Source organism: Nuphar pumila, chromosome 12 (assembly GCF_984573655.1).
Source record: "Nuphar pumila chromosome 12, dmNupPumi1.hap1.1, whole genome shotgun sequence".
Taxonomy (NCBI): Eukaryota; Viridiplantae; Streptophyta; class Magnoliopsida; order Nymphaeales; family Nymphaeaceae; genus Nuphar; species Nuphar pumila.
The window spans coordinates 17,454,919-17,527,007 of record NC_143260.1 but is presented as its reverse complement, the minus strand read 5'-3'; the positions used below and the strand labels follow the sequence as shown (position 1 = coordinate 17,527,007).

At 37.1% G+C, this 72,089-nt stretch overlaps 3 protein-coding genes across 4 annotated transcripts; all 3 read right to left on the bottom strand.

The window, feature by feature from the left end:
* Positions 1-8,328: 8,328 nt before the first annotated feature.
* Positions 8,329-17,655, bottom strand: LOC149820164 (MACPF domain-containing protein At4g24290-like). 2 transcript variants are annotated; one of them, XM_089983841.1, is made up of 8 exons: positions 16,749-17,655; positions 15,287-15,525; positions 14,333-14,534; positions 12,136-12,213; positions 11,871-12,054; positions 11,172-11,320; positions 9,012-9,168; positions 8,744-8,904 (listed from the first exon to the last, which is right to left on the bottom strand). In XM_089983841.1, the coding sequence occupies exons 1-8, from the start codon at positions 17,004-17,006 to the stop codon at positions 8,879-8,881; spliced, it is 1,293 nt and encodes a 430-aa protein (XP_089839967.1). In that variant the 5' UTR covers positions 17,007-17,655; the 3' UTR covers positions 8,744-8,878. The 2 variants fall into 2 exon arrangements, with proteins under 2 accessions (XP_089839966.1, XP_089839967.1); XM_089983840.1 differs by having other exon boundaries at positions 8,329-9,168.
* Positions 17,656-35,011: 17,356 nt separating this feature from the next.
* Positions 35,012-39,654, bottom strand: LOC149820163 (MACPF domain-containing protein NSL1-like). The gene is made up of 4 exons (XM_089981759.1): positions 39,592-39,654; positions 39,327-39,510; positions 38,614-38,759; positions 35,012-35,826 (listed from the first exon to the last, which is right to left on the bottom strand). Exons 1-4 carry the CDS (start codon positions 39,652-39,654, stop codon positions 35,152-35,154), a joined length of 1,068 nt encoding a protein of 355 aa, XP_089837885.1. The 3' UTR covers positions 35,012-35,151.
* A 16,027-nt stretch (positions 39,655-55,681) lies between these two features.
* Positions 55,682-71,814, bottom strand: LOC149820162 (putative ubiquitin-conjugating enzyme E2 24). The gene is made up of 9 exons (XM_089982208.1): positions 71,383-71,814; positions 63,027-63,669; positions 60,655-62,146; positions 58,907-59,050; positions 58,319-58,804; positions 58,180-58,240; positions 57,821-57,960; positions 56,640-56,951; positions 55,682-56,223 (listed from the first exon to the last, which is right to left on the bottom strand). The coding sequence occupies exons 3-9, from the start codon at positions 62,095-62,097 to the stop codon at positions 55,981-55,983; spliced, it is 2,829 nt and encodes a 942-aa protein (XP_089838334.1). The 5' UTR covers positions 62,098-62,146; positions 63,027-63,669; positions 71,383-71,814; the 3' UTR covers positions 55,682-55,980.
* Between the last annotated feature and the right edge of the window lie 275 nt (positions 71,815-72,089).

Genomic DNA, 72,089 nt, shown 5'->3' with positions numbered 1-72,089 from the left:
CGAGATTGTGATAGTTAAGCTGGATTTGACATTTAGAAATTGGTGCAAACACTGGAAAGGAAACAACCAGAGTGAAGGAACACTTGTCAGACTGGTTCTGACCAACAATCCAGGACAATTTGCAAACTCTTTTGGGGCCAAATTTAGCACAACGCTGAGGTTAAGTAGTTTGGATCCACGTCTTCTACTTCTGATTGCTGTGTCCTTAATTAGGGGCTGTGCAACAAACGGTACATAGGGTGTTCAAGCTCAGCTCATTTCTTGTGTTGAGCCAAGCCAAACTTGAGCTCATGGAAAATGTGATCTAAACCAGCCCAGCATGAGCCAGCATACTTACCAAAAAATAACAGTTTTTTTAGAGTTGAAAGTAATAGACCCTAAACCTATGAGCCAGGCTCAAATTTGCTTATTTATAAAATAAATAATTATTTCAAACTTTGTAAGCAATAGAATTTGAAGTCTAAACTTATTGTTTGCAAGCCAAACACTTCATACATCTTGACTTGATGATATAAATGTTGTGATTTTGGGGCCATGCTCATGATCACACTAAGTCGGATTCGATATTGATGTGACACAAACAATCATAATAAAAAATCGTCAAAGAAGCAAATAACCACGAGACAAAAAGATTGCATACATCTACAAAGAAAGTATCAGGAGCCTTTATTAATAGAATCAATCAACAATACAAGAAAGAATAAATAAAATCACAAATGAGAATAACCACACCTGTCATCCGACCCTTATTCACTTGTGATCTAATGTTTTCGCTAATAAGACCCTTATCCACTCGTGATCTGATGTTGAATCAATCACTTATACCGAGATCCTTATTTGCACAGATGAAACAACTCTTAGAATTCAATGCACTCAAAGAAAATTAAATTTCTTTTTTTATTCTGGTAGATGTTTGCCATCACCAAGAATTCAAACCACTATTAAACATTTTATCTTAACCGTACCAACTCCTACTACATTAGAACATGCACCATTCCTCATAAAGAACAACCAAAGTCTAAAATTCATGAATCATAAAAGGAATTCATACCTAAGGATACAACTAGACTTCTGCATTATCCTCAAAACCGCACATTGCAACACTTGCTTGATCCATACTTTTAGCCTTCATTTTTTTTGCATTCTATCTTTTTATTGCTTGGTTTCTTGCAGTAGTAGCACCTTATAATGAACTTGTCTTTCTCGTTATGATTTTTGTTCTGATAGTTATAATTTTTGTCTTGATCATGCTCCTTTAACCGTCTTCGATCATGATATGATGCTTTCACCACCAAGCTCTCATCTTGCTGATTAGACAATAATGATGCAGTTACATCATCAAATTTGATACACTTTTTTATTCAAAAGAGTAGTCTTCAAATTTGCATAACTTGAAGACAATGATTTCAAAAAAATTAAAGGTTTATCATCTTCTTCAAGTACCATATCTAATTTCAAGAGCTAACTTACGATCTTGTTGAAGGCATTCTGATGCCCCAACACACTACTACTTTCTTTCATCTTAAGATCATAGGATTGCAACTTCCAATAAAGTTTGTTTGTCAAGAATTTCATCATATACATATATCCCACTGCTCTTTCACAGATTTTATCTCAAACATGTTATACATTATCTCATCTGCAAGGCATGATTGAATCATGCTTGTTCTAAAATCTAAATCTCCCGAATTCTCATCGCTCATATCTAACGTCCCACTAGATGTTGCCTTATCTCCTACTGATGTCACTCATTTAGATGGCCTACTAAACAATGCCTTATGCACACCCTGTTGAATCAACAGATCATTAATCCTTCTTTGCCATAAAGCAAAGTTTCATTTGCCATCAAATTTCTTCACTTCAAACTTAATGTAGATCATTATTGAGATCATATTTAATCTTTCCTACAACCAATAACTTTGATACCATAATGTGATTTTGGGGTCTATGCCCAGAATCATACTAAGTCGGATCTAATATTGCGATTAAAGAACACAAACAATCACAATAAAAAATCACTAAACAAGTAAATAACCACAAGACAAGAAGATTTTATGTGGTTCGACAAAATAGCCTACATTCACAAGGAGGGTACAATGAGCCTTTATTAATAGAAGCAATCAATACTATAGGAAAGAATAAATAAAACTACAAATAGGAACAATCACACATGTCGTTCGATCCACCAAGAAGATCGATGTGTGTAACCCAATATTTTTTTCTTTGTCACAAAAAAGAAGTCATCACCTTCTCTCTCACACTCCTCTAAAAACCCAAGAGAAGGTCCAAGTATCAGAGAATCATCTAAGAAAGCAAAATTATCATCTTTCTCTCTTATATCCTCTAGTGAGAACACCAAAATAGATACCCTCTCTTTTCTCTCTCTTTCAAGTCAAGAAATACCTCTCCACCTTTCTGAAAGAGAATACACCTTCTATTTATAATTCTCAAGCTAGACTTATTATACATCAAGGAACCTCGTATGATTCATATTTTCTATCTTATATAGGATTTTAAATAAGAGTCCAAAATGAACTTCTTTATGTGGCATGATAAGTCCTAGTTCAATAAAAACTATTTATTATTAACTAACAAGACTATATGAGTCAAGCTAAGACAAACAAAACATTGGTTGTGTTAGAGATATTGGTAGGACATCTAAGACTCTTCAAGAGAAGCCATCATCAGAGTTCAAGATTGATCAGAAATCTCTATCAAGGTCGACCTCATCATCTTCTCAGATTGCCTTAATTAACAAGGAAGACCAAGTCATCAAGAGTCCTGCTGCATATCAAATTGTATTGAAGTCTATCCAATTGAAGTTTATCCACCATGGGATGTCCAACCCTTCTTGTTCTTTGATTAAGGGATTAACTAATGTGTATAATCAGAAGTAGGTAAGGGGCTGGGTTATGAGACTATAGTCTCTCACAAATCTTCGGTAGTAATTGGTCATCCTTAAAAAACCCTTAAATGCCCTCATAGTTTAAGACTTGGGCCATACTCGGATAGTATCAATTTTGTCTGGATCGGCTTAGACTTTTTGGTTGATGACAATATGACCAAGATAAATTACTTGTTCTTATTCAAAGAAACATTTGGACATCTTAGCATACAAGTGGTGCTCATGTAAGGTGTTCAAAATAACACACACATGTTGCACATATGCATCCTAAGAATGACTATATACCAATATGTCATCAAAGAAAATAAACATAAACTTTTGAAGCATAGATTTGAAGACATTTTTTATGATAGATTAAAAAGTTGTGTGTGCATTGGTCAACCCAAAGGGCATGACGAAGAACTCATAGAGACCTTCATGGGCCATGCATACTTATGATACCCTAAATTTATAACTAACTTTGTAAAGTAAGCGGTATTGTGTAACTCATCAAGTAGTTCCTTGATAACCAGAAACGATAACTTGTCTTTTACCATGATGCCGTTCAAGGTCGGGTAATCGATACAAAACCTCCATGTGTTATCCATGTGATTCACAAGGTCTGTTGAGTGAGATGGCCTCCATGCAATTCACAAGGTATGCTATAGACCTTTTAATACACTTCAAGTGGTTTGCCTTGCTCTACGCTTGCTTATAATTGCAGAAAAAGTTTGGCTTGTGTTGGTTCAGTAATCGCCCGAGCTTATTCGGCATGCATGTTAATCTCTTAAGTTTTGATGATGTGGGAGGGTTTTGATTGCTCTATTGAATCGAGTTTTCTCTGATACTAACATGTTACACTCTCTAAAATTTCTGATATAGATGGATCAAACAAGGGACCGGTAGGGATGTTCGAATTTACAATGTACGGATATTATAATTTGAGCCTGATGGACTCAAGAGGATTGAACCTATGGTTTGTTGATCATGGGGCTTATGAGTTATATGTCAGGGGTACAGAACCCTTACTGACACGGTAGAGAAGAGATATGAGGTTTCTCATAGTTGTGGATAAGGCAAAATAAGAAAACATGTTCAAATGGCTAGTTGAGTAGGTATGGTTTGGACTCGATAAACAGTTCTATTGGGGTGTTCACTTGACCAGTTGACACCCCTAATGTGAGCATAAGAATTGACGACTGGTTTCCATACTACTAAAGCGTGGAGCCTAATATCCTCCCTGACTTAGCAAAACAATAATACAGTGATGATGAATTGGACGATAAAACACCACCTTGGCCAACACACAGCCCAATTATAATTGGGACTCAAATTGATTTGACTGAATCCATGTTTGGTAGTGGGGTGACAGCTAGGGAAGTATCATTTGTGCGTGAAAAGTGGGAGCTTCTTAGCTGATCCTAAAATTGGGAAAAAAATGTGAAAATTTACCCCATTTTGTATGATGAGACAATGTTTGGAAATAATAAAATAGCTAGGAAAATGTGCACCAAAAACCAAATCTTCCCAACCATTCCCAAGCTTGGTAAAAAAATTCATGTGCAAAACTTTCCCATTTATCATGATTTTCCCCATCATACTTCGGAGGATTTTCTTAGATACCCAAGCCTTCATGTCATTAGCAAAGTCCGAAATCTACATAGAATTGGGTTCAATTTAAGGCTATATTAGGAGAAAATGACTAGGCATCTATTTGGGTGATAATCCAATCATGGATAGAATGAGATAACCAAAGAATAATCTGAAGGTAGCATTATGCTCTAAATCTGCACCATTGTTATGCTGATTTTTTTCTTCTGATGAATGATTTTTGCAGCTAAAAAAAAATCCTTTTATCATCTGCATGTTAGTGACCAGGTCTACAACCGTGTGGTAGTTATATGCAAGTAACTACTAACTTTTCATTATTGTTTGATGGTTTGGCATAGGCTCAAGCCCTCTCCAAGTTATGTGCGGTCGGCTTGGCAAGTCCTATCTCTGCATTTATCCATACCCAGTGTCACATCTGGACCTACCCTACCCATCAAGTCGTAATTCAAAACAAAAGCTTGGGTTGTGAAGGTAAGGGTCAAGATAGATAAATATGAAGTTGCTGAGGGACAATTTGGCTCCTGGGATTGAAATAAAAGGATATATATATATATATATATATATATATATATATATATATATATATATATATATATATATATATATATATATATATATATATATATATAAGGTAACTAAAATATGTTTACCAACCAAATATGTTTACGGGAATAAACCAAGATTTTCATAGACTTTTTTACTTTTTTTTTTAAAAAAATTTCACCGTACAGGTGATTTAGATGCTTGGTTTTATAAAAACATATTCTTAGATAATCCAATTAAGATGTATAAGAAAGATCTTTTTGTTGGGTTTCCCTCCTTTGTGGGACCCATTTGTTTGCTAAAGTAGATCCTTTGTTAATTGATAATTTATAACATACTCATTGGTAACGCTCATAATCATTATTTTGGTGGAATTCCCAAGAACGACCTTTGATTGTCTCAAGGTCAATTTTTTGTATTCTGCTAAATAGCGATTTGATGATCGGCGCCTCAGCTGAATAGCGATTTGATGATTGACACTTCAGCTAAACAGTGATTTGTTGGCGCCTCAGCTGAATAGCGATTTGGTGAAAGGTGTTTCAGCGGAATGACGATTTGTGGTGAAAGGCAATTCGTTGGATAGCGATTTGTGGTGAAAGGCAATTAGCTGGATAGCGATTAGTGGCTGATGATTCAGCTCGATGTATTGTTGGCCATTTAGCTGTATTGCGATTTGTCAACGACATTTCGACTACCACATTAAATGCGAGTCTCATTATCTGTTTGGTGATATATATGTGAGAGTGAAGAAAACTTCGGGGGCTGCGGGCTAGAAGTTTTTCCTCCACTTCTTTTGGGACTGCTTCGTGTGGCTGGTCCTTCAGAACATTTGTTTCTTTGGTGAGGTTTTTTTTTCTCTTGTTATTTTCTCTACACCTTTGTGTGTTTGTAAGGCTTATGTTTTTGGCCACTTTGTAAACTCTGTTTTGAAGATAGTGGAAGAAACTGACTTATCGGTCTCCATGGACGTACCTCAGTTTGAGGGAACCATGTAAGTCTTGTGTGTTTCTTTAATTTCTGTTGATATAGATATATTGCTTCCATTGATTTTCACTTGTGAGAAAGCCTATTTTTCTCAACACTTTTAAAGGTTCAAAATCAATGACTTAGAATTTTTATAAATATTTCAACATAAAAAATTGCATTATTTGATCCGATTACGATGATCCAACAATCGATTCTTAGCAAATGGACCATGCCAAATGCATCTACAAGGTTAGATTTGTAAAAAAGCTATGAAAATTTCTATTCATACCAGCAAAAATATTTGGTTGGTAAACATATTTCAGTTTTCCTATATATATATATATATATATGAGAACTTAGAATCAAGATTTTCATGAGGTTATTTGTTTTTTTTTCTTAAATTTGACCATATGGATTGGATCCACATGTTCGATTTTAAAGGGACCTGTTCTTGAATCATCTTATTGTGATGCATAATCAGGATTTTTTAATGCTTGTAAATCAATGGATAAATATTCAAGCATCCAAAAATCATGTTATTTTGTTGAAAAAGCATGATCCAACAGTCGATTCCTAGCTAATGGACCATGTCGATTGCATTTATAGGGTCAAAATTGCAAAAAAAACATTGAAAATGCCTAGTTCGCACTCTAGTTCTCATATTTTCAATTCTTATATATATATATATATATATATATGAGAAGGTGGTAGTTGATAACCACTTTTTTAGCTAACTGTCGTGCTAACCGAGCTTGTGAAGAGGTTTTTTCATGCTTTTCCTTCATGTTTGTTTCATAGGAATTGACTCTTGGATCATCCCATTTGATTATGCAGGTAGGTTTTTATAAGGTTTAAAAAATCAATGGTTTAAGATTTTTCTAAATATTCAAGGCTTAAAAATCATGTTTTTCATTAAAAAAACATGATCCAATTGAATACATTTGTATGGTTACATTTAAGTAAAATATGAGAAAACCCTTCAAAAGTCTGGTTAGCACGATGGTCAACTAGAAAAGTGGTTAGCAGTTACCAATTACCATCGTGCTAACCGGGCTTCGAAGGCTTTTTCCCATGTATCACTTAAATCTAACCATATAAATGTGTTTGGCCCAGCCGATTTACTAGGAAACGATATTTGAATCATGTTTTTCTCATGAAAAATGATTTTTTTAAGTCTTGAATATTTAGGAAAATCTTAAACCATCAATTTTTTAAACATTGTAAAAGCCTACCTGCATATAGGAATCTGATGATACAAAAGTTGATTCATATAAAATCATGCATGCAAAACACATATGTACGGTCAGATTTAAGGAAAACATGGGAAAACCCTTTGAAAGCCCAGTTAGCACAAGGTTAGCTAGCATCTCTCTCTCTCTCTCTCTCTCTCTCTCTCTATATATATATATATATATATATATGTGTGTGTGTGTGTGTGTGTGTGTGTGAGTGATGTGTTGGTGCACAATCAATAGGTGCGCAACCCCAAGTGCAATACTGTTGAGTGTTTATCACGGAAGTGATGGGCACTCAGCCAAATCCACATAAAAAATGTTGTTTAGCATGAAATCATTCAAAAAAGCCCTTTAGCAGTTTTCCACCGTGGTTAAAGGTCCATTTTTTCTCTGGGAGCTTTAGTGGCGGTCAAAACCACCGCTAAAGCATCTCTTTAAAAATGACGCACACATCCCTGGGGGCGTTAGCGGCAGTTTCAATCACTGTTAAAGGTCCCATCGGAAAAATGGACCTTTAGCGCAGTCAAAAACTGCCGCTAAAGGACTTTTTTGCACAATTTTTACGCTGAACAGAGTTTTTGCAGGAAAAAGACGGATGCTCAGCAGCATGCCACTCATAGCTTCACACAAAAGGGTTGCACAACTACCACTTTTTTCTTTATATATATATATATATATATATATATATATATATATATATATATATATATATATATATATATATATATATATATATATATATATATATATGTGTGTGTGTGTGTGTGTGTGATGACAAAACGATAAGGTGCAATAGCTACTCCAAACTTCTAATATAGATTCTTGTATATTTTCTGATCCACCAATTATATTAATACAGAAGAATATACATTGCTTCTATAGTGTTATCATACTTATGCATCTATATGGCTATTGGAGTTTTTTGAAAAGGAAGAAGCAGAGAAGGAAACAAAAAGCAAATGCACTTATATTAACACAGAAAAAATGAGTTATTTGCAAAATATATCTGTTCAAAACTTTCTTGAACATTCAACAAAGCTCATATCAGCAGTCATCTGTACATCTCAGAAAAACCAGTCCAAACACCTGAAGCAAGTGCATACTTTATTGGAAAAGGCCATCTGTACATGTATACGACACATACTTTATGTAAAGATCACAAACTTCTAACAATCATCATTTGAACAGAAAAGCTTCATATTCTGAACCAAATCATTCATTTGCTGAGCATGGCTCTTTTATTTCCTGTGGTTTTGTACTGTTGTCATCAGAAATAGTCAGTAGGGAGTACTTCACCCGTAGTGATATCTTACCACCTTGCACACACAACTTTGCTCCTGTCACTACCCAGTATCCTGGGGAGTCCTCTGGTCCTCTCACTACCTCTGTTGTGTCCACAAAATTCAACATCTTTTGTGCGTTTGCAGGTAGTGGACTGTCAGTAGAAGCCTCTGAATTCAATTCCACCCTCTCTACTGCAGCCACCGGCACCTGCCTGATTCCAAGTCTCATGCTTAACAATGTGGGAAGTATACCTGATTTATGAGTTGGACATAATGCTCCATCCCATTCTGATCGCCAAATCCTAGCATTATCCACTATTGAAAATCCAAGCCTAAGGAAGAGGACCTTCTTCTTGCTAACTTCCTCCACCTGCAAGCTTGCCTGTGTGACTATAGAGGCTGAATGACTGGTTGAAGTCCCATTGCACTCTATAAGTGCAGTACACACACGAGAGTACAATCTTGATCTTACAGGTTTGATGTACTTACGGTCCTCACACATGTCAGTTTCATAGGCAGGGCCATTGGAAATTTTTAAGTTTGGAGGAAGTGAGGAAAGATGCTGGAGATGGATGGCAAGCTTGTTTTGCTCCTTTCCTTCTAGTTGGAGGCAGAGTCCAGTCACAGGTTTCTTTCCGGAGTCAACCTACAAGTGATGGTTTCACTTTGATCAGGGAAATATAAAACAAGCAGCCTAACATACATAGTATACATAAATGTTGATTGTTCGATTTTGATATTGTTAATGGGTTTAAGCCAAAAAATGGGATTAAATTTTTCCCTTTTGTATAATTTCATGCCAACCACATATCAGGGCTTCACTGAAGAACAGACCAAAAGTTTCCTTTGCCACTTTAGTGCCCATTTTCATGCATCAAATTGATGCCTTTACATGCAAGGATATTCCAAATAACATTTATTGGATTTCAATATGCTGATGATATTATTGAAATGCGGCACCTTAGTATGACAATTGTTGATATGAATGCATACATAGAACAAGACATTAGCATGTGGCACCAAACCACGAAAGCATATTGTGGTAAACTCAATCCTTCTTTGAGAGGAAAGTGGAACTTCAATTAATTATAAAAAAGAGGGTTTCCCAGAGAGAAACAGAAATAGATGTGAGGAAACAAAAGAAAATTAGTAGTAACAAAATAAACCACACAAAATCGTGAAACCCCTCAAGAAGTCAAGAGTCAAGACAAATCTGGAAGACCCAGGCAAAATTTTGTCCCGTAAAAGTTGCTTGCACATGAACAGCCTGAAAAATGTTGCATATTAAGGTGGACTATCAATGGACTGCTAGATGAATCTTTAAAAATCTGGCAATCTCTTTCATGCCAAATTCCCACCAGGCCAGGGTCACCACTGTTACCAAATAAGAAACCATTTTTCGCTTTAGCTCTCACCCATGGTGCCAGACTATCCAGACAAATTGGCTCTGTTCTGTGCATCTGACATCCCATTCTCCCCAAGCCAATAATAACACTTGTAAGAAATGTGCATTTCTAGATGGAAAGGACTCAAGATAATTCAGTAAAAAGATAAAAGCCATGAGAATACATCTGCTGGGCAAGCACTGATATAGCAGGAATGAGTAGGGGCATGAACAAACAGAAAAATCACCGATCGACTCCGAACTACATCTAATTGTCCTCTATATCTAAGTTCTGCACCCCATCTAGGACTTTCTTCTCATGCTAACAATTCATTCATGGAATGTCAAAACAAAATAATATCCCAAACCCCATGACCAAAGCAGTCAGCCACCAACACATTTTTGTTTCTGAAGTGAAACTAAAAAGAGAAGCCTAAGTTCACGGGGCTGAATCTAGCCACAGACCAGACTCTATTAGAGCATTAAATACCATTTCCCAAATTGATGTCAATCCTTGCTTTAAATTCCTCTTAACGCCTCCACCCAACCTTTCCAAATACCCGTTCCAGAACTCCATTATGAATTAGCAGTCCAGCTAGAAGGAAGATCCGACAACCTATATTTGGATTTGATTGACATTTTCCACCATGCACAAATCTTGATTTATATAGATCTAATCTCCAAAAGTGAAATCTAGCTTTCAGATCACGTTTGGTGTCTTTTAGTTAGTATTCTGATCATGTGTTGAAGTCGACACCAATATAAAATTTTTGGCCATTTTTAACGTGCTCATCTTCGTAAACTATAAGCCATTAATCGTTCACCATCTTGAAAAATGAATCTTACATATTGGTAATGATTATACCTACCAAGAGAGTAAAATAACTATCAATTGTCAAACTCATCTGCAAAGCTGGAACTAACATCTGGCGGCTAGATCTATGCAAACAAGAGTGTACCACCATCTGGTGTATGGTGTCATGATTCAGAACAATAGAATCACACACATACATATATAAAAATATGTATGTATGTATGTATGTATGTATGTATGTATGTATGTATGTATGTATGTATGTATGTATGTATGTATGTATGTATGTATGTATGTATGGAGATCATCTAGGTTCTACAACATTCTGATAGCACGTGAGAGAATCGTTGTCTTTATTTTTCTTCCAAACTACAATTTGACAGCACATTGGCTATGAATGAATAGCTCGTAGAAGATCTGATTGCATGTTCAGACAGCAAAAGGGACTTACTGGTGTAGTATTAACAAAGAACTTTGGAGCCATAAATGTGAATTGAAGCTTGGAAGAGCAAAGCTGTTTACTGTCACCATACGAAGAAGCCCAGTGCCTGGAAAGTTGATATTCCAAAAAGTTACGGAATTCCCCTATTGCTGGCTTATCTGAAATTACATGAATCAAAATTGATGTCAGAAATTCGCAGCTTCTCTTGGCTCATGTTGCTGCTAAATTAAGTTTTAAGCTGGTTTCTCTATATTGGGAACATTTAAAACAATAAAATGAGTTACTGTATCATAAAAAAGAGTTGCTGTCCATGAAAAAAAAAAAGTTATTACATGGAGTAAAGAAAGCTCAGGTCTTCAAGAAATTGGAAATTAGATATATTCATCATAATACAACAACTCCATCACAAACTACAAAAGAAAAAGGCCTCGCTTTCAATGTATGATAGGAGAAAAGAATTTTGACTAACAAAAAATGATGCCTTTGAATAAGATGCAGATAGATAAATTCTTAGTCTACACATCTTAAGTTGCATATCCTTGTTCGGAACCTAACAGTCATGCATGGATTTACATCACGAGAGGATCATGAATGTAAATTCTCATTCAATAAATTGTGAGATAGGAGAGGTTATCCATTTGGCGAACCCCATTTCTTCTGGAGAAAGAACTGCAACTATAAGAAACAAGTAACACATTAATTACTTACATTGTAAGTAGAGATTCACTGCATAGGTTAGGAATCCACTTCCAGGGACCCCATCTAAAAGAGAAGTTATAGGTACAAAGGACATCGAAATTGCATCAGGTGCATGTGGAACTGTAGCTAACCATCTACTATGTCCTTGACCAACATCTATACCTCCTCTTCTGATGCAAATGCTCACAATATGCTGCATAACATTGTTAGAACCAAAAGTACCATCAGCACAAAAAAGATTTTCCACTATAAATGTAGTGCTGGAAGAAAGTACCTCCTTTATTGCATGAGATACTGTGCTAAGAGAATTTGCAAATGTTACACGGCGTTCTCGCATTTTCAACAGAGATTCCTGGTATTGAAAATATAACGACAAAGGTGATCAGTTGGAGCAGTTTTAAAAAATGTTAAAGAAACTAAATAGTTATTGAAACAAATAACTGTAGAAGTCCATGGCATAAAAGATATGAACCAAAAGAATGTTTAGGCTGCATAAACTGATCATTTCTCAAGCCAGAACAAGGAAAATTTCTGAATTTTCTGCACTATGAGAGATAGAGAAGGGGGAGAGGGATCTTCTAAATCACTCTTTTAGAATATTGCATTATGCAAGAAATATTTTCAGGCCAAAGGATGGTTGATTGACTGCCGAACCTATGTTACCTGGACAAGTATTCAATCAACATCAGGCATGGATATGGAATGTGGAATACACTGTCTGGTTTTGAGTTATGAAGAGATTATGGATGTCAAACTAGGACTGTACTGTATGAAAAGCTAAATGTGCAGACTAATTTCATTCAATGATTTTTTAATTGATGGGCCGTACAAAAATATAACATATTATTTGAAGTAGTCATTGAGATGCTGGAGTATGAACAACTTGTTGGAAAAGTTTCAAAATATACTATATTTAATGATGAAAAGTACATATTCTTTATAAAGTTTTGGTACATTTATTGCTTCCCACTAAAATACCTTTGAAAAGTGTTTAGCCTCATATCTAAGTGGGAGAAAAATTTCAAGTGATTTATAGTCTTTCCTCTACTTCTTATACTTTGATGGTGCACTTTGCACTTTGCAGCGCCATGAGGTGCCTAGGTTTGTTTTGATAATACCTTGGTCAAAGGTGGGTGCCCGTTCAAAGGTATTTTTGTCTATTTTTCTAAAATTGGTTTTATGGCCTTTTTATGTCATTATGATCCAAAATGTGTTGGCCCTCCTAATGTCTATAAAAACTCATCATTTTTTGTTTTTTGGATCATCAGATTTTCTTATTCTCAACCTTCTTCTCTCATTCTATTTTTTTCTGTCATTTGACTTGCAAGTTTGCGTGTGTGAGAGGTCACCTGATCTTGCGAAGTAGTGACACTCTTGAGGTTCAAGCCTAGTTGTATCCTGAGATCTCAGTCGCGATCAAACCCAGTTCGCATCTATAGAAATCTCAAAGTAGGGTGATTAAAGTTCTAATGATAGCTATCTTAAGAACATACCTCTAAGCTTGGGATCTCGGTTTTCCAAAATCCTGATTTTGCCATTGTGTTCCAACACAACTAATCTCATTCTTCTAATTTCTTTTCTTTTTTTGTATATCACCTTCCCAATAATTTGTCTAAATAAATCTTCATTAATGTCATCTTTTTGTATCCTTTCAATCTTCCTTTTACTAGGATCTATATCCCAGTAAGCATTAGAAATGCATGAAAAAACTATGAAATTTATCCGTGTCATCTAAAGTGCCTTCACATGTCCTTTGGTTTTTTCCTTCAAAAGCTTGGATATATGGCTACTCGTACAGTGACTTCAAAAACTTGATTTCAAGGTACTACTACTGGTCAACATGAGGTTTGGAAAATATCTGCAAAGCTCTCCACATCTTACTATGGATTAAAGATATGATAGGGGGAATTGAATTTAAAGTTCATGTTGTGTTGGGAGAGGAATCACATCTTCATGCTGTGCAAGCTGTCAGCCTTCTTTTTTCCTAATTCTATATCAAGGTTGAATTTTTGCAAGTTTTTATAAATGCATTTTTTGAAAGAAATAGTTTTCTATTTCTTTGATGCTTTCTGTAGCGAATGTTTTAACATTTTGCCTTTTCCTATTACATCTTAAACCTCGGTTCTTTCTTCTTGGTCTTTAGGGAAACTGCCAATTCATGTTAAACAAGAACAGGGGCTAAAGATGACATCCTCGGAACAAAGATCCATGGAAGCAAGAAAGCGTCCTCATCAGAATCAGAGTAACACAAAAACTGACTATGAGCCCGTTTGAAACTCTCAAGATGAGGTTCAATTACAAGACTAACTAGAGTATGCCACCTAAAAAGAAAAACAAAGACCCAACAGAATATGGACTATTGGAGACAGTAGCTCTCTTCATCATCAGAAATTAATCAACGGTAAGATTACTTGCAAAGCATGATAAATCAGGAAAGATGAGGTTCTCAATAAATCTAAAACCAAATGTACCTTTAGCTTTGCAGCTGATTCCTCAGCGTTGACAACAAGGGCTGTATCAGCATCTGGGAATCTCTCGTCAGCCAACTTCTTTAACAGTATCTGCATATGAGCAGGCTGAAGGGGTGATCCATGCTGTTGCTTGACATGAATCATGTCTTTACCTCCCATCCTTACACCCACTACCACATGAGTTCCATATTTCTCTATAAATCTGGTGAAACAAGCAAAGAAAATAAGTTAACTATTTACTACCTCGAAGCACAACATGGAAGTGGAGAACACCGAAGTATCCCCTATGAGTTCAAGCAACCAAAAAGAAGTTTCGGTAATCAAAGAGTTCTACCAGGAATACTACATAAAGCAGAAAATACAGAAGTATTGAGCCACATACTGATGGTCTTCTCCAAAGGTTAGCATTAGGACTCTATCGGGCCCTAGCTCATTACATGACAAAAATTGGATATTTTCTTGGAAAAATAGTCACTGGTTCTTTTCTTCTCCTTGGAAGAAATCTTGCGACAACGGCATTCCTGAAATGGTACAAATTTACAAACTCATCCCTTTCCTATTAGTTGTAGGCTTTTGTGGATCCTTGAAGTTGAAGTGATCAAGCTTTGCTATAAATGTGTATGTAAGCTAACTGAAATAGCATACAAAACAAACTGGCTTTATTTAGCACAATCATTCTTCATGAAAATGACTAAGCAGCAGTTTAAACTCGTGAACATCATCTTGGAATTGTTGGAATTTCACGTAACACATAACATGCATGATCAATTGAATTGAGTCACAATGAGACACTTTTAACAGTGCACTACTGCCGAAAAAGATCTAGTGCATGCCAATATGCAATCACCATTGATTACCTGAAGCATAACTAGTGCAACTAGGAGTATAATAATTGACAGAAACCAGCATTTAGAATTTCAATTAAATATGGCCAAAGAATGAAAAAGAGATTACCTAGCTAACGCAGCAGGATCCCACGTAGATGGAACTTCTTGCTTGACCTCATCTCGTAATACAAAGCTTGATCTTTCCAACTCAACATTATAAAGTGTGATGAACCGCCCATCAAAGGCAAGGCCTTTTGTGGCAGAAGCTTCTTTTAAAGAACAGCCATGGAAGCCAAACATGGAGTTAAACAGACCAGAGGGGACTTTGCCTGACAAAGAGAGCAACCGATTGACGTGTTCCACCATCTGCAATAAACAAAAAACAATAGCAGAATGGAAGTTCTCATCTGTACTACTAGAATTATGTAACCAATAGTCCTCAAAAGCTTTCTGGAAGTATTCATGAAAACACAGTTACTGCAAGTTTCTGCGTAGCTGGAAAGGAATGATTCAGATAAAAGTTTTTTATCTAGATAAATACGGTATCTGGATCCAGTTCCGGTCCAATAATAAACCAGTTAATTGAATCATATCTAGATAAATACGGATCCAATGAACCCAACTCCTATATATGCTGTTTACAGCTTCCATACAAAAAAGGACGAGCACAACGCAGAATTGCAGATGAGGCAAAGCTTGGTGATTAGCGTGGTTTATGATGAAAAAGAAAGACCATTCAGGTCATCAAATGATTAGGACTGAAACGAATCATGCAGCTCATGATTCGGCTCGACCTATACTTCGCCCTAAGCCAAGTTAAACGAGCCTAGCTAAAAGTTGTTCCAAAGGTTTCCTTCCAAAAAAAAAAAAAAGGTTTACACTAGGTAAGCATGCTAAACCATACCCGAACCTGATAAAAACTACATGAACCAGACCCGGATCATACCCGGTAAAATAATAATTTTTTTTTTTTTTACATTAAAAAATTGTGGGTCTTAATTGGAACTCAGGTCGAACCCGAGTCTGGTATAAAATTTTACAAACTATACCCGGATCCATGTATTAATCGGAGGGTCTTATTATTTATCACCATACCCAAAACCTATAGGGTTTGGTACAGATCGGGTCCGGATAAACCAAACCCATTGACACCCATACTTACAGTTACAACGAGTACGACTTAAGATGAAGATCAATGGTTGACGATCACGATATTCAAAATGACGGATATATCCCTAAGAATAACAAAGATGAGAAGAGTGTGTGGTATCTTGAAACTTCAACGAAGCCAATCAAGGAAAGCAGATAAGAGAAGAGAAAATCCGTCGGGGGAGGAACAAATATCGCCGATGAAACATCTCGCAGTATTTTTGAAAACCTTTGGTAAATATGATACAGTTTTAAATATATATATATATATATATATATATATATATATATATGAATACGACCATAAAATTTTGCAACAAATGGTTTTATCGGGTTAATATCTCCAATGAAGACGATTTTTTGAAAGTTGCGTGTTTTTCTGGGTGCGGTATCATAAAACCTATGGGCGACATGGCGGAGGAGAAAAGGTGAAAGGGAACCTGGTGGAAGGAGAGGACGTCGGTTTTGAATCTCTGATGGTCGCCTTCGTGGACTCGGACGGGTATGGGAACGTCCGGAACGTGGATCCCGCCGGGGAGGCGCACCGTCTGAGGCTGCCTCTCGTCGACCACGATCAGGCGGTCTCCTCCCTCACAGCACGGGAGTCGGATGTCGTGGGACAAGTCGTAGCCCCTCCCCAACCAATGTATCGCCCTCTCTCCTGCCACCTGTGCCACCGTCTTCCCTTCACACCCCATTTCCTCTTCCCTGTTTGGAACCTTCACAAAAACCACCAACTTTTACAGAGAGGGTAGAAAGGTGTTTGTATGTGGAAAGGATTCTGAAGACTTTTTACGGGTCTATGAAGCTATGAGATTGTCAGGGTTTTGCCTTCTATTGGAGAAAGGAGGGATGGGTTTTGAAAGGAATTAATGGGTTTGTGCTGGTAACGATCGAGAGTTTTGGTGGAAATGATGGCATTCTTTTTGAGCGGTTTTGGTTATTTGAGACGAAGAGTTGGGCTTTCCACGTGTAGGAGAAAGATGGGAATCTCAGAGATGAAACTCAATGGGGGAAATCATCGGGTTTGTGCCGTTTGGGTGGGTGTGGAATGATTTATAGAGAGAGTTTCATGAGAGAGCGAGAGAGATGATGATGATGATGATGATAGTTGTTGAGGAAAACTTCAGTACTCTTCCACCTCTGATGCTCATGGTGATGATGGGTGAAATGATATATAGGGTGGGCTTCATGATTCTAAAGGTATGAAGGGAGGGGTGGAAAGTTGGTGGGATTTGAAGGTGGGCTTTTGGGGCTCTGTCCTGAGAGAAAAAAGGTAGGGCTGATCAGTTTCTTTGGGGGAAAGCAGTGGAGCCATGAAGACGTGTTGGCAGTAGGGTATGTGGGGGGGGGGTTGTGTGATTGCAGGGAGATGGTTGTGGAGGAGTTATAGTGCAATTTTGAAGGGAACCCAACGCAGCCAAAACGTCACTTTTGATTATTCAAAGGAAGGATGCTTTCAGTGTGCAGTTGTCCATCCCAAACCGCCCGCCCCTTATTAGTCAAAGACCTTTTAGTTCATTTTTTATTTATTTTCCGCCAAACCACCACCACCTGCAGCTGCCAGGGTTTTCCCTACGCGTTACTCTCCTATTCTTTTGTAGTTTTATTTTGCAGACTTTCTCCTATTCTTTGTAGTTTTATTTTGCAGGCTGATCAGTTTCTATTTTAACCTCCATTCTCCCCTCCATTCCTGTTCTAAACAAGGACAAACCGTCCCCCATTCACTGCCATTCCTAAAAGAGAGAGAGAGAGAGAGAGAGAGAGAGAGAGAGAGAGAGAGAGAGAGAGAGAGAGAGAAGAGATAATGGTTTTAGACTTTCAGAGCATATCTCTGTCATCTTGTATATAACCCCATTTTTAGACTATATCCGATCGCCACCCCCCATATCTCACGTGATGGAGGCGTGCTACATGCATGGTTCTCCAGCAATGTTGTCAAAATCGTATTGGCAATCGTATAGATTTTCTGCCGATACGATAGATTCACACCGATACTGACAACATTGCTCTCCAGTGATCGTGTACGAGTCAGAGGATCCAATGTTGTTAAGGTGTAGTTTCAAATCAGCCGATTCAGATCGAGTCCATCTTTTGTCGAAAATGATACACATGTTTATCAGGTCTCATCAATAATTGGCTTGAATCTAACAGATTCTAGCTTGAATCAATTTGCTTAGATTTTTTTTAAATGTATTTGTAGAATATAAAAACTGAAAAAAATCAGTCAAAAAATTAAGTATTCAATTCCATTCAATTCGGACCATTTTCTTTTTTTTCTCTCTCTTTTTTTTGCTTTTCTGAAACTGATTCACTTGGAAAAACCAATTTACGGATGGCGCTGATCAAATATAACAGATGATTGGTCGTTCACAATAGTTATTATTTGCTATAATCGATTTTACTTTTGCTTAAAGTGGGGCAAAAAAATTTTGGTTTCTAATATTTAAAATTTTCTAAACCTTTCAAAGGGGGCATCACTAAACTCGGTTGAAAATTTTCAAAAAATTTTGCTTAAACTGGAGTGTTGTGCGATCGTAGAATGCCATTAAGTGCGAATAAACCCATTAAAGGGAACAACACAAGCACATAATATGCTAACACATAAACCCACACAAGGGGCAAAAAATATGACATAAAGTCATAAGTTGAATATTATTGAAGAAGAAGGAAGAAGGGGGTATAAACCCCATACAATGGAGCATAAGCACCTCCTAGGAGTAAAGAATACAAAGGGGGAGACCCCTATTTATAACACAAGAGAGAGGCCACCAAGGGGGCTCCCAAAGGAGTCGTTGGGAGCCCCCAACAGTCACATTTGTGACCGTTGGGGGCTCCCCAACGACTCTTTGGGGAGCCTCCCTAGGTGGCGCAAACCACAAAAAAAGAGAAAAATAAAAAAGAAAATTAAAAATAAAATTACAAACATATTCTAAATGAAATATGCGCAAAAACTGTGAAATGTCTAAACTACCCTTATGCCTATAAATAGATAAATATATATTTTATATATATAATTAGGATAATACATATGCATATATACCATATATGAATATGTATTATCCTTTATATATATAAAATATATATAATATTACAATTGTCGAATGATACATTTTAACAGTGTGGAAATATAATAAAAGATAAGATTCAGAACGAGGAGATACGTAAGAAGGTAGGCGTTGCACCCATTGAAAATAAGATGAGAGATAATCATTTACAGTGGTTTGGACATATTCGACGAAGGCCTAATGATGCTCCAGTTAAAAGGATGGAGAAATGAAAAATATATTAGTTAAAAGAGGTCGGGGTAGGCCTAGGAAGACATGGATGAAGGTGATAAGAAAGGATATGAATGCTTTGAACCTCACCGAGGACATGGCATTGGATAGAAATGAATGGAGGAGAAGGATTCATGTGGAAGACCCGTAATGATTTAATTTCTTTGTTGGTTCATATCGCCGACCCCAATTGTTTTGGGATGAAGGCGTAGTTGTTGTTGTTGTTTGCTTAAAATGGAGCAAAACATTTTTGGTTTCTAATATTTAAAATTTTCAAAGGGGGCATCACTTACTCGGTTGCAATTTTTCAAAATTTTTGCTTAAAAGGTCGTTTCTAATATTTAAAAGTTTCAAAACTTTTCAAAGGGGGCATCACTTACTCGGTTGCAATTTTTCAAAATTTTTGCTTAAAAAGGGGGCAACAATTTTTTGGTTTCTAATATTTAAAAGTTTCAAAACTTTTCAAAGGGGGCATCACTTACTCCGTTGCAATTTTTCAAAATTTTTGCTTAAAAAGGGGGCAACAATTTTTTGGTTTCTAATATTTAAAAGTTTCAAAACTTTTCAAAGGGGGCATCACTTACTCGGTTGAAAATTTTCTAAAATTTTTGCTTAAAGGGGGGCAAAAAATTTTTGGTTTCTAATATTTAAAATTTCCAAAACTTTTCAAAGGGGGCATCACTTACTCGGTTGATAATTTTCTAAAATTTGTACTTAAAGGGGGGCAAAAAAAAATTTTCTAATATTTAAAATTTTCAAAGCTTTTCAAAGGAGGCATCACTTACTCGGTTCAAAAATTTTCAAAAAAAATCTAAAATTTTTGGTTTCTAATATTTAAAACTTTTCAAAGAAGGCATCACTTACTCGATTCAAAAATTTTCAAAAAAATTCTAAATTTTTTGGTTTCTAATATTTAAAATTTTCAAATGAGGCATCACTTACTCGGTTCAAAAATTTTCAAAAAAATTCTAAAATTTTTGGTTTCTAATATTTAAAATTTTCAAAGGAGGCATCACTTACTCGGTTGAAATTTTTCTATACTCGGTTCAAAATTTTCAAAACTTTAGGAGCTTCCTCGCAATGGATCTGCCCTTGCTCAGGAAAACATACTTTCCAGACGTGGCACCATGGCATTATAAGGCTTGTTTCGTAAAGATGCAAGAATGTGATCATCGATATGTCTCAAACATGGTATATATCCACTTTCCAAAATCAACGTTAACCCCATTTTTTCCATGAAATCATCCTCATAAAGTTGAGCATTATTAAACATTTGGTTTCATAAGAAAAAGACGTGGAAATTGGACTTGGACCATGGGACTCAATTTTTTTTTAAAATTTGTCAACGGACCATTTGGTCTTGAAAATTAGCAATTGCACAGGTGGGAAAGTTGAAAACCTGGTGGCAACTTTCCAAGGGGAAATAAGAAATCTGATGCAGCAAATCCACATTCGTATCTTACTGTAAGGATCTCAATCTCGTAATAATGTGTAGGATTTGGTTCAGATATTTGATTATATCCAATCCATTTGGAACCCAAGGGTTGTTTCCCCCGCCGCCCCATCCCCAGTTGGAGAACACCCATTGAATAAATTTTGGATGTCAACGGGTAGGATCCGTGACCCAGATAATTAAACCAGATCTCGACCACACCTAGTAAAGTACTAAACCCTTATGGTTTTTAATTTAAACAAATCAAATTTGGATCTTAATAAGACCTCGGGTCTGACTGGAGCATATGAAATTTTATAGACTATACACGGATTTATATGCTAATCAGACACTATGGATTTCATCATCAGAGTAGTGAATCGGACTTATTTCTATCTTATTGTATCTTGTATGGGTCCAGATCGGGTCAAACTCAACCTGTGGATACCACCTATTGTTAAGGCAAACAAAGATTTTTTTTTTTTAATCATTTCCTCCGAGAGGGCCAGGAAAATCAAAGCAAGACATTGGGCAGGGTTTCTATGTTTACGTAAAATAGGATCTTCTGGATTGCTGTTTTTTATAAGTCTAGTGGTGCTTTTTTAAGTAATAAAATGCTATTTTTTATGTAATATTGTCTTTTTCTTTTTTTATATGTAATATTATCATAACATGCTATTTTATATGTAATATTATCATCATTATTGACTTTAGACAAGGATCCATAGTTTGTGATGCTGACAAGATTTACTATTGTGGGACAAAATCGTCATTTGAAAATAGGCAGGGCTATCTTGAACGAAAAGAGTGTACAATTTCTATCGGGTCGAATCCTTGTACTCTAGACTCAGACCTAGAGACTCTAGTGGAGTTTAGATGGGTTTGGAAAAGGATCCAGGTTAAAATCTGGATATGAACTTATAATTAAGGAGTAGGAGCAATTAAGTGCAATTCCACTTGTAATCTTCAGGTTCAAATTGGATCGAGGTCCACGTCTGATATGCCACGCCTGTTGGACCTTAAAAGAGCTAACACGGATCAGGGTCTGAACCACATTGCCAAGTGTATGTGGGTCGGGTCGGGGAGGACCGGATGGATTGATACCCTTGAAAGTTGAAACATAAGAGACTTGTAAATAGTAATATATGTTATTTTAATGAAGATGCTTCGTGGAGAACATATTGTAGGCGTAATTAAATCATTAATTAATGAGTTCTTAGTTGTTAATTAGGCGTTGACAAAGAATATGCATTATTAATAGTGGTAGACAGAGAGATGCAAGTCAATGTGAAACCCTGATCCCTTTTGTTTTTTTTAGGGCAAGATAGCAGAGCTTGACAAAAGCTAAATGAAACGTCACGGGTTTAACCCAGACCCGACCCGTACCAAACCCTATAAGGCCAGGGTGATAAACAAGGAGGCCCGATTAGAATCGGGGTCAGACTCAAAGAGCACGATTAATATATGGAGTCAGGTATGGTTTGTGAAATTTCATATAAACCAAACCCAGGCTCAACCCGAGTTCTGACTATGATCCACAATTTTTCAATGTAAAAAAGATAAAAAAATTTATTATTTTTACTGGGTATGATCCAGATTCTTTTAATGTAATCTTTATATGATATGTGTATGGTTTCTCTTACGGTAGGTCCATTGTACCCTGGTCCCGATACCAACATCTCAAATCAGATCTGGGTTTGGTCTCACCTGGGTCCGAACCAAACCCGACAGTTGACACCCGAGGTAAGTTAACACATCGTATCACCATCTCACCATACATCTCACTTGATGGAGGTGTGCCTGGGCTATACCCAAGTGACATGCATGGCTTTCGAGTGAGGAAATGTGCGGATCAATGTTGTTAACATCTAATTTTGAATCAGACTATTCAGATCGAGTCCATCCTTTGTCGCAACGATACATATGTTCATCGGGTCAGGTAGTGGGTTCGATATAGAAGTGTTGATCTCCCTGGTCCGAATCGGAGTACTTAGACCTGAGTTAAGAGCCATAATCAGCTAAGGTTGACGTGATTCCGGGTCCATGACCAGTTCAAGTTCAAACTTGATTGATGTATAGATCTGAGCTCTATATGCTGTTCACGGTGGCTGTCTGATAATCTGGGTCTTTTAATGGGCCTGCTTCCATGCGAGGTAAACCCCAGGTAATAATGTGTTGGATTTAATTGGTTCAGATATCTGATTATATCCAATCCATTTTGAGCCCTAGTGCTGGTGCGCACCCCCCGCCATCGCGAGTTGGCGAATGCCCAATGAATAAATTTTGGGTCTCAACGGGCTGACCCCGATCCAAAACAAGCCGTTGTAATCTGCATGATCCAATGAGCCAGATCCAGATCTTAATCAGAACTCAGGTCTGGCTGGACTGAACGAAATTTCATAAATTATACACGGATTTCATCCGAATAGTGAATCGGACTTATTTCTAATTTATCGTATCTGGTATATATGGGTCTGGATCGGGTCAAACTCAACCCACGGACACCACCTATTATTAATTAAGCAGACAAAGTAGGTTTTTGTTTAAGTAAAGTAGGATCTTCTGGATACCTGCTTTTTATAAGTCTAGTGGAGCTTTCTTAAGTCATAAAATGTTATTTTATATGTAATATTATCATCATCATTACTATCGAGGGGCCAAAACACCATTGACTTTAGAAATGGATCCCCCAGTTTGTGATGCTGACAAGATTCACTAATGCCGGAAAAAATCATTATTTTTGAAAATAGGCAGAAGGAAAAAAGTGTACAAATTCTATCGGGTCCAATCCTTGTAGGCTGGACCCAGACCTAGAGAGTCTACTGGAGATTTACATGGTTTTGGAATGGATACTGTGATACTTGATCCAGGTTTAAATCTGGATCTGAAATTGTAAGAAGTAGGAGCAACCAGAAGGAGTGCATTAATATATTCAAATTGTAATCTTTGCCTTCAGATTGGATTGAGTTCCCACGTACGTCTGGTATATATGCCGCATCTGTTGGACCTTAAAAGAGCTAACATGGATCAGGGTCTGAACCACATCGCCAAGTGTGGGTCGGATCGGGGCTGCAGACCTGACTGATTGACACGCATAAAACATAAGAGACTTGTAAATTGTAATATATGTCGTTATTTTGATGGATATATAATTCGTGGAGAACATATACTGTACAAAATTCCAAGGTGAATAAAAAATTAATGAGTGTTAATTAGTAGTTGACGAAGAATATGCGTTCCTAGCTAATCAGTGTATTTGTTAAATTAGTTTGAGAGAGAATATGCATGCATCACCATCAATCCCATTTCGTCCTTTTGAATAACATAATTTCGTCCTTTTGAATAACATAATCAGTAAGGCAAAGTGATCGTTCGTGGGGCGGAAAAAAAAAATCATACCTGAGGTGGTTGTAACGTAAAGTTTACGTGGGAACACCAACAAGACAAAGTGTACTGGACAGTCATGCAAGAGGAATAAGGTAATGAGAGCCCTTCTCTTCTGCTTAAAGGGACAAACTCTCTCGTGTCAAAAGTTTGTCCTTTTGTTCTAAGTTACCAACAGGGGGCTTCGTGCGGTTGGTAGGAGCTGTCGATCGGTGCAAGTCTCTCTGTGATGGAACGTTGCATGTTCAAAACTGCAGGGGGTACGATTGAATAATAACTGGTGGGTCTGCTTAACCCAGCTTTTCTTTAAAAAAAAGTAAAACTCATTATATTATAATAAGACGTTCCAATGCTCTTCATAGGTGTGTTGATAAATAGACACGGAGTCAGGTGCAATGTGGTTACACTACAACAAAGCAGTAGATTAGCGACGACCACATTCCGTCGCTAACATGGTTAGCGACGGATTAGCGACAACGAGGCGACAATATGCTTACGTCGCGAATATTTCGACGCTAACTGGCGACAGAATTATTCCGTCGCCAGGTCCGTCGCTAATTGCGACGGAATAACAAGCGCTATATTCCGTCGCCAATCCGTCGGTACTAAACGGCGACCACGGCTTGGCGACAGATTTACTTCCGTCGCTATGCCATCGCTAGATTAATATGAATAGCGACGGATGGTTCCGTCGCAAACACGAAAAAAAAATAAAAAAAAATTATTTGAAAATTAAATACCGAGAACTGTACAATTTCTATTTCCTGTACAATTTATATTTCCTGTAAATAAAAAACAAACCACACAAAAAAATTCATATAACAAGAATCTACAACAATTAATCGTTCTACCTTAAAATTAAGAAGTTTAATTATTTACAATTAAACAATTACAATTAGGAAAAATAAAAAAATAGAACTTCTTCAACACAGTCCTCTAATCATCGCCAAGATTTTGTGCGTCTTCTTGTTCATTGTCTTTATCTGTCCCTTCAGCTCCACTACGCTGATTATCGCTAGCAGCCTACACAAGAAAAGAACAGTCAGTATTGATAAACAAAATATAATGAAATAAATTACACACTATATGTGATTCTATCATGTGCTCATGTGTGATCTAAGGCAATAAAAAACTCTATATGTGATTCTATCATGCTCATATGTGCTCTAAGGCAGACAAAAAGTTATATATATATATATATATATATATATATATATATATATATATATATATATATATATATATATATATATATATATATATATATATGTGATTCTATCATGCTCATATGTGTGCTAAGGCAGTAAAAAAATTGAATATGTGATTATAGCATGTTCATATGTGTTCTAAGGCATCTAGAAAAACTCTATATGTGATTCTACCATGCTCAGATCTGCTTTAAGGCAGGCAAAAAACTATATATGTGATTCGATCATGCTCGTATGTGTGCTAAGGCAGTAAAAAAATTGAATATGTGAATATAGCATGCTCATATGTGCTCTAAGGCAGGCAAAGCAAAAATTTTTATATGTGATTCTATCATAAATGATATATAACATGTTCATATGTGTTCTAAGGCAGTAAAAAAACTCTATATGTTATTATAGCATGCTCATATGTGTGCTAAGGCAGTCAAAAAACTGAATATGTGATTATAATATGCTCATATGTGTTCTTAGGCAGTCAAAAAACTGAATATGTGATTATAGCATGCTCATATGTGTTCTAATGCAGTCAAAAAAACTTTATATGTGATTCTATCATGCTCATATGTGTTCTTAGGCAGGCAAAAAAACTTTATATGTGATTATAGCATGCTCATATGTGCTCTAATGCAATAAAAAAACTCTATATGTTATTATAGCATGCTCATATGTGCTCTAAGGCAGTCAAAAAACTGAATATGTGATTATAACATGCTCATATGTGTTCTTAGGCAGGCAAAAAACTGAATATGTGATTCGAGCATGCTCATATGTGTTCTAATGCAGTCAAAAAAACTTTATATGTGATTCTATCATGCTCATATGTGCTCTAAGGCAGACAAAAAGTTATATATATATATATGTGATTCTATCATGCTCATATGTGTGCTAAGGGAGTCAAAAAATTGAATATGTGATTATAGCATGTTCATATGTGTTCTAAGGCATCTAGAAAAACTCTATACGTGATTCTACCATGCTCAGATGTGCTTTAAGGCAGGCAAAAAACTATATATGTGATTCGATCATGCTCGTATGTGTGCTAAGACAGTCAAAAAATTGAAAGTAACTACATGTAAGCATGGATACAATCACATCAAACATTGCAATACATTGAAATAATTCATATCAAACAAATCTCAAACATGTACCTGCAGCAAACACACTTCAATATCCCACTAACTACTACCATGCCTAGCATGGACTCCGTACTCCAAAAATAAGAACACTTTCATATTCATACATTAAAATCATGCTCAGCATGATCTCCGAACTCCAACAAAGCAGTCCTAGATATCAACAACTAAGTGAGTGTGTGAACAATAAAGTGTTACATTCAATAAATTAAATAACATGTGATGTGCTTGCATCACTTACTCACCACGGGTATTTACTCGATTTGCATTGTTTTTGTCACTTACTTACCACGGGTGGCGGGGCACAAGCGAGTTCCGTTGAAAAATCTGCAAAAAAAAACACTGTTTTAAAATGAAGTCACCACGAAAAAAAAACTGTTTTGGCAAGGGGTCGACTCCCCTGCTATTCCGGCAGGGGGTCGACCCCCTTACGGAACATAGGGGGTTAACCCCCTTACGGAATGTAGGGAGTTAACTGACCCCCTGTTCGGGCAGCGGGTCGACCCCCAGCCTGTTATGGCAGGTGGTTAACCCCCTGCCGGGGTCGACCCCCTGCCCGGGGTCGACCCCCTGCCCGGGTCGACCCCCTGCCCGGGTCGACCCCCTGCCCGGGTCGACCCCCTGCCCGGGTCGACCCCCTGCCCGGGTCGACCCCCTGCCCGGGTCGACCCCCTACCGGAAAGGCAGGGGGCAAGGGTCCCCTGCCGAAAAATGCAGGGGGTTAGCCCTCTGCAAGAAACGCAGGGGGTTAACCCCCTTCCAGAAAACGCGGGGGTTAACCCTCTGCCGGAAAACGCGGGGGTTAACCCCCTCCGTTTTTCGGAAGGGGGTTAACCCCCTACCGGAAACGGGAGGGGGTTAACCCCCTGCCGGAAACGGCAGGGGACGCAGGTGGTTAATCCCTTGCATTTTCCGGCAGAGGGTTAACCCCTGCGTGAACCGGGAGGGGGTTAATCCCCCTACGTGAAAACGAGGGTTAACCCCCTCCCGGAAATGGGAGGGCGTTACCTTTCTCCGGGCGGCGAACGGTGGGACCGACGAACGGTGGGACCGACGAACGGCGGGAGCGGGACCGGCGAACGGCGGGAGCGGCGAATGGTAGGAGCAGCGAAAGAAGAAAAGGAAAAGCTGCCTGGGATTAGAGTTATTCGAAAGTTAGCGACGGATTCATTCCGTCGCTAAGCGAACGTAAAATCAAATTCGCGAAAATAGCGACGGATTATATTCTGTCGCCACATCCGTCGCTATTTAGCGACGAACTAGGTTCCGTCGCTAACGTCGTCGGTAAATGGTGCGATCGTACCGACAAACCAGTCTGTCGCAACATCCGTCGCTAATTAGCGACGGACTAGGCTACAGACTATCTTCCGTCGCTATTTTCATAAGATTCAGTAATTATAGCGACGAATATTTGTCGCTCGCCAATCCGTCGCTAACTAGCGACAGAATCTTTTCGTCGCTAACGTCCGTCGCTAACAACGTATTTTCTTGTAGTGTTATAAACAAGAGAGAGAGAGAGAGAGAGATCAACATTACGACAGGTTCAATAGCCGTTAAAACTGACAAACAAGACAAAGAACACATAAGCCAAAAAATAGACACAAAATACAGATAAAATCCGAGGCGATCAGTCCGGATCCGGGGGAGGCCTTAGCGGCAAGTGGCGTTGAAGATCCGGAAGGCATATGCATAACGATGCGTATACATCCGCCAAAATATAATTTACTAACTTGTTGAAATTAACCGGGGTCTGCCTGAAAATAGCATTGTTGCGCGACATCCAAACGGCCCACCAGGAAGAGAGCAACCAAGTTCTCCAAATGATCCACCAACTTTTACATCTACGAACTGGCTGGGGTCCCCACAAGAGGTCTACAGCGAAAGACTTCTGGCGCACAGACACAACCGGTTTATTCCAAGTAACCTTAAAGATATCTTGAAAGACCTGACATTCCCAGAATAGGTGCAACGCAGATTCATCAGCACTCTCGTAGAGAACACATTTACTCACAATACAGAAACCTATAGACTTGAGGAAGCTATCCGTCTGCACCCGATCATGCAAAATAAGTCAAGCAATGAAGCACACTCTCGGAGGAGGACCTTTGCCCCAGATAATTCTCATATGGAACCGATTCACACCTGCCGGAAGGAGAGAAAGGTAGGTGTCTTTAGTGCAGACGGAGCCATTCGGAGTGATCGCTCTACAAAGGAACTGGCTCTGAGCGACGTCGTCGCCCTCACCACCCCACACAACAGACCAAGCTTGAATCTACGATCTTCGTAGATGCGAAATGGGCGACCTAATTGCGTGCTGACCCCCAAACAAAGACTCCACTGATCCATATTTAGCCTGAAGGAAATTCGCACAAGGGGACCCCGATTGATGTGCAAGCCAACTTTGCTTAACAACCAAAACAATACTTCTTAACCTAGAGTCCGAAATCCCCAAACCCCCTCTATTGTGCGGTAACCTTATCGTTTCTCAACCCACAAGGTGACATTTTTTATTGTTACCTTGCCCAGACCACAGAAACCTAGTCAATACTCTAGAGAGCTTCTTATTGATCCCCACACACACACACAGAGAGAGAGAGAGAGAGAGAGAGACCTTTGAGCATATACTAAAATAAGAATTGGGATCAGGTGCAACTGCACCTCATAAGCTACCATCTGCTATTGCGCCTCACACTGACAGGCTATATCTCAAAGATGGTGGTGATCAGGTGCAGCAGCATATACTAAAACTATGCAATCACATTGCACCTGATCTTTCCTCTTAAAATAAGACACACTTAACATGACACACCTCTTGGCCCATAAAGACGTCACTTCTCTTCCCACATTAAAAACAAAACGCTGTTTGGTAGGAGCACCCTCAACCCTGCCCATCGTTGAAACATGTGAAAAAGTGTAATGTAATTTCTACTGCAAGACATTTTCTTTCAACCAGGACTAATGAACACCACATGAAGTGGCCGCCTTTAAATTCTTAATGGTTCACTTTGTGAAAGGATTTTGCGAAGAAACACAATTTGATACAACTTCTAGTAAATGTTGGGATTTATGACTGAAAAGGTTTTTGATAAGAGATTAACAATGGTGAGCAAGTCCATTTCTCATGTGCTAGCAAATGTAAGAAAACAGGGCATAGAGACTTGAAACTACATATGGGGTCATTATACTCACTTTTTATGTGATTCCAAATTACAGTGTTTGCCCTGTGATTTAGAATCATATGATTTGAAATGACATGAGCAGATTTATGCATGCACCACGAGTTCCTCATATGAATGCAGCCCTAAGAGTGGTGCATTATTTAAAAGGTAAACCTGGTCAAGGAATCTTATTAAGCAATAATAGCAGTCTTGAGATGAAAATGTTTTATGACTCTGACTAAGTTGGATGCCCAGATACGCAAAGATCAATATCCAGATACTGTGCCTTTCTTGAAAATTCTCCTATTTCATGGAAAACAAAAAAGCATACTACAGTTTCAAGATCTTCAGCAGAAGCAGAAGCCGAATATCGAGCTATGACAAGCAAAGGCGTAGCTAGGGGGGGGCAGGACTGGGCTGTAGCTCAGTCCTGCCTCCTGAAACAATTATTATTTTTTTTTAAAGCCCAGTTCTAGCCCAGCCCTGCCTCCTGAAACAAATTTTTTTTTTTTAAAAGCCCAGTTCTAGCCCAGCCCTGATTCCATATGAAATAGATTTTTATCCATTTTTGTAGCCCAGCTCAGTCCTAGCCCAGCCCTGACTGCAGCAAATAGTTTGATTTGTCCATATGAAATAGATTTTTATTAATAATTGTAGCCATTTTTTATTTTATCTCAAAAAAAAAAATTCGGGGGCGCTGCACCCGAACCCCCGACTATCGCGCAAATAAATTTTTTTTTGCTACACCCCTGTTTGCCCCCCCCTCACATGAATCCTAGCTACGCCCCTGATGGCAAGTGCAGTCTGTGAAGTTATATGGTTAAAAAATCTCCTCAAAGATCTTCGTGTAGACACTTCCAGACCCGTGACACTTTTTTGTGATAACCAAGCTGCAATACAAATCGCAACAAATCCCGTCTATCACGAAAGAACAAAACACATCGACATAGATTGTCATCTTGTGCGTGAAAAGATTCAAGGAGTAATTCAAACCAAACATCTCTCTTCTCAAAAACAAATAGCAGATATGCTCACCAAAGCATTAGGAAGAGAACAATTTACTAATCTTATCCGCAAACTAGGTGTATTTGACCTCTATACACCTGTTTGAGGGGGAGTGTTGATAGGCTGGAAGATAAAGAGATGCTCAATCTAAGGCATGATCCTTTGCAGTTGCAGATCCTGAAGATATGCGTGATCCACGGATTTGGAAAGACATATTCGATCTTTGCATTTTCTGTTATTCAAATTGTAACTGGTGTAAATTATCAAAGATGTAAATCATGTACTTAAGGAAATAATCTATCAAAGAATAGTAATGAGCTTTTCGGCTACCTTCTTCAGTTCGTTTAGCAGAATGTTTGTGGCTTGTATGGTCGTCAAAACCAGATTTTTTTTATCAAACATCATGCACAAAAAAAGCTAGATATTATTTGCATTTAAGAAAACGAAGCTGAACTCCATTGATCAACAATTCATGGATAACATTTTGAGAAATTGTAAATTTACATTTAGGTCAGCAAGGGGTAAATCGGGTGGCATCATGCTGGCATGGAGAGTGGGGATCAATGGTACATTTCATCTAATAGCGGACTTCTCAATTTCTATCATTGTTTTGGACCCTATGGATGTTGTTCCTATTTTGTTTACATTCGTGTGTGGCCCTTGCATAAGCTCTCTCAAGGAAAATTTCAGAAGGAACTCAAGAAGATAGGAGATGAGGCGGTCCTGGTTATAACGGACCAATGGTGTATTGGATACGACTTTAACTCTACATTGAGAATGGAGGATTCAAGTACAAATCAGCGGTACACCACAAGCATGCATAGGTTTGCTTGTCTTCTTGATGGATGCAATCTATCAGTTTTTCTTATGAAATGGGCAAAGTTCACTTGGCTCAACTAAAGAGTCCCACCAGTGATGAGAAAATTAGATCAATTTTTAGTATCATTGCCAGTTCTACAATGCCTACATGACATGAATGCCTTAGGCCGACCCCATCTCCATTTATGATCATGCCATAATTTGGTTGACTTGGGGTATGAAGGAACCTTTTACTTCCAAAAATTTGAATTAAACTTTGGTGGTTTCAAGAATCAGCTATTTTGGATTTAATCCAAAATTAGTGGGAAGAGACTCCTTGTTTGGAAAGGTGGGCTGCATTGAGAATTCATTTTCAAACTAGCTTATGTAGAGGAAATTTTATATAATGAAACAAGAGAAATTGTCTTACAAAGTTTAAAAATATCTAAGAGTGGGAGTCCCAAGTAAGATTGCTCCAACAACAAGAGCAGAGTGTGGTGGATGTTGCAAGGGCTACTATTTTGAAACCGGAGCATCAACAACTAGTTCAAAATATCTGTGAATGGGGGATGCAGGATTGCATTAAGTGGAAACAACATGTCAAGGCACATTGGCTAAAATTGGAGGAGCTCAACACACGGTATTTCGATATGTGAGACTCCAATAAAAAAAAGATCCGACTATATAGCATCTATGAAGACAGGGGGAGGGCCATTCCAAGGTTTCCACATCTTACCTAATGCTACTATTTACTTTAAATACCGCTTTTCACAATGTGTTGGAACATCTTATGATATATCGGCCATGACTTTCAAGAATTTGAATGAGGATGGTTATAAGGGGTATCATTGGGACTTTCTCAATGAAAGAAATAAGAAATGCGGTGTGGAGTTTATCTAATGGTAAAACCCTAAGAATGGAAGGATTCCCAATTGAATTTTTTTAAAGAAGTTTGGCATTTTGTTAAGGGTGACCTTCTTAACTTGATGGTTGAATTTCATTCCAAGGTAAATCATTGTTCATTCTCATTCCTAAGGACCCACATACGCAAGCAATTAAAAGGTTTAGGCCCATCTTATTGGTGGGCATGATCTTCAAAATCATTTCAAAAATCTTAGCTTCAAGGCTTAAACTCATTGTCAAACCACTAATATCGGATTCCTAAAGTGCATTTATTTCTAGAAGAAGGTTGCACCAGTCGTGCATAGTCGCCCATGAAGCATTACACTCCATCAAGGCCTCTAGTAAGAAATCTTTTATTTTAAAAAATGTGGGTTTTATGGATTATTCTAAGATGTTTTGCCCAAATCTCTAGTTTGCGTATGAATGGTGGTAAAAGTCGGCTATTTGTGTTCAATGATCCCACTGGTGAGATGTAAAGGATGACATCTACCATTTTTTAATGTGATGTTGGATCCCTCCCAATGAAGTACATGGGCCTACCATTGCATTTAGGCGTTTCAAGAGAGCCACATTGGAGTCAATTAGAGGATCGGGTTACCAAAAAGGCCCAGAACTGTGTAGCCTGCGCATAAACTTGGTGAGGTTCAATATTAATAACCTCTATGGTGTTACATTTCTTACAGTTTTTTAAATTACCAAAAAAAGTCAGAAAAATACTTTATTAAAATCTTTCAAAGATTCATTTGGTCTACCTATACATCATTGGTATGTTGTTTTATGATTTCTCAACCCCCCACCCCACATTTAAGGGGTTTGGGGATACACAATCTACCTAAATTCAACAAGGTCCATTAGCAAAATGGTTGCAGTCCATTAGCAAAAATGAATGTAGGATTGCGGTAATTTTTTAAAGAAAAGTATGATTTATATAGTTGGCCTTCAAATTGGTTCGAAAATCACAATTGAAAAAGGGCTCGGGAATATGGAAGGGGTGGGTCATGGTCCTTGATGAATTTTGTCATGGTATTCCAATGGATGTTAAGAATGGTTGCACCACTTTCTTTTGGTATAATACTTGGTGGGGGTGATTGGAGACTTAGGGATGCCTTCCCTAACCTCTATGATGCCACAAGAAGAAAGTTTGCTCGGTTTTGAAGGTCTGGTCATCATCCAAAGACACTTGGGATTTAGTGCTACGATCAGATTTGGTTTTTCAACAGTGGTCTACTCTTACGAGCCATGTACCACACCCATTGATGTTGTAAAAGGAAGATGAAGCAAAATGGAAGCTAACTAGCGATGGCAGTTTCAAGGCATCGTCTCTCTACGAAGCATTGGGCACCCCAATTGCACAATGGCTCTCAAAAAAGGCGTTGTGGTGAGGGAGGTCTACCACTCACAGAAAACTGAAGAGTAACGGCAGCAGGTGATTGAGTTCAGTGGTTCCTCATATAAAATTATTGACTCTAGAGATATGGTAACATAGAGAAGACAAAATTGTTTGAAGCACGGATAGAACCTGAAGCACCCCTTGTTTCAAAGAGAGGAGGATGGGTTATTTACATTTCATTTGATGGTCAGAGGCGAATTGAAAGCTAAGCAGTGGTAATTAAGGTTCACTCATGGGATGGAAGATTATGCACAGGCGGGTGAACACAGAAATCAGGTTAAAGCATCGAGGCCTACACCTAGCGAGTCACTGTGTACTTTGCCATAAACATGAAGAAACACTTTCCCACCTGTTTTGGGAGTGTGAATTCTTTAGAATCTTGATGAACCAAGCCATGAACTAGGCCTGGGGGATCTAAATCTTCAATGGGATGACTTCAACTTCCTGAGAGACATTATAGTTGCAGCACAGCTCAATCGAAAGTGCAAGAGATGGAAATTTATCTGAAGAGTTTGGGCCTTATCAGCGTGGAAGCTAATCTGGATCGAGCAGAATCAGTGCTTGTTTAGGGGTATTCAGAGTGATCACGCAGCCCTTAACGCTCGACTAAGATGGGAAGTATCGACTAGAGCTCGTCGAAAATGGCCGGGCCTTCCGATTGATTGGAGTGGGGGAAACCGAATCATCATTTAGAGGGATCTGCAGATTATTCGGGGCTCAGCAAATACAGATTTTCTGTATACGTTTTTTGTTCACCGGATTCTCTGTTCTGTTTATTTCTTGCTTGTTCTGTAAACAGGGTGTGTACATGCCCTGCTCATCTCATTCGGCGTCTAATGTCACTCTGTTATCGTGGGTGTGATACCTCATCACACCCTACTATACAAACCAATGTTCACCACTGATATATATATATATCAATGAAACTTTTTATCTCTCTAAAAAAAAGTGGTAAAATGGGTTAGAATGAATTAACTATCAAATATCTATGAACAGATTACTAGAATTAATGTCTCTATTAACAAATATGTATGTTTTATTGAGAATTACACACGAGTTTCTATACATGAGAAGTCATGTTTGGAAGTGAGAAAATGTGAGTGGAAAAGTAAAGGGTGCAAATTTTCTATCCGTTCCAAAAGAGAGAAAACTTTCTAACTGTTATCAGAAACAGTCAGTAGGGAGTACTTCACCCGTAGTGATATCTTGCCACCTTGCACACACAACTTTGCTCCTGTCACTACCCAGTGTCCTGGGGAGTCCTCTGGTCCTCTCACTAACTCTGTTGTGTCCACAAACCTCAACATCTTTGCTGCTTTTGCAGGCAGTAGTGGACTGTCAGCAAAAGCCTCTGAATTCAAGTCCACCCTCTCTACTGCTGCCACCGTCACCTGCCTGATTCTGAGTCTCATGCTTAACAATGTGGAAAGTGTACCTGATTTATGAGTTGGACATAGTGCTGCATCCCATTCTGGTCGCCGAATTTTAGCATTTTCCACTGTTGAAAATCCAATCTTAAGGAAGAGGACCTTCATCTTTCCAACTTGCTCCACCTGCAAGCTTGCCCGCTTGACTATAGAGGCTGAATGACTGGTTGAAGTTCCAGTGCACTCTACAGGTGCAGTACACACATGTGAGTAGAATCTCGATCTTACAGCTTTGATGTGCTTTGGGTCCTCGCACATGTCAGTTTCATAGGCAGGGTCATTGGAAATTATGAAGTTTGGAGGAAGTGAGGAGAGATGCTTGAGATGGATGGCAAGCTTGTTTTGCTCCTTTCCTTCCAGGTGGAGACGGAGTCCAGTCACAGGTTTCTTTCCAGAGTCAACCTATAAGTGAACTTTGATCAGAGAAATGTAAAGCAAGCAACCAAACATACATACCGTACATATTTTTTTATTGTTCTATTTTGATATTGTTAATAGGTTTAAAGCCAAAAATGAGATCAAACTTGGTTGTTTCTTGTAATTGCATGCCATGCACATATCAGGAATTCACTGTTGCCACTTCTAATTAGGGATGCACACCGAGTCCGAGCCGAGCCGAGCCGAGCCTGGGCTATTGGAACTCGGCTCGTTTCAAAATAACTATGTTCAAGCTCGGCTCGGCTCAGCTCAAGCCCAGAGCCGAGCTTGAATGGTACTGTCCAGGCTCGGCTCTGCTTGAGCCGAGCCTAGCTTGAACAGTATATTCCAAAAAATAAATTGCAAACAGTATTTGAGAAGCTTGGATTCGATCCCTGACCTCTCCAAACATTAGACAAACAATGCACCACTACGCTAGATATTTTGTTTTGATTATAACAGCCCAGAAAAATTTATAAATACTAAAAATTCCGTATCATGCAGAAAAAAAGTGTAACACTGCGGTATTCAAACTCCACAACTGTTGAAGAAAAGGTGAGAACCCTACTCATTAAGGTAACAATAGCTTGTTGATTATTTTTGCAAATATATATATAAACACATTAGCACGAGCTTAATCGAGCTTTTAGAGCCCAGCATGAGCAGGCTCGGCTCATTTATGCACACCGAGCCTGGTCTTGTATTCAAGCACAGCTCATTTATATTCATGGACAAGTTCGAGCCAAGCTTAAACGAGTCAAGCCTGAGCCGGCTTGGCTCGTTGTGCATCCCTATTCATGCATAAAATGGATGCTTTTACTTGCAAGAATATTCCAAATAACATTTATTGGATTTCAAGATGCTTATGACCATATTATTGAAATGAGACACCTTAGTATTGCAATTGTAGATATGAATGCACAGAAGACATGAACAAGACATTAGCGACATAACGTGAAATTTTACATACTGTGGGGCAATGCGGCACATTAAAAAAACTTGGGTGCGGCGGTGCGGGGAGGGTATATATATATATATATATATATATATATATTTAACAATTTTAAGTTAACACTACGTGTATGTATTTATATATATAATATAGTTAAAACTGGACTTAGTAAAGGTTAACTGAATCTACTTTTGGATAGAAATGGACTTCAATGTGGACACAAAGGAAGCCGTGTCCAAGTGTCACACCCGGTGCGGTGCCCTGTTAGAAGAGTCTGTGTTACATAGTTTACATGCATGTGTTTGTTGTAGAACCAAACCGTGAGAGCATATTGTAGTAAAATCAATCTTCTTTTCTTTTTGAGAAGAAAGTGGAACTTCAATTAAAATTATGAAAAAAACGGCCCATGGAGAAACAAAAAATAGATGTGAGTTAACGAAAGAAAAATTAGTAGTAGCAAAATAAACCACACAAAATCATGAAACCCCTAAAGATAATTCTGGAAGGCCCAGGCCAAATTTTGTCCGTTACAAGTTGCTTGCACAAACAGCTTGGAAAATGTTGCATATTTAGGTGGACTATCAATTGACTGCTAGATGTTGCCAAATAAGAAACCATTTTTTCACTTTACCTCTCACCCATGGTGCAAGAATATCCCGACAAATTGAATGTCCTGTGCGGATGATATCCTATTCTCCCCAAGCCAATAGTAAGGGACTTGTAAGAAATGTGAAACGAAAAGGACTCTATTTATTGAATAAACAGATAAAAGCCAAGAGAATACATCTGCTGAGATGCACTGAGATAGCAGAAAGGAGTGGGAGAATGAGCAAACAGAAAAATCACCCTATTGACTTGCAACTCCATCTAATTGTCCTCTATTTCTAAGTTTCACACCCCCATCTAGCACTTGCTTCCCACACTAACAATTTGCTCAATGGGATGCCGAAAGAATACAATATCCCAAACCCCGTGACGAAAGCAGTCAGCCACCAACACATTTTTGTTTCTGAAGTGAAACTAAAAGGTAAGCCTAAGCTTACAGGGATGAATCTAGCCACAGATCAGAACAGAATAGAGCATTAAACACCATTTCCCAATTTGATGTCAATCCTCACTTTAAATTTCTCCAACGCCTCCACCCAAATACAGAACTCCTTTATGAATTAAGAGTCCAGCTAGAAGGAAGAGGTGATAACACATATTTGGGTTTGATTGACATCGGCCACCATGTACACTCTTGATTTACATAGATCTATTCTCCAAAAGTGAATTCTAGCTTTCACATCACGTTTGGTGTCTTTTATTTAGTATCCTCGTGTGTTAAGGTTGACTCCAAATATAAAGTTTTCGGCCATTCTTAGCATGCTCATCTTCATCACTTATAATACATTAATTTTCCACCATCTTGAAAATTGAATCTTACATATTGGTAATGATTAAACCTACCAAGAGAGTAAAATAACTGTCGAAACTCAAAACTCATGTAAAAATGGAACCAACATATATATGTTGGCTAGATTCATGCAAACAAGAGTGTACCACTGCATGTTGTATGGTGTCATGATTCAGAGCAATAATAGAATCACACATACACAAGCACACACACATATCTATGTATGTATAGGGATCATCTAAGTTATCCCTCACTGCTCTTGTTTGTTCTTCACTGTATAGGAATTTGTCAAATAATGTCTATTCAGATACCATGTTAGAGAATGGTTTTTATTTTTCTTCCCAACTACAATTCGCACCATAGTGACTGAATAAATAGCTCCTGAAAGATCTGACTGCATGTGCAGACAACAAAAGGGACTTACTGGTGTAGTATTGACAAAGAGCTTTGGATCCATAAATGTGAATTGAAGCTTGGAAGAGCAAAGATGTTTACTGTCACCATATGCAGAAGCCCGCCTGGGAAGTTGGTATTCCAAAAAGTTACGGAGTTCCTCTATTACTGGCTTGTCTGAAATTACACAAATCAAAATTGAAGTCAGAACTTCACAGTTTCTCTTGACTCATTTTTTGGCCACATTCAGTTTTATGCTGGTTTGCCTATCTTGGAAACATTTAGAACAATAAATTTAGTTACTGTTCCATCAAGTTCCATAAAAAACCATGGCTGACCATGAAAGAGAAAAACAAAGTTATTGCATGGAGTAAAGAAAGCTCATGTCTTCATGAAATTTAAAATTAGATATATTCATAATACAATAACTCTATCCCAAACTACAAAAGAAAAAGAACTGGCTTTCAATGTACGATAGGAGAAAAAAAAATTGATTTATGAAAAATGATGCCTTTGGATAAGATGCAGGTAGTTGGATAAGTTCTTAGTCAGCACATATCTCAAGTTGAATATCCTTGTTTTGAACCTAACAGTTATGCATGGATTTGCATCACAAAAGGATCATGAATGTAATTTCTCATTCAATAGATTGTGAGAGAGGATAGGTTATCCCTTTGGCAAACCCCTTTTCTTCTGGAAAAAGAACTGCAACTATAAGAATAAAGTAAAACATTAATTACGTACATTGTAAGTAGAGATTCACTGCATGGCCTAGAAATCCACTTCCAGGGACCCCATCTAAAAGAGAAGTTATGGGAACAAAGGACATTGAAATTGCATCAGGTGCTTGTGGAACGGTAGGTAACCATCTACTATGCCCTTGACCGACATCTATACCGCCTCTTCTGATGCAAATGCTCACAACATGCTGCATAACATTGTTAGAACCAACAGTACTATCAGCATAAAAAAGCTTTTCCATTACAAATGAAGGACTGGAAGAAAGTACCTCCTTTATTGCATGAGATACTGTGCTAATAGAATGTGCAAATGTTACATGGCGTTCTCGCATTGCCAACTGAGATTCCTGGCATCGAAAATAGATCAAACTAGCATTTGATTGACATAGATCTGAGCTATGCTGCTCAGGGTGGGTGTTTGATCATGTGGATCATGGTCCCTCATTTTACATCTGGTCAAGTGCATCATTACATGTTAAGGACAGTTGATAGATTATTTAAAACTTGCAGCATGCATCATAACCTTATAATCACAAATCTCTCTCTCTTCAGTTCTCGTATAAAGTAATGTGCTAGTTCTACCTTGCTAAGCCCCTTCAAAAATAGTAGTTTTTGGTATCTTTTCTTACATCTAACACACCATAAATGTGATCTGTAGGTTTTGTTTAGTGGAAACCAGCTTTTTGGATCACCCGAATCTGACCTGTATACAGGTTTTTTTTATGATAAAAAATCAATGGCTATGAAGGTATTCATTTTTCTCAGCTCATAAAACACCTAAAACTATGATGGTTGGATGGTTCTAGCTATCAGTGACCTAACAAAAAAAAAAAACACAAAAGTAGGCAAGATAAACTCCTTTCTCATTTTAAAAACATCACCCTTTTTTTTTTGTTATAATTTCAGTTCTTAAAACTATTAAAAGAAAATCACTATATTTTCAACTACAGGCGCAATATTTGTGACTCTGAGCTTAACACCCATGAGGCGGTGACAGCCCACAGCATGCAAAGGAGATGGGGGCATTTTGAGCAGATGATGCTGCGAGGCCGTTGACGATAGAATAGAACGAACGAAAGTGAAAATTATCGGATAATGACGCAGTTAAATTACTCAAAAGGACGATGATTTGCTATTACTCTATTTGAAATTAGAGTTATTCGTACCAAAAGCTATCATCATCTGTTTTGTTAACAGCGGGCATACGCTGCATTGATGGGGAGCACAAACTTGTTTCCTTGACTTTTGGCCATTAATGTGCGTCGCCAAATCACTCATCGATGAGAAAAAAACTATTTAGATGTGAAAACTATTAAAATAAATTTAAAATAATATTTAAAAAATATATTTTTTAGTATTTTTTATAATTATTAAAAAATAACCTATTCAGGCATATCAAAATTCTTCACGACTGCCGATATGCACCGATACTGATAACATTGCGTGGGACCATGTCATTTCGAGGCCTCAATAAGGTGATCATCCTTGCCACTTAGAAATAGGTCTTGTAGGCTATGTCACAAGGACACGTGGACATAAGGATGCGGATTCGTCAATTTAAAGAAAAAAAAATAGGACACGAGGATGGAGAGTTTTTTTTTTTTTAATCAATAAAAAACCAATTTTAATATTTTAATCTTGGATCCAATTTCAATAGCGTAGGATCTTTGTTGGACAGACCTATGCCAAAACTCTCAGTGGAGATTAGGTGTGTTTGGAAAGGATCCTGTCTTACTGGATCCAGGTTTAAATATGGATCGGAACCTATAAGCACTAGGAGAAGCCAAGATGATTGAATTCCACTTATAACAACTTTGGCATTTTTGTTCAGATCACACCCAGGTCCACCTCTCATCTGCCATACCCTGAATGGCTGTGGACTGGGTCTGACCTGAAAAAATCACCCCCATGAGGATCCAAAACACATTGGCCAAGTATAGGGTGGAGGGCCTGCCCGACTGATTCATGCCCTTAAATACAAGTAGGCATAACAACCGGTCAGATTTACCCGGATTCAACCCGGACCAAACCCTATAGGGTCCAGGTATGGTGACAAATAAGAAGACCCAATTAAGACCCAGGTCCGGATCACCTGAAGATCCAATAATGGACCTGGGTATAGTTTTTGAAATTTTATACCAGACCCGGGCCCGACCCGAGTTCCGATTGAGACCTGCAATTTTTCAATGTAAAAATGATAAAAAAAAATATTATTTTACCAAGTATGGTCCGGGTCTGGTTCATGTAGTTCTTATCGGGTCTGGATATGATTTCTCTTATAGTAGAGCCGATTAGACCCGAGTCCGAACCCGATACCATACCCGAAAATATGGTCAAAGTCTGATTCCACCTGGGTGGTGGAACGTTGACACCCCTAAATACAATGGGCTGAGATGAGATCAGGACATATTGAAAATGGCCATTGATGGTGATCTTCAATATTTACTACTGCCACAGACTGGTGCATTAAGGGCCGGATACCAAATCTTCCGTTCAAAATAATTTTTAGGATATTTGGCGTCCGGTGCGAACAATTGAAAATCTCCATCAATTGGCAACTTTTAATATCAGTTTATCCAGAACCCATGGGAACAATGTAACGTTATTTTAATAGAAGATATAAGATACTTGGCTGAGAATCAATTATACATATTTTATAAAGAAACGTTAATCAATAGTTTGACAAAGAATATGCGTTACTAATCGTGGAATTGTTAAATTAGAAGTAGTTGACAAAGAATATGCGTTCGTGCGTCACCTTTCCTTATCAATCCCTTTTCGTCCTTTTTGAACAGCATAGCTAGCTCAAGAGCCACTAGGCCTGTCAACAGATCCTGTTTTTATCGGGTATCCGATTCTACTCCAACTTGAATTCTTGGGTATGGCCGCATGTAAAGTGATGACACAAATAATATTTGAGTAGACCCGAACTCGAACCGGGCATTGTGGGGGCCGGGTTTGTGTCATGATCTACCTGACTTAAGTATTATATATATATTATATAATTTTAAAATTATATGGGTCTGAATTTAGTATTTTAGTTTTGTGACCTGACAAAACTTAAAGCCTGTTATTAGTTATATGGGCAGGTCTGATTCGACCTTGACCCAGCCTTTACCGACACATTGACAGCCTTAAGAGCCACTCCTCCTTCATATATTGGAAAGAAATCCAATTTTATATGGCTGTGTTGGGAATTATATGACTAGAAAGACTTCTCATAAGAAATTAGCAAAAAGGGTGAGAGAACGGCTCAAATTTTGCCCCATTTCTCATGCCAATCACATTGTCCACCCTATGATTTAGAATCATATGTTTCTAAATCACATGAGATGGAATCATGAATCTCAGAGTTTTTGCTTTGGTCATAGGTGGAATGAGCGATCACAACTGAGTTCAAAACTGTAATTGTTGGTCACGAGCTTTGTTACCAAAGTTTGACTTGATTAAATGAAGAATCATTATTAGGTGAGAATCGTAATCACTTGTACTTTCTCCTGTTTTGGCTAAACTTAAGTGTTGTAAATGTTATTTGGCCATCACAACTGAGAGATGACAAAATTATATATATAAAAAAAAATCAAACAATCATACACACGAATGCGTGTCCCATGTGATTTTGAATCACATAACAAGGGGCCCAAAAACAGAATTTAGAAAATTCCAGATCTCAAACCTAGCTAGAAACATGTTTTTTAAGATCTCTATTTTTAGAATTTCAATGTACCCACTGTCGGATTTCCGAAAATGCAAACTGAAAATAAGTGTGGCCGAGTCCTCATGATACAACTAAGCTTAGACCTCGGAGTCATTGCTTCGCAAGAACAAATGACCTCTTCTAGACACAAACTTGCAAGCCAAAAGATGAGAAATGAGAAGAGAACAAAAAAAATTTGATCATCAACATGTCGAGAACGAAGGGTTATATATATATATACTTGTGAAGGCTAATCACATTTTAGGGTGGTAAATGAGTGTAAATGACAATAAATCTAACGTTCTAAAATTTGAATGAAATTGACCTTAAACAGTCTACTACCCTTGACCAATGGCTGAAGACCTCCAAAAAACACCCAACAGTCGCATAGACTCTTAAAACCCCTGAATGGTCTCAAACAATCTGAATGCAGCTTTAAAACTAAAAGTCAAAGGTGTCAAAATTGGCTCAGTCAAAACAGTTAAGGTGGGCTAGGTTAGGTCAAAATGATTTTGGTGTTTCTGAATGTGACTCGTGCCGCATTGCACCCAAACAGCCTTACACATGGATGTGGTTGCCACATCCGTCCTGGCTATGCAGCGTCTGCAAGACCACCCTAAAACACATGGGTTTTCAAAGTATTTAAAAAAAGATATAGGTATCTTCCCCTCACACATGTGATTAAACAAGTTCAAAGACATTATTGAATTTTACCATTATAGCAGAAGGAGTAATTTTGAAACTTTTCCAATAGATTCATACATGGAATTTTCAATGCAGTCCTTTTTTTTTTATTTTTACACCGAGAAACTGAGGTCAGGATGGGAGACCTGCCATGTTGGATCTTCTGCTGAGTGATCGTTGCCACACCATTTTTTGGATTTAGAACCCAAAGAAATTGCACCCGAAGACCAGGTCGCATTGGACCAGCCTGCCATACCTATGATCATCATAACATCGAAGCTCAGACCCCTGACCCTGGGCCTATGCTATGTGTTGGCATGTGCAGAGGGGCGATGCCCATGAAAATCGAACCTTGATTGCCTGTCTAGCAGCCAAGGCCCCACCCCACTACGCCAACCCCCGTTGGGACGTTGCCACGTCTGAAGGTGTAAAACCCAGTAACCACCCTCCTTGCCCGTAGAAAGCCCGCAAAGCTTATGCATAAGAGATGCCCATAGTGGGTTTCAAACATGAGACACAATGATAGCTTCGCTTCTCACATCTGACTCTTAACCGCATGAGCACCCTTCACAGGGTTGTTTCCACTTAAAGTTGCACGAACTAGGTTTCACTAGTCTTGGAAGGCTGATCTACAGTTCTAGATTCATAAAGAGTGCATATGGTCAATTGTTTAAAACAAGAAATCATAATTCTAGAGAAGCATCCTCGTGATTCTATAGAAACTAACTTGCGAACTCCAAATCGTGTCATATTTGTGGCTTCCTGAACATTGTTGCACAAGTTATATATTATCTATCTATGTTCTCTTAGATACGACTCACATTCAACACATTTTTTCAGTACATATCGATGAGCTCTCGCATGTTCTGAATCTAAAAGTATAAATAGTAAACTGTCGTCAGCTTTCACGCTAATGTCATGTGAGAATACAAAAAAATGAGGTGTCCTTGCTGTGTTCCACCGATCATTATGCTGGTCCCGATTGTTAAATATAGTATTAATACCACTAAGATACATTGAGCAAAAGATCGCACATTCTGTTGAAATATATGCCTTAACAATGGAAGCTTTCGCTCGTGCTTTGATCTTTACAATTTACTTTAATCTATCAAAAAATCTCGATCAGATACATCCAATGATATTGTACTGGTCCAATAAGTTCGACCTCACATGGTAAATGAATGGTTAGGTGCACCATAATAGTAAAAAATGTGAGTGAAAATATCTTTTTCAAAGCACATAAAATTACTGAAATAAATTTTTTTTATTAAAGCATTTTTTCTCAACGTCCTTACACACAACCGACTGAATATATCAATCAAACGAATTAGAGACATGTCGATCGTCTTCTTTAGATATTCACGAACTGCAATAGGAAGTAGGCGCTAGAAGAATACATGGCTATCATGACTCTTTATTCCAAAAAATTTAGCATCATTTATGTTTACGCATCGCCTAATGTTGGATGTGTAGCTGTCAGAAAACTTCACATCCTTCAATCAATTAAGAAACTCCTTCTTATGCATACTCGAAAATGTGTATTGTGCATGTGGTTTTTTCAATATTGCACCACTTATGTCTAAGTGTAGGTGACGATGTATCTTTTTGAGTCCTAAATCTTTTCATGCATTTTCGTTGTTTTTTGTTTTCTCCTTCACATTGAGCAGTGTATATAAGATATTGTCACATATGTTCTTCTCAACATGCGTTACATATAAGTTGTATCATAGTTTCAGTGATGACCAATATGATAGTCAGAAAAATATATATATATATATATATATATATATATATATTTATATATATTTATCGAATTTAGATATCGTTTGTTGCCAGCACATTCTTTTTTTTTCATGGACCAGTACTCTTCTTAACTCAACAATAACGTTACTTAACTATACCTCTAGTTCACCTCCAGATAATTCATTTTGTGGCCCTCCAAGCTTCACTTTACCGTCAAACTCCTTTTTTTGTTAGTGCCATGAGTGATCTTCTGATAAGAATCAATGGTGTGTCATATAACATGTCTTCTTATAAAACTTCAATCTATTTGACCCTGTATCGACGTTGCAAACTGGACACACAAGCTCTCCTTCATAGACCATCCTGATAAGTTGTCATATGCTGAAAAATGATTAATAGTCTATATTATCATCATTCACATCTGAAATATCTCTTTAGTTGATGCAGCGTACGTGTTGATGTCTTCATCCAATAACTCTTGAAAATCTTTGATTAATGGCTACATGTAAACATAAATTTTATTTTCAGGTGCCTTTGGTCTAAGAATGAGTAGAGAAAATTTTATGAAAGAATCTTTCATACACATCCATAAAGGAAAATTATACGACAATAATACTATGGGTCACACACTGTATGACAGTCTCATATTTTTAAATTGATTGAAATCGTCACTTGTCAAGCCGAGATGAACATTACAAGGTTCTGCGGTGAATGATATATGTTCTCTATCAAACTCCTTTCACACTGCAAAATATGATGGATGAATTAGTATGTTCTCATCACTTGCACATCGGGTCTTGTGCCACCTCATATTTGATGTTGTCTCCATTGTCATGAACAAGCGCTGCAACCTTGGTTTTATGAGAAAATATCGTAATACCTTTTGAGAAACTTTCATTTATTTGTTTTTGTGTGGTTTTCATCTTGAAGCATTGTACTTTGGGCACATTTCTTTCTTCTTATGCTACTTCCAAAAAAGCACACAGTTATTCATGCATGCATTTATCTTCACGTAATCAAAGCCGATGCAATTCACAAACTTATTTGTCTCATAGTAAGAGTTTGACAATCTTTTTCACTTGGGCAATGCCTCCTTCAACAAATCAATCAACAGGTCGAACGATTTGTTGCTCTAATTGTTTATTGATTTGATATGTAACAACTTGAGAATAAAAGTTAATTTTGTTAACTTTGTACAACCTGAATATAGATCGGTCCGAGTATCACCCATTAAGTCTTAAAGGGGTGTGTGTTCACCATCATCGTCCGTAGCTGGGTCTAATGTTATCCCCATAATAACATCCTTAAATATTTCTTCAACTCGATCATGAACATATGTCATATCCTTTCTTTTATCATGATATACATGCACTGCATCTACATGGGTTTGGGCCACACATGGGATTGAATATATTTCATGGTAGAACAATGTTCAATCAAGTACAATTTGATTAGTGGTACAACTTTCTATTTTATATTCTTGCAGTCCTAACATGGACATCACATTCTACCAACATAATCAACATGATCATGCCACTATATTCAATAAGAGAATCTTTGATCACTAGCATTTACAAATAAAACACAAATTTCTAAAATTCTAAAAAATGCCCATAAAATTATTTGAAGTTGAGAAAAGGCATCAATATATATATATATATATATATATATATATATATATATATATATATATATATATATATATATATATATATATATATATATGATGAGTCACTAGAATATGAGAAGTGAAATATGAGAACTAGAATATAAGAACTAGATTTTTAAATATGAGAACTAGCTAACCCCTCACTCACAGCTCATCTTTTAGTAGCAATATCACATGGATAGTTTGATTTACTCTCATCTCTTGTAACTTGTATATCATTTTTAATGGTAGATTTATGAAAATAACACGTCCTGTGACCTTTCAATCATGTCAATCTGGCATGTTTTAGAACTAGAAATGAGGGCTAATATTCTGAATCCCTAGACTAAAGACAACTCACGTTCCAATTTGAGTTGGTGATTTGTAAATTCTGTTGTAATAGTGAAAGATAATCAATAAACCTCTCCCTTGAGATTGTCCATAGAGAGAGAGAGGGTTGCGATAAAAGTGATGTGTTAACCTTATAAAAATTTTGCTTGTGAGAAGGAAAACAATGTCTATAGGAGAAAAAAGGACTGAACCTTACAAGCATAATACCATGGAAAGTAGCAAGCCAAGGAATGAACTTGGTGAGCATTACATCATGAAAATTTCGCTTGTGAGAAGAAAAACAATGTCTATACATGGCATAACACCATGGAAAGTAGCAAGCCAAGAATCATGTACTACACTCAAAAGAAATGCAACAAAAGCTTAACTAGAACTTTTCAAACCAAGGAAGAGAAACATGAGAAAATGGTCTCAAAGTTATATCCATCCAAGATAACCAATTGAGAAAAGAGAAAAAAGAAAACAAAATTCATACATCAATAACATAAGATACGAGAGAAGAAGGTAAAGAAAGGAAGGAGAAAGGAACAAGGAAAGAAAGTGACCAAACTTGCTACACTATTGACAAAATCTCTTCTCAAGGCCCTCCATATTGACCTTAACATTCTTGGAATGAGCTTCACTGACCCTATGCCTCTTGTGGTAGTCTTTGCAACCACCTATTTGGTAAGTTCTAATTTCATGGACGAAATTCTTTTAAGGAAGTGAGATCATAATACTAAGTATTTTCTAAAACCTAGAATTCTAACTAATGAGAATTTTCTTAAATTAATAAGATTTTTATGTGAATTCATTTATTACGAAAGATTTGAAGGTTTAGGTTTATTATAATTAATTATTATTTATTTAGAAAATAGATTAGTATTATACGTTAGATCTTAAGAGTGGACCCTATGTTGGATCATAGACCCTAATGGAGAGGATTCATAGCTCATGCATGGGACCACTGAGGAGTCCAAAATTTTAAGGAGTGTTAGGTGACAAAAGGTAAACCGAGAATAAGAGATTGGTTTTTTTTTTGAAAACTACAAAGGGGCATCACCTAGGAGTTGACATCCAAGTCGAAAACCCAAGCCCCTATATTTAAAAGGGTTGAGTTTCCTTTTTATCACACCATGTTAAGAGAGAGAGAGAGAGATCAGCCTTCTAGGCAACCATTGTAGAGGTCATTGTTGTCTAAGTAAGCCTTCTACTACACGATTTTTCTAGTGACCAGCCATATTAGCTGTCTGTGTTCATGTTTTGGCTTGTTTTTGTGTGTTGGGTCTAATGTGAGGTTTGTACCTTGGCCATGGACAACAACCACTTATGTTGAGAAAGAGATCTATGATCTTTTTCACGTTTCGAAGAGGTCTCAAGAGTGCTATGTTACAATTTGAGTTTCGTTTTCACGTGCAGTAATTTAACCGAACAAAACTGCATTAAGGTATGGAATTTTTATGCTTTTTAGCATGTATAGGATTCAATATAGGCCGATCAAGCATTGAATATTGTTTTTAAGGATTGCGTACAAAGTATCTAGCTTAGATTAATTTTATTTCTTTTGTAAAAAGGATTTTTATTCATAGTATAGAGCAAACATGTTTTCTTTTGAAAAATGGTTGATTTTGGATTTTATATTTATGATAGGTGTTGAATTTTTGTATTTATAGCATGTTAAATTTTTTTTATGAATGAATTTGATTTGTTCTTGATAGATTTAAAAATTGTTGGATGGTTTTCTTGAAGTTCTCTTTTGAATTCTTGAAGTTTCTTGGTTGATTTTTGAAAGATATATTATATTCTGTGTTATTTTAATCTGACCAGTCAGAAAGATAAATTCAATTATCCAAAACAATAGACCCATAAATCTTAAAAAATTATGAAGATGTTACCTAAATATGGAAGGACTCCCAAATCAAATATCAGACTTGGATGAGTTGTGCATTGGGAGATATGTCATCTGCTAGTCAGCACAAAAAAATTGTTCTAACAGTGAGTCTATAAAGACAAAATATTTTATAAAAATCATATCGCCCAGAATACTCATGATTTTTTGCTAAAATTTTAAGGTGTGATAGTCTAGATATGGAAGAACGCATAATTAAAACTTGATAGGTCAAATTCTCACAGTTTGAAAACAAAAAATTGAGGAATTTGATCCAAAATCTTTAATTCTCAGGTACACGTTCTATCGAATAACAGAAACAACAAGTGTTTCAAGATTTTTATCTCTTAACTGGAATTGAATTAAATTTTAGAGTTTTGTGGTTTGAACCTGACATATCAAGTCACTCACAATAAAAATCTCAGCATCTAATTCTTCCTAGACGATGTATAACAAATTTTTCTTTAAAAAGACAAAATTGGATAAGCCTAAACTGTGATCAGACATTAGTTAGTGTTACAAAAATTTTATTCTTTGTTCTATAATAAGTTAATGTCTGGGCTTTTTATGCATGCATGTAACACATGTAAGTGCCTTTGGTTAAAATCTCAGAGCCTAAATCGTTCTGTATGATTTATGACAGATTTTCTAACATCAGGTAAATTTTTGTATTAGCAATCTTGAGAGTGAACAATTTTTGGTTTGAATGCATTTGATGGTTCTAGAAGTGAACCAGATAGACTTTGTGGCATGTTGTTGAGCAGCATATGGACCTATTGAGGCAGTATCTGGTGCAATCTTTTGTGAAAATTAAATTAAATTTAAAGTTTACATTTTGTCATGATGCATATGATGAATGACACATATTTGCACATATCAGCACATATTAGCACGTGATGGGTACACTATTGTATCCAAGTGGGAAGATAGCCCGATCAGATGATGCATGAGATGATATGCACTGTTGAGATAGATATGGAGCTCATGTGGCATTAGTGCATACTATGAATGTTGTGGATTCAAAACCATTCTATGTGAAAAGAATGAATGAAAGTTAATGATGTAAAAGATACCCAAACAATGTACTACTTTTCTCATTGGTTGCTCTTTAAGAATGTGAGATCCTTGGATGATTATTGTGGAGGACATGGTGATACCAAACTCTGTAGAATTCTGTTTAAGAGCGCGATATTGAGGCTCATTGTCCTCAACTACGGTAGTAAGAGATATTTTCTACCATTGAGACCCGAGGGGCCTCAATTGTTAAGCATTATTCTGATGTCACTCTGAAGAGCAGATGCATAATAGATTAATAAAATACTATTATGTGTGAAAAAATACCCCTGGGGATTGCTTTGTATTTTGATTTTTGCCTGTGAACAATACTCACAATGGGGTTAGGAGGAAACTTAAATTGATTGCAAGTAACATGATTAGGCATTCAAAAGTAAGCATCAATAAGAAAGATAAAAGTTATCTCATGCATTATACATTAGTTTTTGTATATTATATGATTGAAAGCATATTTGAATTGTTTCACGGACTTTAACATTTTTTAGTGTTAATGTTTATTAGATTTATGCTTTATGTCTTATTGTTGGATTATGTAAGATTTCATACAATAACTGTGGTTTTCACCCATTGTTTCATATTCTTAGGTAGTGAGACTCAGACATAGGTAGTGTGATGGCGGAACTAGTGCTCGAGAGGAAGGATCTATGGGTTATTGGGTGTTCTTTTTCTAAGCGGATGACTTGAATGAAAAAATTGTGAACTTAATTTGAAGTTTATGAAATTTTCATTATTAGTTTGAAATATTTCTTCATCAATGGTTTGAAATGAATGGTTGGTTTAATGGTGGAACATGGGTTTTGAATTTGTGATGTGCCCCAGATCTTTGGGATGTATTTATGTTTTTATATAAAGACTTCTTTTTAAAAAATTCAAGATATTCATGATGATTTGTGGGGTCGTTACATTGCTCTTTGAACATTTTATGTTTTGTTGCGGTCCTTTTTAGTTTTTCCCTCTTTCTCAACCTTCTTTTTGCCATCCTCCTTAGCTGTATTCTCCCTCATGAGCTTTTAGAATTAAATCATATGCTTTCTATACTTTGTTATATTATTCTGAAAAAAAAGTTATTATCAAATAATTAACTATAGATTATATTCTAAATACTTAACAAAACAACACATATAAACACATACCTATGTAAAGTTCAATTCCTTGATTCTGCCCAAGCACTAGATGTACATTGGATAAAGATACCATAATCTATACCAAGTCAAGAACATGTACATATATGAATTGAGTTAACAAACATATGCAATTTTTTTTGTTGAGGAATACTATCAATGGGACATATCATCCAATCAGTATAACAATTGTAGCCAAATCACGCCGCAAAAAAATAGACCTACAACACTAACATTAAACCTACCGAGTACAAGAGAGTAATAAGCATATTATTGAATAAGTAATGTTATTATACTAGTGCTCTGATGTTCTTATTTGCATTTGTTGTGTTGCCTAAGGAATTATACAACTTGAACTCCTTCACATTCATATATATTTTCCAAAGAATCCATTGTTGGTTACCCCAACTAACAAGAGTTAAGATTTGCAATATAAATCAAGTTTAAAGTTGTGCACGTGCAAATTTATGTTTTATAAGTACTCAAAGTTGTTGAGCAAATACCCTGTCAGCTTCATTGAAAGGATATGACAATTGGTCAGTCTCCAAACATGAACGAGCTCTATCTTGCATCCCTTTAGTTTTTGATCATTTGTTGTGAACAGATTAATGTTTATCAGTTAGTTTTTATTAGTCGGTAGAAAAATATTAGAAACCTCACTTTCGAGACTCACGGAGAAATAGGGGTAAGATAAATGGTCTTTGGTAGTTCCCTTCCATCTGTCATTCCTTCTTGTGGGTCAGTTCAAGTCTTTCTATGAATCTTGCTAGATATTACATGAAATCAATATGTGATACATTCTTGTTATATTTAAATAAGTGTGCATACAAATGTAACAAAAGAATGAACAAACGAACGTATAAACCTAACACTTACATTATTTTCCAATAAAGTTTTTTCGTAATATTCATACTCTTTAAATTTTGGTAGCCTTTTGCTTTCTGTGTCAATAACATGTTATTATCACTAATTGAAAAATGAATATAAACATATACATAAAATTGTAACACTAGTTGTATATACACGACTCAGAACATTGATTGTGCCTCAAGAAGCACAATTGGATCCTTGCTTAGGGTCGGGGATGGGGGTTTATATCCCTTTCTGCTGCGATGTTTTCCTTTGTATTTATAAGTATTCATCATGAACTACCTAAGATATATATATATATATATATATATATATATATATATATATATATATATATATATATATATATATATATATATATATATATATATATATATGCATAAGACATTAGAGTAGTTTATTCAAAATCACTAGATAAATACAAAGATGTAAATAAATAATTCATTAAATAACTCTTAACAAATATACATTTTGCAAAGCATCTAACATGTAAAAAATCCTAACCATAGTCAACACTAAATAATAAATCTAGTGGTAAATATTAAATAAAACATAAGGAAACGTACAAAAAGCATCTACAACAACAACCAAACACAAATATGCATGAGGCTATTAAATGCTCATATCTATAAATAAAATAAAAAGTTTGAAATGAAATAACACAAATGTTCAATGGGCTATGAAACTCACCTTTCAACTTAACCTTAGAATTCGATGCAATGCGAAGGATACCATAACCTCGTTGGAATGCAAAAAAAAAAATTATGAGAATCGCTTGAAGGGAATGGTGAAAATGCCTAGGGTTTTAGAGAAAAAAATGGTCAGTGTTCTTTCTAGAGACAAGCGAGAAAAAAAATAAAATAAATAAAAATGACTTTGTATATGATTCAATGAGAATGTGAATTTCGTGAAACTTTGCAATGTATTATATGCGTAGATCACCACTTATTTGTTAATCTCTTTGAGGGTTAGTTACTCAAATGATATATGCACGACCCTATGCAAACTTCGAACTATATATGTGAATTTAGTAGAATTTTTAAGTTTCAGTTACTGAAAGTTTACATATTTGGTCATGCGATCTTCGTACAATATATGTGAATTTAGTAAAATATTTATGAAGTTTTTACAAGTTTTAGTTACTGAAAGTTGGAATATTTGGTTATGCAAACTTTATACAATATATGAAAATTTAGTAGAATATTTATGAACTTCTACTTACTGAAAATTCACAAATATAGTTATAAGGACTTCGTGAGGTCCACAAAAAAACATGTGAATCTACACTTAAGTGAGTGTTTGCGATAGTTAATGAGCAGACCAATATATCGCACAAACCTCAGGTGATCTGCTGTGCAAAGCTTAAAATGCTCATTTTGAAGCCGAATTTTTGCGATTTTGAACATATGATGGATCTTAAAAAATTATAAGATTTTTTGAAAAATGCATCATTTTTTGTCACGATCATGTTTTTTATGACCAATAAGCTTAAAGACACTTTATAGGGATGCTAATCTTATGCTTAAAGTCATCAATAAAGAGCATTAAAGTACTTGAAAAGGGTTCAAATGCATCACTGCCTTTGGCAGGTAACATGAATTTTCTACGAAAGTGCCACTAGAAAGTAGACTAAGAACGTATAATGCTGTCAGTGCAGATTTGCTTTTTTAACATGGATTTCAATCTGAACAGGAACATGTCCATCAACTCCCTAAAGAAAAAGGAAATAATAATTTACTTCAGGAAATAACCTTTTTGTACATAGAAGATCATAATAAGTGCAATCAACATCCTTCTGAAAGATAAAAAGCAGCACTAGGGGCTATCAGTGGGACAACCTGTGGACTAATAAACCCAGGATAAAAAGCAGCACAAGGGGGCTGTCTGTGAGACAGCCTGTGGACTAATAGACCTAATGGACACTAACCACAATATGTGTAAGGAATAAGGAACCATATATGTTTGAGGTTAGTGGTGATCACACTTATCATATTATTTTTTTAATAAAAACACTGGGAAGGCCCAGAGATCTATTAAATTAAATAATCAAGTACAAATGATCACCCATCTATGGCTAGCCAATCGTGTGGCTTGTCCTTCCATTACAAAGCATCAGACGATCTCAACAAGAGGAGAACAAAGCTCATTGCCAACATAGGCCCTTTATACAAAACACTCTGGACAGTAAAAGATCTCGAAAAGACGGATCCTTGTGAACCACGTAATCTTCCTTCCATTGCAGCAATGATTTTCCTCCACCAACTCGGATTATTTGAGATAAGCTGAACGTTAGTGCCATGTTGCACTTCTGAAAAAATGGGGTGACAAGCCTCTCCGAAAGACGCTCATCATATTTGTTTTTCAATATTTTGATTTAGGAAAATTTTCAAACACACACCTAAACTTTAGGAGGCCATAAAAAACACACTTAAGTTTTTGATATTATTAGGAAACTAAATTTATGTTCCATTAACTATTTTTTTACTTGGTGAAACCACCCCAGCATCATAGACCTGGTCTCGCTGGCTCTGAATGGCGTACTTACAGTCAAAGTCATGCCCCGGGGAGTCACCATGCTTCAGCTTGCGCAGGAGGTAACACTCATGGGATTTGAACCTAGATCACCCGTGTTCCATTAGTTAAAAACACATTTCCATAGGTTTAACTTGGACCATCACTTTGAGTTAATAAGTAACTGATTTACCCTCAACAATTTTTTTTTGAAAAATAAAAATAAAAAACACACCTAAAATTTTGGTGATAATATAGCAACATGCCCAAGTTTTGGTAATTACAGCATATATTTAATGGCAGCTTCATCGGAAAGTAAACCCTGAATTTTTTAAACTTAACGATGAAAAAGCTTAGGTGAAAACTTATGTGTGTGTTTATTATCACTCAAGTTTCTAGATGTGTTTGAAAATTCCCTTTAATTTAGTAAAGTTCCTTGCAGCAAAAGAATTTCTATTAACCGATAAGAGGTTGGCGCAACTGACTTCTGGTGTTGACTTGAACTGTGTTTAAAATTAACCGGCCAGAATCCAGAACTGATTTAGATGAGTTGAATTCTTCAAATTTCAAATTATGTAAAGAATTTATATATGAGGTCAAATGGATGGTTGAGAAATTTAGCAGCAACTTTTTTCATCAGTTGAAATAAAAAACTAATCCAAAATCTTTTCTTTAGCAAACAATACAACATTCTGAAAAGTTGACAGGTTGGCAATATCTAGAAATTCATACTTTGGTAGCCAACATATTGTTGGAGTGTATGTACGAATCAACATGTAACACACAATTCTGAAGCCATTCACCTACAATTAATTTTACCAATGCCATACGTGCTGATCCAGTCTCTTCACACCAAGCACACAGTAATAATATCGAGTTTAATCTCCTTTGGTATACAGGTACAGGCAACAATATAAATGGAAAGGAAACCATACCTACTAGGCTTACCTCTTTTTTTTCATTTTTTTTTTTTGCTTTTTTGCCATTTTGGGAATCCTGTAAAACCATCTAAGCAAGAGCAACCATACAATCTACTCATAACACACTTGTCCAGATCAAGTTTAGTTCAAACAAACAACCTGATTGAAATTCTCAGCTTTCAGGATTGATAAATAGGCTGCAATCTATCCCTTTGTCACTGAATGCTGATACAAGCTTAGGGAAAAGCTTGGCTAGCATTATTTTAAAACCAGCAGAACTGCTACTGTCACCACCTATAATCTTGCCATCCGCAGAAACACACCCAACCTGAGCACCATTCATATAAGCGTTACAGGCCAAAAGAATTGATTGTGCGTGCCTCTTGAAGTGTTCCTCCAAAAGGGATTCAAAATTCTGCAACAAAAAGTGAGCTTATTGATTAAGACAACTAATTGCCATACCTAGATTCTATATATCCAACAAATACTCCTGCTTGTATCAGTATCTTTTTCAAAATATAAACTATCAAATCCACTTCCTCAACTTGGGTCCTTTGTGCTCAAGTTGCATAATCCTAGTCACCACCAGCTTGACTTGCAATGCAATTCAAGCAAAAGGCTATAAAATTCATTTTTTTTTCCAAGACTGAACTGTAAACTTCCAGCCGCAAAGGATCTAGTCCTTTATAGGGATGGGCCAGGTCAAGCAATTCTTTCTAATTCAGAGTGCATTTATGAAACAGTGTCTCAAATATAAGCTGCTTACAAGTTCAAAGTATAAAGATCATTAGGTGTTAAATAACTGAAGATTTCATAGGTGAAACTACATACCTTTGGCGGTTTCCGAAGCAAGTATAGCATTGACTTCCACGAAAGAAGAAATGCATTCTCATTGTAAGCAATAGAATTCTTCTCTCCTTCAGCCTTTCCAATTTGCTTATCATACCCGGCCTCATTAAAATATGGTTTAGCATTAAGTACGAGTGCTTGGAGGGATACCAACACTTGAAGAATAGTTGAGCTTGCTGGATTCCAAACTTCACTGCCTGTGCCGGTCCATGTATTCAAGAGGCTAAGACAGACATGTCCAGACTTATACAAGTTTGGGTTCAATTGAAGTCCTCCAGAGATGTAGTGAACCAACTGTAATGTATAAGAATAAACTGAGATCTGATTCATGTAGGAAATTTTCATCCACAAGTGGCTAAGGATGAATATAGGAGATGAACTCTTACTAGTCATTGGATATATCCAATGGCTAAAATAAAGAGACTGAGGCAGGGTGGCGGCGGGGGCATATTACTCCGGGATAATATTTGTACACACGCATTTTTATGTACTTGCACATATATCCATTTATTCATATATGTGTCCACTGTATATGCATCTTCTTGATTCATCTATCACAAATAGCTGACTATTTGTCTGCAAATGATGGCAAGGCATTCTAAATTGCATGAAGTTGTCTGAAACGACAAACAACAGGAACTATTAAAGACAAGGGGGGGGGGGGGCATATTACTCCGGGATAATATTTGTACACACATTTTTATGTACTTGCACATATATCCATTTATTCATATATGTGTCCACTGTATATGCATCTTCTTGATCCATCTATCACAGATAGCTGCCTATTTGTCTGCAAATGATGGCAAAGCATTCTAAATTGCATGAAGTTGTCTGAAATGACAAACCACAGGAACTATTAAAGATGGAGACTTTGAAGAAGAGAATTCTTTTTATCACTTTGTAATGCTTTAACTTTGTAAATAAGTGCTAGTGTTCTCAGCCATGATTCTGATAAGCGAGGCTTCTGATCCTCCTATTATAAGCACTACTGGTCAACCGACCACACAAGGATGGAAACAAAGCAATAAAGGGTCCTAAAATTATAAGTTCCAGGAAAAAGAAAGAAAAAAGCATGTATTAGATGTCACAATTCAACATTTTCTGAGGCTATATGAGATGATTTGACTTATGCATGTCCAGAACATGAAAAGGATACATACAGGAGGTTCGTACGGATAATCTGGAGGAAGGAAGATATCAAAAAAGAAAAGGCCATCATGATAAGGAGTCCCTGGTGCTCCAGCAATGGCAGCCCTTAAGAGATCAGCCCTGTCTTCATAAACTCTAACATATATGGAATCTGTCAAAGGCAACAGAGTAATTCTCAACAAACTATGACCATATGAAAAATGTGAGTTAACACAGCCACAAGTTGCATTGAAAGGCAAAGTTGAATAGACTTAGAGAGAGAAAGAAGCATGAAACTGTTGTACTAAATGATTGCATTATCGGATCACTATGTCATAACAAACTAATTCATTTCTTGCCATATTTGATGTTCAAGAAAATTATAATTTACCAGGTAAATCTTTCTCCAAGATGCTCCATTCTTGACTTATCTTCTTCAGCCAACTATTCTTCTGTCAAAATTAGGAACAATCTTTGTGAAATAACAAAATGGAAAATAAAACTACAGTTCATTGGCATTTGGTTCTTACCCGAGGTATATTTGATTCTTGACCCAGAAAATGATGATCTAAATAATCTTCAACGATGTCAAATTTCCCAAACTTCCTTGATTCATCAGTCTCTCTAAAGAGTGGAATTTGTTCATATTTATCTTCTACAAGCTCTTTTAGACCTGCCTGCCCTAGTACAGGTGAGTCACTTGATATAAGCTGGTGCTTCCTGGTCACTGCATCATGATGCTCCTCATGCCTTGGTTTGCATAGGAACTCACTACCATTCTCATCTGCCATAACTGGATTTCCTATCTCAAGATGGTAATCATTGGGAAGATGACTGGAACAGCTTGATTTCATTTTAGCTGAGAATGAAGTAGAACCTCGCGAACCAAAAATGCTGCAAGCAATATTAGTCAGAAAGTCGATGGCTGCTCGAGGAATTGAGAGGGCATCAGCTTCCCATGAATAATTGCTGCAGTTGTCATTTCCAGAACACAATGTAACCTTGTCCAAAGTATCCTGAATAACCAATTCATGTTCTTAGAACATCATGTGTTGTTCACTACATACACATACCATACATATGAACACGAGTACAGAAATAGAATAAAATTATCGCACCTTCTTTGCATTCTTATTTTGACTATAATTGTCAAATTCAAGGGTGAATTCACTGTCACTAACTTCAATGCTTTCATTTTGGAGTAATGCAGCAGATGTCTGTTCCTCGTCTCTATTAACTGTTACAATTTCATGGGGGCCAACCTGAAAATTTGCATCAAATAGTAGCTCAATATTGAATTCACATGTAAAATAATTTTCTTCTTATAAGGAGAAAAACAAAAAGTTCAAGAAATGCAATACATCAAAAGATACAGTTTCAGAAACCAATGCAATTACATGAACACAGATAAGAGAGACTAGGTACATCCATTGGACAATTCGAAAATCAAAACTTGGTTACCAGGACAAAAGAGCTAGATCTATCAGGAATTCACTGTGAGCAAAGAATACCACATGGTTGCTGAAAGTGAACTATCCTGTCAAGGAGTTCAGTTGTACACCATATAGTACACAGAAAATCACTTGTTCAGCCACAATGGAATTCCATCAAATGGAACAGATCAATTCAAAGCACAATGCAGGTCATAGGGAAAAACCATTATGCTCAAGAAATGTGAAATTACTAATGCAGAATCAAGGTCACCAGCGCATTACTTGGACAAGCCAGGTGCTCTCATTTTCTGGCCCAACAATAAGGGACCAACATAAAACATAGATCACATAAACCAACCCAAACAAGTAAATGGATGGTAAAATATCCACAAATGTGTAAATGGTTATACATTGTCAGCTCCCTGAGTACAAATATCTAAAAACTAAATAAAAGAAAATTTGACAATCTTATATATGGAATATTTCAGCAACTAATAGAAAAAAATCACTGTCCTCAACAGAAAATATCCAACTGAATATATTGCCCATACACATTCAGCCTGTGATGAAAACCTTTCTCTTACCATCAACATTATTATTTATATATCAGCAATCCAAATGCTATACTGTAGGTTATGGTTTCTGAAACAAACAGTTGCCTTTTTTTCTTGGATCGCTTCTGGCTCCTCCCCAGCAGGTTCCCTACCTCTCAAAAGCCATCAATCCACAGGCCAAACTTGAAGCCAAATTCACCATGGAGAACAACATTTACTAGCTTGAAATTCACAAGGATAGACTGATGCACAAAAGCAACCATACAGTCTCAGAGTCTCATGCAAGCATCATTTGATTTTAACCATTTAACAGATCTCACAAGTATGTGAAATCAGCCCTCTATGTGATGTATGTAGATGATGCATTTGCAGTGATCAATATGAGGCGATGCAGGTCTCTTGTCTGTTCAGGAGGCATTTGATTGCATGGACAGGACTGTGTAGAACAGTCCTGTCTGGACGCTGCTGGCTGGAACTGTCTGGACACTGCTAGCCGGGTGCAGAGGTGTCTTGGACAAGCAGAGTTCTTGTCTCAGGTGTTCTGCTCATTTTTCTTTTTACTTTTTTCTTTTTTTGGTTTTTGTCTCGGATGTCCTGGACACCACTGTTCCAGGTGGAGGGTGCGTGGGACAGGGCATCCTGTGTGTCTGCTGTTTGCATTGGGTGCAGACAGCAGTGACCCATGGACACTGCTGTCCACACAATCAAACACCCCCTCAATGTAACAAAAAATAATCTAGTTCAGATGTTAACCTAAAGTTAATCACAGCATTAGAAGTGAATTTGAGTTATGCAGTACATCAATCACGTAATTATAAGTACACAATGAACATCAAATGTGCTGAAACTGAAAAAGGTAAAGATAGAAGATGTGCACACCTTTGAAACAATTCCATTTGCCCATGTCACCTCAACGAGTCCATCTTTGAAGCCACTGACATGTCCAACACAAGATAAGAAAGATTTAGGTGATTCTCTACAACCTTCACTGATCTGCCTCTTGCACAATACATCTTTTCCAAATGCATGGTATGAGACTGTGTCTGGTGCAGTGGAAAGTTTCAGATCTTCTAGACCTTGGCTCTGAAATCTGCAAATAATCTCTCCAAGACAGTAGCAGTAGTCAGGATGCTCCACCAGTTCATAGACACTTACAATCTCCTCATAGAATTTTCCCTCAGATTCAGCACCTGCGCCAAGTTCATTGTTCATCCACTTAACCCTGGCAGTCCGTTCCTTCGCATCAACACTTTTAACAACTCCAACCTGCTTCCCACGTGAATCTTGTCCTTCCTCATCCGAACCTTTCTCTAACACAACATCTTCTGGCCAGAAGTCATGATCACCTATGTTACTGACCGGACACAGAGTGTGTGAGTCTAGTCCAGTGGAAACAATACCATCCTGCCATAAAACATCAACCTTAACCTTCCTCCTCACAATTACAAAAGCCTGATCACGATCGATATCTTTTTTCTTTAGCACACTGCCACATTTCAGCAGCATTTCATGAGCACCATGGACCTCTGTATCATGGTTCTCCTCCTGCTTTTTCCCTACTGAAAAGATACAGTAATCGCCGAGCTGCCAATTAGCATGCGGGAAAGGTAGCAACGCAGTCAGTCCTTTTGGATGCTGTAAGCGTCTAGGTGGAGGAGGCACAATGGTAGCACAACCAGCTGCTATTGCAGCAGTCCAGTTGATATAGACTGACTGAACTTCCACACAATTCACTATACCTTCACGTCGATTGGACTTCCATTCACCACATAACCATCTTGCATTCTTGAAAACAGTTGGAAGCCTACTTTTCACACGCTGACCAGGGTAGTAAAAATATTCAGAATCTTCCAGTAAATTTGGGGGAAGCGGTATAAGCATCGCACGATCAGGTTCGTCTATCATGCACATAGCCCCATCATCAAAAACAACTGTCACAAGGTCTGTTATCCCATCAACAACACCTAGCCAGGGGCCAAGAACTACATAGTCACCCACACAGAAGGACCTGATCCTGAGAAGGTCTTTGCTGTTTATGTGTTTTACAGTTTTTCCGTCAGCATTTTCCAAGTCTACAACAACATCAACATCAACAACTTTACCCAGTTGTCCCGAGGGATCCATCACAGAGCAAACAAGGTCACCATGCAGGAAGCTCCTCTCAAATGCCAGGAAGTCATCAATCTTCCCAATGCTTTCATCTAAACTTGAGAATATGCTCCGAGCTTGCCCTTCATACATGGACTCAATATCATCAAGATCGTCACTGTCACTGCTGTCTGTGACACTCCCCTTACCCTGTTCGCTGAACATGGTAAACATTTTTTTTTTGTTTTTCCTTTTTCTACACGTTAAAAGACACTCCTAGTACCTGCAACAGGACAACATCATTAATCAATTATACGTAGGGGAATCATTCATTTAGTGAGCGACATATTTTGGATTATGAATTTTCGATGTCCAGATGTGTTTTTGAAAGTGATAAAAATCAACAGGCCACAATATTTTGTATTCTAAAGTTTTAGATGCATTGTGAGCCGTAGATTTTTCAGGTTTAGAAAACATTCCTATATATCGTAAAGTCTTCGTGTAAAGCATATTTCTTACCACATAAATTATAAAAAATAAATATATAAGGTCTGATCAATGAGATGCTTAAGCATTGGAGAAGGGGTTTGTTGTAGATTTTGGACCTTCCTTTGGTTGGACTAACCCCTTCCTATATAGGGTAAGACTATGGTGCTCCAGGATCACCTATTCACCTTTTAGAAACTATCAATTTTCATAAGTCTAAAGTTTTTTTTTAATCAAATCGAACAGATATTATCTAAATGCATCTCTCAGTAAAAACAAGTTTTGAATCATGTGATTGTGATGTACATGTAGGGTATTGAAGATCTTAAAAATTCCACGGCCTGTTATCGAAATTTTATCACTTAAAAAATCTTACTTTTACGTACAAAAAACATGATCCAAGGCATGATTTCTATCAAATGCTGAGTACCTCACTTATATATTATATATAAAGGGTCATACCTCTGTACCCAGTGGAAGTCCCCTGCACCGGGGTGCTGGAGAGACATACTTCTGCTTTTCTGCAAGAAGTAACCGTCTTTATGGGTCTCTCATGCTGAAAGCCTTTACACTTACCATTGCACCAAGCAATGGCCCTCACACACGTGCGCACACATACATTTATACATATATGTGTCACATACAAGTATATTTTGAGAGAGAGAGAGAGAGAGAACCTTAGTAGTTGTCCGCAGAAGCTGAAACTTTACTTTTTCCAAAAGAAGAACCGCACTTATATTGTGGAACTGAATTCCTCAAACACGGCTGAAGCTTTTTTTTTTCTTTTTGAAGGAAATAAAGAAGGAACACGAATGAAGCTGAAATCTAACTTTTCTCAAAAGAAGAACCGCACTTATGTTGTGGAACTGAATTCCTCAAACACACGAACAGCTTTCAGTTTGTTCGAACCGATCCAACTGTGCAAGACAGTGACCGAGTTGACGATATCTCCACAATAAGTTTTGATTTGTTGATGATGCTCCAGGAGATAATATAATGCCAAAGGAGAATTGCCCAGTTAAAACCTTTAGAGGTTCTATCTGGAAGAGAAACTGATGAAAGGGAAAGAAAAAGAAATATGCCAAAGGAGATTTGCCCTGAAAGCAAATATTTCCTGAAATGGTTTTCCCGAGGGAAAGTCTCAGGTGAGACAACGTTGGTTGCCTTGAATCAACCTCAAAGTTGAAGATACAGCAGACTTAAAGAGTCCACTGAAATGATCTTCCGAGTCACTTGTAGAGAAAACTACCACACTTCCTTGTGCACCATCATGCAACTGAGAAGGACCATGTGTTTCCTTAGTCACCACCTCCACAACACCTGTAAAACCAACAACTACATGTTAAAACAATGAATTTTTAGTCAAAACAAAGTAACCATTAAAAATACAAGAGCACTAAGTTCATTTACAAGAGAAATTATATAAGATGGTTCATTACACCAACTTTCACAGGGAAATACTCGGTGTACCGTACCACCATCTTGGTCTAAACTACATGTTTATTCAATACATATGTTTGTTCAAGCCACCCAGTTACCACCACCGATCAGGTTGAAAGCTAGCTTGGTCAAAAGCAAATCAGTTGGTTTAGGTTATATATAGCTGGGTTCAAGTCAGTAGGTCCAGGTCCAAGCTCTGTCATCTTTGCACCAACTTTCACAGGGAAATACTCGGTGTACCGTACCACCATCTTGGTCTAAACTACATGTTTATTCAATACATATGTTTGTTCAAGCCACCCAGTTACCACCACCGATCAGGTCGAAAGCTAGCTTGGTCAAAAGCAAATCAGTTTGGTTTAGGTTATATATAGCTGGGTTCAAGTCAGTAGGTCCAGGTCCAAGCTCTGTCCTCTTTGCACAAGATGAGCGACCAGATGGATTTAGATTATGTCAGCAGGTCAAGCTGGGTAAGACCAGGAGTTAATTCCCCTTGGCCCATCTCATAACCCTGTTCTCAGTATACGACCTTACTGCATGGAATCCAAATTAAGCTCAAAGCTTCATCCCACAATCCATGGTCACATCATATAAACGCACCAAGACGTGGACTACTGGTGAAATGGATCGTATACGAATATGCGACTATGAAACGGGGTCGCTGTTCCTGGAGGTCAGTTTCTTTGTGTAAAAATAAAAATTCTTAATCATAAAAAAAAAAAAACAAGAAATGAAGCAAAACCCGTTGCATAAACTTTGGCACAGATAAATAGGAGGTCTTGGGGCAAGCTTTCCACATCTTCAAGCAGCAACAGATGTTCCCTCTGTAGCTTATGAGAGCTTCATTTGAGGGCAACTTATAAATGTCACTAAGTTGAAGGGACATCAAAAGTTCAAAATTCATTGGCTTGCATTTTGCAGGGGCAACCGAAGCTGGGTGTAGTCTCTAGTGGGCAAGAAGACAAGGGTTTTTCTTTTTGGTTACACAAAAAAATGAACAAAATACAGACTTTAAGTTTTTTTCTTAAGAAAAAAAAAATACCAAACGGCCTCAAAGGGGTGATAGTATAATTTACGTGGACCGTGGGGATTGTCCTTTGTATGACACTTGATCTTAGTCCTTTCTATGACACAAATGACGTTTTTTTTAGGTATAAATTGACAGGTTAGGGTGATTAGATGATGATTCATTATATGAAGGAAAAAGGAAAACAAAAACGACTACCTAAGAAAAGGACACAGCAGGTGCTCCCACGTCAATTTCATATGCAGAAGTGGCATGCATCGTGGAATTTTCAAGAGTATGATTCTCCAAAAACTAAAAAGCCTAGGTTAATTGGTTTTCAAAATTTTCCTCATGTTTACACGTGGCAGCATGACAGCACTGGCTTGATTTTCAGGAATCGTAAGCGGTCACTAGGAGGGCTACCAACGTATTCATAAGGGGCATGATAAAACTGAAGGGTACTGTGTGTGGACAAACATTGAGAGGGCTTGATTTTAAAAAGCTATGGTTACCAACTATAGTAAAAGTAGAAGTAAAAGAAAGAAAAAGAAGTTTGTTTTTTTGTCGATAGGTTTTCTTAAATTTTACCTGTTGATAAAAAAAATAGATTTAAAATTAAATATTTAACTAGATAAAAATGCATAAAAGGAACAAAACTTATAGAAGAGCTCTCTCTCTCTCTCTCTCTCTCTCTCTCTAAATACTCGTAAACATAGAAAAACTAATGATGTTATGGAAATGACTAAAATGAAATATTGTTAGATTAGATTAAATTATATACTAGGTAATAAATTTGTTAAAAGAAAATTATTTCTTGACACAATCGTATGCTTAGAAGAAATAGGAAATTCATTAAGGTGAATTGGGAGATATCGATTCAGAGATTAATCGATCTGAATCACCCAACTTTTATCCAAGCTCAAAATTTATTAAAATAATATTAAAATATTTAAAAATATTTTTAATTATTTTTCAGATTTTTCTAAAAATTAGCCAGTTCAGGTCATTTGTGTCTCGATTTTCTACAAATACGATACGTACCGGGCCGATAGTGACAACATTGTTTATGAGAACTTTTCTACCCAGAACTCAGTCTTCCACTTTTTTCATCATATCCAGCATAGCATACCATCGTCTTGAACCTAAAAATGATGCCTCTTTATTGGACCTCACAAAATCTAAGGAGGATGCTTTTGAAATTAACAGAAAAGTGAAGAGGAGAATAGGAGATTTATAGGGAAAAAATTGTTTAGACGTGTCACATAGAGCTTTCGAGTCTTATTTTTTAAACTCAAAAGTATTTACACTAATTCATTTTGAAGAAGAAATACTTCTAATAATAGTCGGAAATCTCAGTTTCAAGATTTTTTTGCCAAAGGATAATCTCATGATATTAAAAAAAATGTTCTTTTTTTCAGGAAAATATCGGTATATTTTTTATATAAAAATATAATTAAAAAACATTAAAATACTTGTCAAACTGTTTAGTAGGAACTGGCTTTTGGATCACCGGAATCCGACCTGGTTTTCCCGACTATCCAAAAATCAATGGCTATGAAGGCATCAATTTTTCTTGACTCATAAAAACATGCTTTTTCATTGAAAAAACATGATCCAAGAGTTGATTCCTACTAAATCAAGCATGCTGAAGACATCTATCATGTGAGATTGTGTCAAAACGATTTGCACCATGAAATTCAAACACATTGTAGGAATATATATAGCGATATTTTGAAAATATCATGACTTTTTGAAATTAGATTGGTTTTTTGAAAATATCGCCATAAAATCATGATGTTTTCGTAATATCTCTGATATTTATAATCAATATGTTCATACATATATAAATTCTCATATACATAAGACAAAAATTACCTAGAGGCGACCATAAGAAACACTTAGGCCACATCAAACATGATTTTCTTTCTCATCCAAAAACACTAGGATCAAAACACAAAATAGTGCCTCAAAAGAAACGTCCCCATGGGACCAAATAGCAAAGCTAAATGCGTAGGAAAAAATAATCACGTGAATTTTAGAAGGTGATTTTCATGTGAGGGATAAAGCGGTGATTCTTTCATAAGAAAACATTTCCTAGCATTAATGAGAAACCATGTTAGCTTCTTTATTTATACTTCAACATATTAGTATAGAAAAAATATATTTATTGAAGTTAATAATATAATATCTAAACCTTTGGGTGGGTCATTTCTCCCCTCATTAGTCACTTAAGAGAGTTCCTTGACTAGAGAGCATTTCCTATCTTCGGTTCACAGCATAATTGTTTTTTTATTTCGACAGAGAAAGCTGGGGTTAAGCAGACCCCTACCAGTTATACAACCATATATACCATTGGGATTCGAACTTGCAACCCCCATTGGTATTCACAGCATAATTGTTAATGATTTTATGATGCAATATTTGGCCAATTTTCCTACGCAGGTATCCTCTTATGTATTGCAGGTAGTGGGTTTCTAGCGGGTGGAAGACCAAAGAACTGACCATCTAACGTGAATAGGTGGCCAGGTATTTCCCTTTTACCAATTGGTCTGGCCTCCAATCATTTTCCAAGGGCAGCCTATACTTTGAGATTGGCCTTGGATGGAAGGCTACTCAGGGAATATCAAGATCGGTTGCAAAAGAGTGGGGGTTCCAGACCAATGTTGCCGGTATCGGCGATATGTATCGTATCGGCAGAAAATCGATATGATACTAGTCTGAATAGGTTATTTTTTAATAAATATAAAAAATCCTTAAATTTATTTTTTAATTTTATTTTAATAGTTTTAACCAGAGTTACCATAAGCTTTAGGTAGGTGGGATGCTTGCTTCCCAGAAACTCGCTTCGAAAGAGCGATACTCCTCGCTTCTGAAACTTCCTAAAAATCTCGATTCTCACACACACACTTGGTCGGTGCTTACTATTGTCTCATGTTTCTTTTCATGTTTTTTATGCATTTTCTCACGCTTCCACTCACTTTTCATATAATTTCTCTAAAAAACCATGAAATATAAGAATAATCAATTTTATTTTAATTTTTATTTGCTACCTATTTTATTCATATTTAGTTACCTATTTCGCTTTCAAATTGAAACTTCGTTTCTCACTTTCTATAAATTTTGAAATGCTTTCCTGTATCATTTTTAGCTTTTGCTTCCTAGTTTGACAACATTGGTTTTAAGACACGATATGATGAAAACAAAATATTTTTAATTATTTTTTAGCCTATTCAAAATGATTCACTTGAGAATCAGTATTGGCCGGGTTGGCCAAACAATTCAGGGGATATTGACAATATTGTTCCAGACTGCAAACAGGTGTGACTTTGTCTTTGGTGGGTGAGGAAACAAATGATCATCTGTTTCTGCATTGTCAGTTGGCCTGTGTATGTACATTGTGAAGACAAGTATGCAGTCTTTTCTGGGTGTGGTGGAAGTTGCAAACTGACTTATTGCAAGCCTTGAAATATTGGGCTTCAATCCTGATGCGAAATAAGGAGATTAACAAGTGTTGGGTTTTAGCCTTCCAGCTGGTGGTGCTGTTCATATGGGAAGAACGCAATAGCATCATCTTCAAGAATGTGGAGACTAAGAAGGAGATTGGTCTGGCAAAGATGCTGAACCAGATTCGAGAGATTCTTCTTCCCGTACAGTGAAGAGTGAATCATCCGGTTAGTTTTAGATGCTATCAGATGGTGTCCTCCGCCTCCAGGATGGGTAAACGTGTCGGTGTTCAGCAGGTGGCCAGTGAGTGGGATACTCTATTACTGATGATAAAGGCTTTCATCTGAAAGTTGGGGTGGTTGTGTCGTCGATCAAGAGTGTGTGAAGATTCGTGAATGGTATTGGTGCAGAGAAATTTTACAAGGAATTCAGGCCAAGCTGATTATAATGGAGTGCACCATAATAGATGCGGTTTCAGCGATGAGCATTAATGCTTTGGAAGGAAGAGTGTGTTGGACATTTTAGATCGGGTTGTCCCTAAGTGTGACCCGGTTTGACACACAAAACACTAATGAAGGTTTTAGTGGAGAATTAGTGGGGAGGGAGTTACGTCACATTCAAATATGATACCTGAAGGGTTGATCACATACATGAATGCCATGTAAACCCCCAACTCTCCCCCCCAATATAAATTGAGGCATGGTTGTTTGATGAGTGCAACCAAGGTGTCCTTTCACATTTGGGTTCAAATCCGCTTGACAGCCTGACTTCATCATGGGCACATAACCTAGAAACCATAACCAGTATGTATTTTTTGCTTTACATACTTGTTATAGATTTTTATAAAGGACAACAATGGGTTATGGGCCCATGATGAGCTCAAGATGTCAAGTCGATGGCGAGCAAAATCCAAATGAGAAAAAGGAGGATACCTCGGTGGCACTCATCAAGCAGCCATGCCTCAATTTATAGTGAGAGGAAAGTTGAGGGGTTACATATTAACCACCTTCCCACTGATGCCTTACTAAAGTCTTCATTGGTGTCTTTTGTACTCAAACCTTGTCACACTTAGAGTTTGACCCGATACGACTGTCAATTGATCTCAGTGTGGTGGATTCTTTCTCCAATTTGAGGAGTTTATCAGAATGTGAACATCAAGAGGGTGCATCTTGAAAATCTTGGTGTCCTGGGTAACAACCGCTGTTGGAAGGATAAACCACCGGACTGGTTTGGCTTTGATATGTAATTTTTTGTTCATGCTAATACATCTCAATGTACTGGTAGGGGTCGGACAAACCCCAGCTGGATAATCCAAAAAAAAAAAAAATCTAAACCTACCATTAATGGTGTTAATCACAACATGCATCATGCTTGGGAAAAGAAATAAAAAAAAGGTGTGATTTGTTCTTTACGTTTCTTATGAATCTTTAATCGTTTTTTCTTCTCTCTCTTTTTTTTTAGTGAATTCTCGTCATTAAAATATGCAAGCCACACCAAGGAAAAGTTAAGATTTCTAGTGTTCATCCATACAAACCATAGTCATACAGTTCCTGAGCTCGGGTAACTACTAAATCCAAGTTCATTGCAGGAAACTTTAGTAATACTTTCTGTAGTTGCCAAAAATGGTACCAGGTACGGCCGTGCTGATATTGGCACACACATGAGGATTCAAAATGTTTAAAGTACATTATTGATGAATTCTTGACAGGGGTTCCTAATAAACATTGATACAGTTTTTAAGGCACAAGTTTCTAAAAATTTGATAAAAAAGTAAAACAATATTTTTAATATATAGCTTCATGGGTTAATATTTGGTGCCATTGAAGGCACTGAATTAAATGGAACTATTGAGTTGGAAATCATAGATTTTAGATTTTTTATGAATTGAATCCTATGGATATGACCTAGAAGTTTTGTTTAGTGGGAAATGAGTTTTGAACCATAGTCACAAATCTTGTTCTCAAGCTATTATAGGCGAGAGAATATCTCGGGATATTTTCAAAAAATGTTTTTGTCTGGTAAAAAAATATGAAAACCTCGGCTAATTAAAAATATATATTTTGAAAGAGAGGAAAAAATATTAGTTTGGATTGTAGATATTAAAAATAAGCGAGATCTTTGAAAATCTAAACATAATATCGTGAGATTTTCAGCGATATTTGTGACTTAGTTTCGAACCATATGATTGCCACACACAAGAGGTTTTTTAAGGGCTTCAAAAATTAACGGTTCATAATGCATTAAAATTTCATGATTCAACAAATCATATTTTTTTATAGAAATAGCACAATCCAAGATTTGATCCATAGCAAACAAAATCATCCTGAACACATCCATGTGGTCAGATTGAGTCGATAAAGCTTGAAACTATGATTTGTAGCTCAACAGTACCATATAATTGTATGCCTTCAATAGCACCAAATATTAACCCTATTTTTGATAAACATACATATGATTACAAATGTTTAAACATGCCTATTTAATCAATTACTAGTGTCAAATAATTTATTTGTATTTAAATTTGTGGGTGAGAAAGAATTAGTGGACCAGGGGACAATGTGGACCATTTATCTAGAAGAACCGGGATAAGGTGGTGGTAACTTTTAGTCCAGTCCACAATGCAGTTGCCAACTTATGCTACCATCTTTGGATAAGTGAGTGGCATCCAAACAAACCCTCATAAAAACAAATAATAAGTACAGATCAAATCCCCACTAACATCAAATCATGAACAGGTGAATTAGATGGTTGAATGTGATAGGGACCGAACTGGTAGAGTCGGACTATCTTCAACCGAGCGGTTTAGGGTTCGAATCCCATCGGAGAAATTTAACCCCAGCATCGACACCCAAAACAGAAAAGCTTGTAAAAAAAAAAAATGCTTTTTCTATAAATTAATCGAGCTCAGATTAATGAAAAGAACGTTTTGGCCGTTCGAAAAAACACAGAGAACAACATCCATGGGAAACGGGAATCGAGAGAAACAAAACCAGGCATTTTTGTCATTTGGTGGTACTCAATCGATTTTTTTCGTCATTTCACGACAATAAAAAAGAATAAAAATTTCCTCCAAAAATAGAAAGGATCCCTCGTCAGAGATTTCGTGTCGCAGAAAGAAAGGAACGCGAGAAATTCCGACGTACCTCTCCAAGGTTTTCGCTTTTCCGGCGAGCGAACAGAATCCGGTGAGAATTTCCAGTGGTCCTGCGGCGCAAGATGGAAGGCTCTGTCTCTGGATTTCTATTTCCTTCCTTTCCTTTTTCTCCTAAACCACAATAATTGCAGACTCGCTCGCAGTCTTCAGAGAGAGAGAGAACGAAAGGGGGGGGGAGAAGAAAGGAAATTTAGGGAAGGAAAAGGACGATATCAGGAAAGTCCGGCCTTCCCCAAATCCCACCGATCACGCCATTCCCTTCCCCACCACAACATATCACCACCAACACCCACTCTTTCCCTTCTTCTATTTCTTATTCTGAAAGATACAGACAAAGAAAGATGGGTGATGAAATAGAACGGAAGAGAGGAGGAGGAAATAGAAGGGAATAACAACAACAACAACAACACACCACAAAAGTATCGGTCGACTGTGGGCGCGTTCATATAAACAGTGCACCTAACAGTAGATTCCCCGGTTCCATTCGGGGATCCTCTCTCTCTCTCTTCCTTTTTTTCCTCACTTTTTTCTTTTCGTTTGTTTAAACTTCCAATAAATTGTGCATTGACGGTATTGGTGCTGTACTTTCTTATTATCTACCACATTAACCATTGGACTGGATGGGTTGAGACCGACTCCACTGGAGTTGGAGGTCTTGGGTCTTTTCCTTTTCCATGATCCAAGCTGGGTTTGGCT

Coding starts and splice junctions, on each gene's coding strand:
- LOC149820163 (XM_089981759.1), bottom strand. CDS start 39,654: ATGCGAGAACGCCATGTAACATTTGCACATTCTATTAGCACAGTATCT. Junction 39,511..39,591: donor TATCTCATGCAATAAAGGAG/GTACTTTCTTCC, acceptor AATGTTATGCAG/CATGTTGTGAGCATTTGCAT. Junction 38,760..39,326: donor AGTGAATCTCTACTTACAAT/GTACGTAATTAA, acceptor GTGTAATTTCAG/ACAAGCCAGTAATAGAGGAA.
- LOC149820164 (XM_089983840.1), bottom strand. CDS start 17,006: ATGGGGTGTGAAGGGAAGACGGTGGCACAGGTGGCAGGAGAGAGGGCG. Junction 12,055..12,135: donor TATCTCATGCAATAAAGGAG/GTACTTTCTTCC, acceptor AATGTTATGCAG/CATATTGTGAGCATTTGCAT. Junction 9,169..11,171: donor TCTTTGTTAATACTACACCA/GTAAGTCCCTTT, acceptor CATCACTTGTAG/GTTGACTCCGGAAAGAAACC.
- LOC149820162 (XM_089982208.1), bottom strand. CDS start 62,097: ATGTTTACCATGTTCAGCGAACAGGGTAAGGGGAGTGTCACAGACAGC. Junction 58,241..58,318: donor AAGAATCAAATATACCTCGG/GTAAGAACCAAA, acceptor TAATTTTGACAG/AAGAATAGTTGGCTGAAGAA. Junction 56,952..57,820: donor ATTATCCGTACGAACCTCCT/GTATGTATCCTT, acceptor TATACATTACAG/TTGGTTCACTACATCTCTGG.